The following is a 70,608-nucleotide window of genomic DNA, read 5'->3' on the forward strand; positions in this document are numbered from 1 at the left end:
ATAAGCATTTAATCACACACATTCATGCTCACACACAAATATTTACATGCTCACACACTTAAAGCTACAAATTCATGGTCATAAACATTTACATGTTCCCATTCATGCTCACATACACTTACACCTATACATTCATGCTCACACACAGTTACACAATACACATACGCATTCATGCTCACACACATATACACATTCATGCTCACACACAAACATTTACACAACACATTCATGCTCACACACAAACATATACACATTAAACATACGCATTCACACACAAACATATACACAATACACATACACTCTCACTCTACACACACCCTTACTTCTCGTTCCTGCCTCTCCTGGCTGGTCCACCATGATCTATAAAGGGCCAGCTGCGCCCCTGGTCAAATGTATCTTATACCGACTTCTCCTTTCCAGATCTTTAACGAGGAAGCGAGTCCTACCCTCGCCCCAAATCGGGTGATCTTCACAGCGAGCATTTCTTTCAGTGGAGTTCTGATATGTGTCCTGTGTGTATCCCGCACTGAAATACACGCGTGTGAAGTTCCTTTATCCGTGGTGTTGACTGTGTGCCGGGAGATTTCCTGCGAGTCCCCTCAGCGAGGTCCGACACGCACTCTCGCCCCTCTTAACCCACTTACTCACCAGGTAGTCCACTTAGGACCCACGTCCCGGCAGAGACATTGTTTCTTTATGGCTCAGACTTTTGGCTCGGGGGTAGTATCGCTCTGTGGCTAACGTCGGTAACTTGATGCAGCCGTGTTTTGTTGACTCCTATTAAATTGCGATGGACGTTCATCCTTCTCTGCTGGTCTTCTTGGGATGGTACATACTCTGCGCTGATGTGATGTGCAGCGGGACACGCGTGTTAATGACGGCATCTCTAGTGGCTGTGCGTGTCTGAGTGTGCACTCAGTCCTACGCTATGTCCGGCAGGTCGATTTATTGCATGAAAGCTACGTGGCAGTTGTCTTGCTTTATTGGAACCGCGTTGCCCCTTATTGGGGTATTGGGCTCCCTGCTAGGCTCCAGTTGGGGAGATTAACCCCTTATCCCATCTGTGGAGGGGTTCATTCCTAAGAATTATTTGCCATGGTTACGGCAGAATCGGATCGCAACCTGTTCCCGGCGCGTTTTACCCCCACAAATACTCATTACCACGTTCAGGGCGAACATTCGCTCTCCTTCTGATTTGTAGAAAGTTACCGGTGTTTTAGGAGCGCGGCGGCCCCCGCTGACCCAGCTGCTCTTCCATATTCCTGACACTAGGTGGCCCCCTCGGGATTCCTCGCCCGGCCGCCTGACGCGGGGCGATGGAACGAGTCTGAGCTTCAGTAAAACCCGCTGCGTCCAGAGACCCGGAGCGGTCTGACCGCTATACCCCCGACACAACGCGCGACTGGCCTGTACTGGCTTATTCACTCCGTCCAGAGTCTGCAGGCCCTGAGCATCCATTCTCCCTGACCTCCCTGCGCATTATGACTGAGCCGGCCCCCTGTATAATGTATAGATAAATCAGTGACCGGCCCCCTGTATAATGTATAGATAAATCAGTGACCGGCCCCCTGTATAATGTATAGATAAATCAGTGAGCCAGTCCCCTGTATAATGTATAGATAAATCAGTGACCGGCCCCTGTATAATGTGTAGATAAATCAGTGACCGGCCCCTGTATAATGTGTAGATAAATCAGTGACCGGCCCCCTGTATAATGTATAGATAAATCAGCGAGCCGGCCCCCCCTGTATAATGTATAGATAAATCAGTGACCGGCCCCTGTATAATGTATAGATAAATCAGCGAGCCGGCCCCCTGTATAATGTATAGATAAATCAGTGACCGCCCCCTGTATAATGTATAGATAAATCAGTGACCGGCCCCCTGTATAATGTATAGATAAATCAGTGACCGGCCTCCTGTATAATGTAGAGATAAATCAGTGACCGGCCCCTGTATAATGTATAGATAAACCAGTGACCTGCCCCTGTATAATGTATAGATAAATCAGTGACCGGCCCCTGTATAATGTATAGATAAATCAGTGACCGGCCCCTGTATAATGTATAGATAAACCAGTGACCTGCCCCTGTATAATGTATAGATAAATCAGTGACTGGCCCCTGTATAATGTATAGATAAATCAGCGAGCCGGCCCCCCTGTATAATGTATAGATAAATCAGTGACCGGCCCCCTGTATAATGTATAGATAAATCAGTGACCGGCCCCCTGTATAATGTATAGATAAATCAGTGACCGGCCTCCTGTATAATGTAGAGATAAATCAGTGACCGGCCCCTGTATAATGTATAGATAAATCAGTGACCGGCCCCTGTATAATGTATAGATAAATCAGTGACCGGCCCCTGTATAATGTATAGATAATCTCTCTCTGTTCCCGGCGTTACTGGGTCAGTTATGAGGAGGTGACAGACGGTGAGTCTAATTCCAGTTTAATCCCAGTTAGTAATTCTGTGACCTTCATCTGGGGCAGAAATGTGCAGATTAATCCCGTGAGGCCGAGGATTTAAAACCACCTCTGCTGGTTGGCTGTTCCTCGAATGCTTTTTATTGAGTTTGACAATTTTCATTTTCAATCATATTTTAGAGACATAATCCAACTGAATGTGTCCTGCACCGCCCCCTCTGCCACGGGGCACCGCCCCCCTCTGCCACGGGGCACCGCCCCCTCTGCCACGGGGGCACCGCCCCCCTCGAGGTCACCTCCCCCCTCCGCCGCGGTTATAACTCGATCACAGGCTGCTTTAACACAGAGGTTTTATTGGGGGGACACTTTATTGGAGGGCGAGTTATTTGCCCTCGTCACACACTTGGTGGGGGTATTTGGTATTTTTGCGTTAAGGTAAAATATTTACAAAAGAGTCCTGCGGGGCGGGGTTTTGTGTTTCATGTACATGAGACCACCGAGGCGCACCGTAACCGACGGGCATAGACGGTGTAGCTACAAGAATAAAAACATTTCTCATCCCCGAAAACGTTCTGCCCCAGGGTCAATGGGATTCGGGGCAATACTCATTTGAGGGGGCAGGTTCTGTAACGGGGGGCACCTGGAGCCGCTGGGCACTCCAGAGGCGTCTGTATAACGGAGCTTGTGCTTCCCCAAAGCGTCCGCGCATGGCCCCCAACGCGCTTCGCTGAGCCCAGAGCTTCCACCGGCTTGGAGGCGCCGAGCGAGTCGCCGCCGGGAGCCGTGGTTACGGGGGGAGGGGGGTAATTTTACACTGTGACGGCGTTGCAGAGTCGGGGCCCCGGCCGCCTCGGCTCTCAGTTGTTGATACGGAGTCTGAAGGCCACGCGGCCGGCGAACTTGTCTCTGTCGTCCTTGTTGTTGATGTTCCCCGCGTTGACTTTGCACTCCACGAAGTGATCCACGTTCCGCGTCGCGTTCTCAAAGCGGACGGCCACCAGGGGCTGCGTGTAATTCTTCTGGGGGGAGAAGGGGACGGTCACTTACCGGGGGAGGGGGTCAGGTAACAGAGGTAATAAAAGGGGCAAAATCGTCCCCAACCGTCATTGAGAAACCCCATGGGATGATATATTTACCCCGGCGGGGTGGAATCCATGGGATGATATTTACCCCGGGGGGGGGTTCAGGAAGGGGTGGAATCCATGGGATGATATTTACCCCGGGGGGGGGTTCAGGGAAGGGTTGGAATCCATGGGATGATATTTACCCCGGGGGGGGTGGGTTCAGGGAAGGGGTGGAATCCATGGGATGATATTTACCCCGGGGGGGGTTCAGGGAAGGGGCGGAATCCATGGGATGATATTTACCCCGGGGGGGGGTTCAGGGAAGGGGTGGAATCCATGGGATGATATTTACCCCGGGGGGGGGGTTCAGGGAAGGGGTGGAATCCATGGGATGATATTTACCCCGGGGGGGGGTTCAGGGAAGGGGTGGAATCCATGGGATGATATTTACCCCGGGGGGGGGGGGTTCAGGGAAGGGGTGGAATCCATGGGATGATATTTTACCCCGGGCGAGTGGGACAGGGAGGGTAGTCCGTACACACAGATGGTAAAATGTATGGTTTGGGGACTAATGTTGGGGGTTGGAAGCCTGCCTGACCGTGGTGACCAATGGCCTCCAATGGGGTAATATCGGGTGATGATGGGGTCAGGTGCACGAGGCAGAGGGGGGTGGAAATCAGGATTAATTCTCACCTGAGCTTTGTTGCCATAATAAGGGAAATACATCAGATCGATGGTGCCGAGGCCAGTCCCGTTATTGGGGAAATAAACCCTTTTACCCAAAAGCCGTTCGTTTTCTTCAGTCTAAAAAAATAAAAAACACAATTGTTGGCGTGAATCCAGCAAGAAGGAATTATTCCGGGACCAAAATAATGGCGCAGTCCTACAGTATGAGGGATTTGTCCTATACGCTGACACACCCCTATACCAGTCCTATAATATAAATGGGGTGTATGAGGGGGTTTGTCCTATACACTGACAGACCCTATACCAGTCCTATAATATAAGTGGGCGTATATGAGGAGTTTGTCCTATACACTGACACACCCCTATACCAGTCCTATAATATAAATGGGGTGTATGAGGAGTTTGTCCTATACACTGACAGACCCTATACCAGTCCTATAATATAAATGGGGTGTATGAGGAGTTTGTCCTATACACTGAGACACAGACCCTATACCAGTCCTATAATATAAATGGGGTGTATGAGGAGTTTGTCCTATACACTGACAGACCCTGTACCAGTCCTATAATATAAATGGGGTGTATGAGGAGTTTGTCCTATACACCGACAGACCCTTATACCAGTCCTATAATATAAATGGGGTGTATGAGGGGTTTGTCCTATACACTGACAGACCCTACACCAGTCCTATAATATAAATGGGGTGTATGAGGGGGGTTTGTCCTATACACAGAGATAAACCTATTGTGTGTAAATATATATATAGATGAGCTGTATCAGTACTATGTATATAGGGTTGTTTTCTCTATAATGTACTTGCTATAAGGGCTGCTATGATGTATATCTACTGGTCGTGCTTCTTCGCGGCTTTGGGGAAATTCCTACGGGGCTGAGGCTTTCTATGAGTTTTGGGGGATTGTATCGTTTCACGCAGCTTTATAGAACGTTTGCCTACAGGGTATCTATAGGGCTACTGGGGATTGTAGTGTATACGAGCCACGTCTTACCGACTCATTTACAGCTGATTTGAGCTTCTGAGGACATAAAGAAAGAGACGGACTGAGAGATCACGAGAAAGACAGACGGACAGACATTCCACTAAATCCCCACAGACACCAGTGGCTCCATAAGCCGTGGGCTTTTTCCCCGCTCACCTTCCCGGTGCAGTTGACGGTAATCGAGGTATTAGACAGCTGGGGGATGACGGTGGGCAGGAAATTAATGACCTGCGGAGAGAGAGAGACGTGTGCGGTGAGAACGTGTCCACACGCAACACCCGATGCCCCGATCCCCACGCATTCTGATCCCCTACCCTGTTCATTTTGATGAGCACACAGGGCGTCCCATCTTTGTACCCATACGAGTTGTCTTGGAGGCCGGAGCAGAGGCCCAGGGAGCTGCGCGGGAACTGACAGGCCCTCTTGGGGTAGTTCCTCACGTCTCCCGTGTCCTCCTGTCTGTTGTACACTCCGCCGACGCACACTGAGCCGCGCTGCTCCTGGACCGTGAAGTTATAATCTACAGGAACCAAAAGATGGAGCGTTAGGGACGACAAGGAACCAGTCCATCAACTGGAGTGAAGGGTGTTGGTAGGAGAAGGACGTTAGGAGAGTCTGGGGCAAGAAGACTTGAGTGAGGAGGACTGGGAGGAGAACAGATGGAGCAAAGAGCAGATGGGAAGAAGGACAGGAGGCCAAGGAGACACAGAGGAGATAAAGAAGGACAGGAGATGAAGGAGACACAGAGGAGATAAAGAAGGACAGGAGATGGAGACACAGAGGAGATAAAGAAGGACAGGAGATGGAGACACAGAGGAGATAAAGAAGGACCGGAGATGGAGACACAGAGGAGATAAAGAAGGACTGGAGATGGAGACACAGAGGAGATAAAGAAGGACAGGAGATGGAGACACAGAGGAGATAAAGAAGGACAGGAGATGGAGACACAGAGGAGATAAAGAAGGAAAGGAAAGGAGATGGAGACAGGAGGCGAAGGAAGCAGAGAGGAGATGGAGGAAGCACAAAGGAGATGAAGGAGGACATGAGATAAAGGAGACGAGGTGAAAGAGACTGGAAGTGAAGGACGCACAGATGAGATGAAGGAGACTGCAGGTAAAGGAAGCACAGATACGAGGGAGATGAAGGAGACACAGAGGAGGTGGAGAGTTGATAATACGGGGTGTGAAGTGACGTAATAAATACACTCACCCCCCAGCACACTGTCCAGGGCGCTGGAATATTTGCCCCAGGAGGCCTGACCTTCCGTCACGTTGTACACTATCTCCAGACCGTCCGTCTTGGGGCGAATCATTAAACCTAAAGGGAATATGGAGGTCATTAGACAGTCAGACAACAGAAGAGACGGCACCAAATGCATCATACATTCCCAGCGAGGAATCTCCCGTACTGGGCAACATTGGGGGTGATTCTCCTTTTGGGGCAGGTGGGCAGAAAGAACCTGGAGGAGCTCCCCGAGCACCAGATGTTTGGCCTGAACGGTCTGGGGGCAGTAAAGGGGGCAGGATAGATTTAAAGGGAACTGTTTAGCGTGGTCCACCATACAGACCCCAGGGGTAGTTTTACCTGGATTGGCCAGCCGGTCTGAGTACTTGGGGTTGTAGTCGTCGATGGTCTGCAGCATCACCCACATGGTGAGGCTGAACATCGCGGTGAGGAAAGCGTAGAACACCAAGTAGAAGAGCAGGATGAGTCCTGGCAGGAGAGATGACGCTTGTTACACATGAATGGGGTCGCAGCCAGCATCTGCCCCACACACTTACCCCCAGCCGCAGGGGAACAGGTATTTCTGCCCTGCTCTCCAGACACAGAGCTCCATCCCACCTCCAACCTCTCTGAACGATGTAATCGCTCTTTAGGACAATAATCCGACGTCCTGTTCTTTTTATATCTCCCCACCCTGTCTTCTTTTTAATGACCTCATAATTATGATGCAATCACCAGCTCTTAATTACATCACGTGGCTCTCGGCATAATGTAAATATCCAATGCCCTATCGCGTCACTGTATTAGCTGCTATCATGTCTGCTGGGAGGCTGTTCCATTTATCTACCACCCCCTCAGCAGAGTTTTACAATGTGTCTCTCTATTGATAATTCATCACCTCGCGCAGCTACGGACCTTTCTATATAATGTGCAAACAAACCCGCAAAATACCCCTTTAATGACCCAAAACACCCGGTGTGTTGCCCCCTCCCCTGGGGTAAGCGGAGCGCGAGCCGGAGATCAAAACATACGCGAAAAACAGCATCCCCTATATATATTTATATAGAAGGCATATACACATCCCCTATATATATATTTATATAGAAAGTATATACACATCCCCTATATATATATTTATATAGAAGGCATATACACATCCCCTATATATATTTATATAGAAAGTATATACACATCCCCTATATATATATTTATATAGAAAGTATATACACATCCCATATATATATTTATATAGAAAGTATATACACATCCCCTATATATATTTATATAGAAAGTATATACACATCCCCTATATATATATTTATATAGAAGGCATATACACATCCCCTATATATATTTATATAGAAAGTATATACACATCCCCTATATATATATTTATATAGAAAGTATATACACATCCCATATATATATTTATATAGAAAGTATATACACATCCCCTATATATATTTATATAGAAAGTATATACACATCCCCTATATATATATTTATATAGAAAGTATATACACATCCCATATATTTATATATAAAGTATATATACACATCCCCTATATATATTTATATAGACAGTATATACACATCCCCCATATATACGCCTTATTAACCCCGTCACTCACCCCAGCTGTGCCCGTAATACCCATTATTAACCCCGTCACCTCCTAGCTATGCCCGTAATACCCCTTATTAACCCTGCGACTCACCCCAGCTGTGCCCGTAATACCCATTATTAACCCCGTCACCTCCTAGCTATGCCTGTAATACCCCTTATTAACCCTGCCACTGACCCCAGCTGTGCCCGTAATACCCATTATTAACCCCGTCACCTCCTAGCTATGCCTGTAATACCCCTTATTAACCCCGCCACTCACCCCAGCTGTGCCCGTAATACCCATTATTAACCCCATCAGTCACCCCAGCTGTGCCGGTAATACCCCTTATTAACCCCGTCACCCCAGCTGTGCCCGTAATACCCCTTATTAACCCCGTCACTTACCCCAGCTGCTGCCCGTTCTCCCCATGAATTCCCGGGTCCGGGGGTTCCACATGAATTCTCTGAATTCTGCCATAATTTGCCCGCAGCTTCGCTTCTGACTCAGGGCAGCCATCCTGGTTACTGACCCTCACTGGCAGCAATTGCCCCTCACAAAGGAGAAGTCCCTGGGAGTCAGTGAGACCCTGCGCTGCCCCTGCTGCGGCTGATTTACCTCTCTGAGTCCAGCCACGGGCAGCCACCTGTCTATATATCTGTTTATCACCCCGCCCCCTGATGAATATTCATCACCTGGCTCCTCCCCCACAAGCACTGTGACTGTCACTAGAGGTGAGCGTGTGGCCCTGGGCCGGGGCTCCTGGCCCCATCATAGGCCCCTGAAACCCTCTTCAGTAAATTGTAATTATAAGGCGCATCGTTATAACCCCCCCCATGGGGCAGCTTACCCCCCCAAATACACCTGGAACGTGTCGTAGCCACTGTGAGTCTGCCCCGCCCCCTGCGGGGTGACACTGTGTGTTGGGGTGTGTCAGCGTGCCTCTTGCCCCGGTCCCCCCCCCCCCCCCACGGGCTGGTGACATCTCGCTGGCTCAGGTGCTGACCGGATTTCTCTCTTCACGTCCTCATTAGCGCCCGTGTGATCTCTATCGCAGCATCACTCTCAGCCGACTCCCTTTCTAGAGCCTCTGAGGGGCCCTCAGCCAACTGGGGGCCTCTGGTTAGCTGGTACACCTGCTGACCCAGGGGCCACTTCTGCTTGTAGTGATAGTATGAGACACATCTGCCCTCCAGACCTCAACGTATGCATGCAGTGGGGTGGGGGGGACACCGTGTGTATGCATGCAGTGGGGGGGACGCCGTGTGAACGCATGCAGTGGGGTGGGGGGGACACCGTGTGTATGCATGCAGTGGGGGGGACACGCTGTGTGAATGCATGCAGTGGAGTGGGGGGGACGCCGTGTGAATGCATGCAGTGGAGTGGGGGGTGCCATGTGAATGCATGCAGTGGAGTGGAGTGGGGGGATGCCGTGTGAATGCATGCAGTGGAGTGGGGGGATGCCGTGTGAATGCATGCAGTGGAGTGGGGGGGATGCCGTGTGAATGCATGCAGTGGAGTGGGGGGGACGCCGTGTGAATGCATGCAGTGGAGTGGGGGGACGCCGTGTGTATGAATGCAGTGGAGGGGGGCCGTGTGAATGCATGCAGTGGAGTGGGGGGCGCCATGTGTATGCATGCAGTGGAGGGGGGGACACTGTGTGTATGCATGCAGTGGAGGGGGGCCGTGTGAATGCATGCAGTGGAGTGGGGGGGGGGCGCCGTGTGTATGCATGCAGTGGAGGCGTGTATGCATGCAGTGGAGGGGGGCCATGTGAATGCATGCAGTGGAGTGGGGGCGCCATGTGTATGCATGCAGTGGAGGGGGGGGACACTGTGTGCATGCATGCAGTGGAGGGGGGCCGTGTGAATGCATGCAGTGGAGTGGGGGGACGCCGTGTGTATGCATGCAGTGGAGGGGGGAGGATGCCGTGTGTATGCATGCAGTGGAGGGGGCCGTGTAAATGCATGCAGTGGAGGGGGGGCCGTGTCCTCCCGCAGCCGGCTCGATCTGCACTCTGGACCAGATTCCTGCTTTCCTGTTAATCTGGTTTCTCTGTATCTCCTCATCTGACTTTTCATCTAAAACCCCCCAAAAAGTAACAAGTATTTACGTCGGACTCGGCGGTCTCCTCCTCGCGGGGCGGGAATTACTGTGTAAATGCTTTTACTATTATGGGACAATTGTTACAGTTGTGTTCTAGGCAGTTGAGGCAATTAAAGGGCCTTTAATCATCACAACAATGATACAAAGTAACAATAATAACATGCGTGCACATTCACACACACAGGCACACGCACATACATTCACACACACACACGCACATACATTCACACACATATGGGCTGTCCCTGTGCCTTCCTCTGTGCCCTACTCAATGCCTGCCGTAACTGCCCTGTGCCTTGCTCTGCGCCTGCTCTGTACCTGCCCTGCTCTGTGCCTGCCCTGTGCTTTGTGCCTGTTCTGTGCCTTCCTCTGTGCCCTACTCAGTGCCTGCTGTGCCTGCCTTGTACCCTGCTCTGCGCCTGCTCTGTACCTGCATTGTCCTCTGTGCCTGCCCTGTGCTCTGCGTCTGCTCTGCGCCTGCCCTGTGCTCAACGTCTGCTCTGTGCCTGTCCTGTGCCCTGCTCTGTGCCCTGCTCTGTGCCTGCCTTGTGCCCTGCTCTGTGCTCTGCGCCTGTTCTGTGCCCTGTGCTCTGTGCCTGCCCTGTGCCCTGCTCTGCCTCGGCTGCTGCAGCTCACTTTCCTTCCTCACTCTGAGTGATAAACATTTTCGAATTTTGGGGGAAGTTCAGTGGTCCGGCTCTGTATCCGTTGGTGCAGGGCTGCTGCTGCTGGTGGAGGTGGTCCTGCAGTTCAAATCCGAGCGTGGATCTCTTCCTTAACCTTAATGCTGCTGTAGGTGAAAGGAGAGTCCAGAAAGTGTCAGGGACCCCCAAATGTCTTCCAGAACAGCTCCCATGTTCTCTATACATTATACAGGGCAGGCCCTGTTCCTGGCCGCATCCTGCAGGATTCTGACTCCCGTATCTGCACCAGAAGACTGACGGGCTGCAGCAGGGCCCGGCGCATCGGGGCTCTGGGTCAAAGGTCACAAGCAGAGGTCAGGATGGAATGAGAGTCAAGACGCCAGTAAGAACCCGGCGGAGGGGCAAATATCTCTCTACTAAAACACAGACTCCTGTCCTGGCCTTCTACATACATGAAGCCGTGTCCCTGTCCGAGAGCGGCCCCCACCGGCCCATCTAGTCTGTAAAGACTCCAACCTTAATCAGTTGTTGGTCTCGCCTTAGATTCAGGAGCCGTATGTTTATCCCATGCATGTTTAATCCCCTCACTGTATTACCCTCTACCACCTCTGCTCGGGGGCTGTTCCACTTATCTTCCACCCTCTCAGTAAAATAAAACTTCCTTCCATCCCATCTCAGCCTCTGACCCTCTTGTATCTCTCCCATCCATTCTCTCCTCTCCCATCCATTCTCTCCTCTCCCTTCTCTTTCTCATCCCTTCTCTCCCGTCTCTCTCATCCTTTCTCTTCTCTCCCCTGTCTCTCTCATCCCTTCTCACCTCTCCCCTGTCTCTCTCATCCCGTCTCTCCTCTCCTCTGTCTCTCTCATCCCTTCTTACCTCTCCCCTGTCTCTCTCATCCTTTCTCTCCTCTCCCCTGTCTCTCTCATCCTTTCTCTCCTCTCCCCTGTCTCTCTCATCCCTTCTCTCCTCTGCCCTGTCTCTCTCATCCTTTCTCACCTCTCCCCTGTCTCTCTCATCCCTTCTCTCCTCTCCCCGTCTCTCTCATCCCTTCTCTCCTCTCCCCTGTCTCTCTCTCTCTCACATGGAATACTGTGTACAGTACTGGGCACCAGTGTACAGGAAAGATATAGTGGAGCTGGAGAGGGTTCAAAGACGGGCAACCAGAGTAATAAGGGGAATGGGAGGACTACAGTACCCAGAAAGATTATCAGAATTGGGGTTATTTAGTTTGGAAAAAAGACGGCTTAGGGGGGACTTAATAACTATGTATAAATATATAAGGGGGCAGTACAGAGATCACTCCCAGGACCTATTTATACCCAGGACTGTATCTATAACAAGGGGACATCCTCTACGGCTGGAGGAAAGAAGGTTTCTGCACCAGCACAGACGGGGGTTCTTTACAGTAAGAGCGGTGAGATTATGGAACTCTCTGCCAGAGGAGGTGGTAATGGTAAACTCAATAAAAGAGTTCAAAAGGAGCCTGGACGTGTTTCTTGAAAGCAATAATATTACAAGTTCTGGATATTAGATTAATAGGGACAGAACGTTGATCCAGGGATTTATTCTGATTGCCATATTTGGAGTCGGGAAGGAATTTTCCCCCTGGTATGGGGCAATTGGCATCTGCTTCATAAGGGTTTTTTGCCTTCCTCTGGATCAACACAGTAGGGACACAATATGTATATAGGTTGAACTTGATGGACTTTGGTCTTTTTTCAACCTTATGAACTATGTTACTATGTTACTATGTTACTCTCATCCCTTCTCTCTCATCTCGTCTCCACTTCCCTGTCTCTCTCATCCCTACTCACCTCTCCCCTGTCTCTCTCATCCATTCTCTCCTCTCCCCTGTCTCTCTCATCCCTTCTCTCCTCTCCCCTGTCTCTCTCATCCCTTCTCTCCTCTCCCCTGTCTCTCTCATCCCTTCTCTCCTCTCCCCTGTCTCTCTCATCCCTTCTCTCCTCTCCCCTGTCTCTCTCATCCCTTCTCTCCTCTCCCCTGTCTCTCTCATCCCTTCTCACCTCTCCCCTGTCTCTCTCATCTCTTCTCCTCTCCCCTGTCTCTCTCATCCCTTCTCTCCTCTCCCCTGTCTCTCTCATCCCTTCTCTCCTCTCCCCTGTCTCTCTCATCCCTTCTCTCCTCTCCCCTGTCTCTCTCATCCCTTCTCACCTCTCCCCTGTCTCTCTCATCTCTTCTCACCTCTCCCCTGTCTCTCTCATCTCTTCTCACCTCTCCCCTGTCTCTCTCTCTGTCCCTCTCTCCCCAAGCAGGACATTTTGAGATCACTTAGCTTTTCGCATCATTTTTACGCTGTACTCTTTCTCCAGAATGTCAGTATCCCTCTGGGGCTGGGGTCTCCAGCACTGTACCCACTACTCCAGCTGAGGCCAGACCTGAGATATGTAACGTGTAATCACTTGGAGAGAGAGTTATTTCTGTAGCATACGAGACAGCCGGAGAGCGTCGGATATTGTGGCCCGGTGCACGCCGGCTCGTACCGGTCGCCCCAGTTTCTCTGGCGCCCTCGGGGACTTGGCGGATCTTCCAGTTTGACCGGACTGGCTGGACCGGAGCAGACTGGTGGAGAAGACACGATGCGGAGCGGGGGGGGGGGTATCTGGGGCATTCGGGGCTATTAAAGTGTAAATGGACATAAAGAGATCTAAAGAGTTCAGCTGAAACCAGACAGAGAGGCAGGAAGAGGCCCGGGAACCAGAGACAGCCACCAGCCCCGGGCAGCCACGCACAGTAACAACACCACCTGGTGTCATCGGGTCTCATCGGGCCATCAGATTCTGGATCGCCATTCCCTTCATTACTACCTCTGCAGAGCAACAGTAATGAGATCCGCGCTCCCCAATAGACATAGGAACCCAGAACCCGCCGGCACATCAGCCCCCGCTGGCCCCTGTCCAGTCTGTAGTCTTAATCAGTCGTTGGTCTCGTCTAAGATTCAGGAGCCGTATGCCTGTCCTGCGCATGTTATTAACCTCACTGTATTAACCCCTACCACTTCTGCTGGGAGGCTGTTCCGCTTATCTACTCCCCTCTCAGTAAAGTGACACTTCCTTACGTTAGATTATGATAAGTGTATAAGCAGGCCGTGTTTAGGAGAAAGTTTTGGCTGACCCCAGCGCTCTCTCGCAGGCTCCAGCGCTCTCTCGCAGGCCCCAGCGCTCTCTCGCAGGCCCCAGCGCTCTCGCTTCTGCCCGAGCCCCCCACACCGTGCCCCTCTGCAGGAGTGGTGGAGACGCGGATTAGAGAGACAGAGGAGGTTTATGGTTGAAAGCTGATTAACGAACAGATGCGGCTGAGATTAAGCTCTCGATCTCTCGGTAACCGGGGCGTCTCCGTGCTAAATCATAACTCCCCTCTTTGTAAATCTGGCCCCTGGGGGCTTCAGGGCCCCCGGGGGCCAGATTTTCAAAGGCGCCAAGTATTCTCCTTCCAGAAAGAGTAGTAGATACCCGGAACAGACTTTCAGTGCAGGCATAAAGTCCCCCGATAGAAGGAATAAGTAGATAAGGGCAGAGGAGACGGGGCAGTTGGGTGGTTTACGTCACGGAGAGGGCCTCGGGGGGGGGGGGGGGGCGGGAGACATTTCTGTCACACCAGATGTTCCCTTTGAAGTCAAACACTCCGAGTATCTGCCCCGTCGTTAATTTAATACCCCCTTTCCCTGGGACAAAGTGCATTGCCTGCCCCCCCCCCCCCCCGAGACGGAGGGGAGAAATAAACCGCATCCGGGACCACGGAGGACGAGATCGTTCATCTGAGCCGGAGACCGCTGAGTCGCACGCCCCGGAGTCTATTGAAAAGTCCCTGCGCGGCTCAGCGGCTTAATCAAACACCTCATACCTCCCGACTTCTGCCCCGCACAGTCCCGGGCTCATAAAACTGCCCCTCTAGATTGTAAGCTCCTGTGCACAGGGCCCTCCCCACGGTGATGCCTACCCTTTGTGCCGCTATATAAAACAGTAATGGTGGTGTGGGGGAGACACCGGGCCCCCTGTGATACCCCCCCGCCCCCCCTTGTAGGTAATTAGTGGGGGCGTCCCGATTTCCTGTAAAAAGTCCGGTATTGGCAAACGCTGCAGTCTGTTTGCGCTCCGGGCCCCCGGGGCACTCGAGACATTTACCCTCTCTGCGTGGAGAGCGCTCTCGAGAATGGAATGTGGATCCGGCCCGGAGCCGCCCAGCTCTCCTCTCTCCTCCAATCGCCGACATCCCTCGGGCCGTATCGGAATTCCCCCCGCCAGCCCACGGACCCCCCATTTGCTCCATGGCTCGCCAGCCCGTAGTTGCCCCCCACACTCTCTGGCACCCTGTACTTGGTTGAGTTTATTTGTGGCCCCGCGTGCACCGGGAAGACCAGAGGAGCCGGGGCCCCAGAAGCCTCTGGTGGGGGATGGGGGGCGACCGTTTGGAAGGGGCTACCTGCAGCAATGGGGCCACAACTATCCCCTCCCACCGCCTGGGGGTACACGGCTCGCGGGGTCACCCTACCCATGCGTCACGGGGGGCTTCCTTTCGTGTTTATTTTGGGGCGACGTGCACTTTTACTTGACTTTGCCCCAAAAGCTGACAATCTGGAAGGAGCAGTGTCCTTCCAGTGTGTCGTGCGTTGCCCAGTTGCCCCCATCCAGTTGCCCTTATCCACCCCCTCGCTCCAGGAATTGCCCCGTGGCCGGCTGCTTGCACGGTGGTGGCCGGTGCCAGGAATGCCTGTAATTGACGGCTGCTGATGGAACTCCGGCAAGGTGACTCCTAAAATATTTCCACCCCGGGTGACGGCGCCGAAAACAGAGGCAACTGCAAGTCATACGAGCGGGATATTTCATCCCAACGCTCTGCCACCTCTGCTGGGAGGCTCTCCCACTTATCTACCACCCTCTCAGTAAAACTTCCTTCCGTTCCATCTCAGTCTCTGACCCTCTAGTGTTGGATTCCGCTCTCTTGTTGTAACTTTTCTCCTCCTTTGAAATAAATTCCCTCCTTGGCCTGCACTCAGGGAAGTCTCTCCTTGGCCTGCACTCAGGGAAGTCTCTCCTTGGCCTGCACTCAGGGAAGTCTCTCCTTGGCCTGCACTCAGGGAAGTCTCTCCTGGCCCTACACTCAGGGAAGTCTCTCCTTGGCCTGCACTCGGGGTTGTCTCTCCTTGGCCTGCACTCAGGGAAGTCTCTCCTTGGCCTGCACTCGGGGAAGTCTCTCCTTGGCCTGCACTCGGGGAAGTCTCTCCTTGGCCTGCACTCAGGGAAGTCTCTCCTTGGCCTGCACTCAGGGATGTCTCTCCTTGGCCTGCACTCGGGGAAGTCTCTCCTTGGCCTGCACTCAGGGATGTCTCTCCTTGGCCTGCACTCAGGGATGTCTCTCCTTGGCCTGCACTCAGGGAAGTCTCTCTGCCCGGTCTGAGCCTGATCTCCTGGGTTTGGCAGCGAGAGATGGAATCGGGCGTTCACTGGAACAGCCTGTCCTGGAACGAGCGCGTCACCATTATACATCAAACACTACTTATACATGATACAGGGCACCTCACTGATTTATCTATACATGATACAGGGCACCTCACTGATTTATCTACACATTATACAGGGGCCGGTCACTGATTTATCTATACATTATACAGGGGGCCGGTCACTGATTTATCTATACATTATACAGGGGGCCGGTCACTGATTTATCTATACATTATACAGGGGGCCGGTCACTGATTTATCTATACATTATACAGGGGGCCGGCTCACTGATTTATCTATACATTATACAGGGGGGCCGGCTCACTGATTTATCTATACATTATACAGGGGCCGGTCACTGATTTATCTATACATTATACAGGGGCCGGCTGTTACAGATGCTTGGTTTTGCCCCTGTACGCAGTGGTGTTTTTGTTCCCTGCTCCCCCTGCTGGCCGTTTATATTATAACACATACTGTTTATCTGGCAAAGGGCACATCTGCAAATAGTTAATTGTTTAACCCCTTCGTGACAAAGGCTGATTCTATTTTTTGTACCCTTCGTGACAATGGCTGTTTTATCATTTCTGCGGTGTTTGTGTTTAGCTGTAATTTTCTCTTAACCCATTTAATAAACCCACACAAGTTATATATTGTTTTTTTCAGGACAAGAAGGGCTTTCTTCAGACACCATAATTTTTTATATATGATGTAATTTTCTATAATAAAAATAATAAAATATGACGAAAAATTGAAAAGAAAAAAAAATTTCTCACTTTTATTTGAAAAATCTTTTATTCATCATAAAAAACTACTGAAAAAACCTGCTAAATAGATTCTACTATTTGTCCCGAGTTTAGAAATACCCAATGTTTTTATGTTTTTTTGCTTTCTTCTACACGTTATGGGGCAATAAGTACAAGTAGCGTTTTGCTATTTCAAAACCATTTTTCTCTGAATCTGGTAATTCTGTCTCCATGTGGTATTTGGGGCATCTTTGAAGCCAGCAAATTAAATTTACCCCACCAAACCATATATTTTTGAAAACTAGACACCCCAGGGTATTTTAGATGCTGATAGTTTAACCCTTTCCATGCACTAATCCTACCACCAACCCTTGTCAAAGTTTGTGATAGTAATTGTTTTTGCTGTTTTTTAAACATACTTTGTACTTCAGGTGTAAAATTACAGCTCCTGGTATGTTGTTGCTGTCACACAACACCCCGATATGTGTTCAGCAACATCTCCTGAGTACATTGATACCCCACATGCATGGGTTTGTCAGATTGTTTGGGGGCAAAAGGGCCAAATTTGGAACATGCCTCCTCAGCCGTATACCGCTGCATGGCAACAATTGCAGCAAAAATAGTGGGGAAGGAAAGGGTTAATGGCTCTAATAAAAAAAATTAAAAAAACCCTAAAAAAAAAGTACAAAAAAAAAAAGTTAAAAAAAATGTAAAAAAAAAGAACCCCAAAAACAATTGCCACTATGCAAGATCACTGTTTATGCAGTGATCAATGGCAATGAAGGGGTTAATATTAAATGGGTGGCTCTTATAAGAGCCTTTGGATCAATATATATATATATATTATTGAGAATACCTAAAAACACACTGATCTGTCTCTCTCCCTCACTAGAAGCAAGTGAAGGAGGGAGGCAGATCCAATACTGATCAAAGGCAATGTTTAGAAAACATTGCCTTTGATTTATCAAATCATGATCACTCTTATGAGTGATCTGACCACTAGGGGTGTTATTCACTGGATGTCCATGACATCCAGCAACACCCCCCCCCCCGATGATGACAGCAGGCTCCGCCCCCGGCTTGATGGGCGCCGCCATCTTGAAACACCGCATGTGTTTCGAAGACGCCGGCACCGGGAAGGTAAGTTGAGCATTTAGGAAGCGATCGCGAGTCGCTTTCTTTGCTAAACAGGTGTTGCAAAGATGCCTCGATACTGAGGCATCTTAGCAACACCAGCTAAGCAAAGGAAGCGACTCGCGATCGCTTCCTAAACCCGTTTTTCGGCGGCGGGCGCCGCCATGTTTGAAAGACGTGCAGTCTTTCAAACATGTTTTTTTATTTGCTCCTAGGAGCGATCGGGGGGGGCCGGGAATGTTTTTTTTGGTGTTGCTCAATGCCTCGATGTCGAGGCATTAGAGCAACACCGTTTGAGTGAAAAAATCGATCACGGATCGATTTTTTCACCCGTTTAAAGACGTGCCGGTCCTGGCACGTCAATTGTCATAATCGTCACGATTTTCGGTGACGTGCCCGGACCGGCAATTGTCATCAAGGGGTTAAATAACTAATTTTTTAAATACAAATAATGTGTTTATGGTTTGGATTTGTGCAGCCCAAGCCGCAGCGCAGGGGAGTGCTTGTTAGCGGGCACTGTGAGTTACTGGTGCCGTCTCACTGTGAGGGTCCCTCAGGGGCCCTGCAGGATTACACCCATCGTACAGCGCTACGGAATTTGATGGCGCTATATAAAACAATTAATAATAATAATTATTAGGTCCTGATTCATAAGGAACTAATTCATTTAAAGCTAGGACGGGCTGATGGAGAATTGTTTCCCTGCCATCCCAGGTGACACAAAGGATAGACTCCTCCTCTGTACCTGATAGGGCAGGACTCAAACTTTAAAAGGGCCCTCCCCTCCTACTAACACCAGTTTTTTTCCTGCCCTACCAGGTAGGGGGACTCGTCTACCTTTTATTATTTTCTTCGACTCTAGGTTGAGCTGTTTTCCCCGGGCTAAGCCCCCATTCCTGGGGGATACCTTAGCCGGATGGCTGGTGCTGCGTCGCCCAGCGCTTGTCCCGGTCCTGGACGCTGCTGCGATGCCGCCGTCCCTGCGGTGATCGCGGTGGCGGTGGCGCCGTCGTCCCGGCGGTATTCGCGGCCGCGGTGGCGCTGTCCCGGCGGAGATCGCGGCTGCACCCCCGTCGTCCCGGCGGTGATCGCGGCCGCGGTGGCGCTGTCCCGGCGGAGATCGCGGCTGCACCCCCCTCGTCTCAGCGGTTAGCGCGGCAGCTCCGCCGGTCGTGTTTCGGAGTTGCCAGCATGTTTGCCGGCACCTCCTATGGCCAGGGACGCCTGCCGGTTTGAGGATTCAGTGGCTAGACGCCGCTGTTGCGGCTTACTGGCTTCGGCCATAATGGCGTCTGCAGACTTCCGGTTCGGGCTTTTGCACTTCCGGTTGTGCGTTCCAAGCCTCGTTTTGGTCACAACTCAAATTATTGGCGCCAAACTCTCTGCTGTTGCAGATTACAGCCTAATTTCAGCTCCCTTTTCACTATATATATAGAAGGTAAGTGATTTGGCTGCTATGTGTGTTCCTGCTGTTTTCTTTTGGTCAGGTGCTGTTGCATCTTTCATTATGTCGGCCCCTGATAATTCTGAGCCGCCCTCTGTTGAGGACAAGCCTAAGAAAGCTGCTATGAAGTCTAAACATGCCCAATGCTCCGGGTGTCACAAGGCTTTGCAGGATTCTAGAAAGAAACTCTGCTCCGCTTGCCTGAGATCTGTAGCGGATTCTGAGCCGTCTGGGGGTAGGGAGTTTTTGACCTGGCTTAAAGAGGAGATGCAGTCTACCTTCTCTGCCTTCCGGCAGACTGTTCCTGCCTATCATCACCTTCCAGCGGTACAAGACCCCGCTCTCCTGGGGCGTCAGCCTTTGTACTCAGACTCTTAGTTTGACTATCCTGAGGTAGAGGAAGGTTCCTCAGAGGAAGGAGAGATCCGGGAGGAAAGTTCATTTTTGTTCCCGGTGGAAGAAATTGAGACTTTAATTTCTGCTGTGAGGTCAGCTATGCATTTGGAGGAGGCCTCCACCCAGAAAAATGACTCTTTCTTTGGTGCCAGCTTCTCCAAGCAGTCTGCCTCATTTCCTGTTCATCCTGCGCTTTCTGACATTATCAAGCAGGAATGGAACCACCCGGAAAAGAAGGGTTAACCTGTCCAGACGGGTTAAACGCATGTTTCCCTTTGATGAGAACTTTGCTGAGTTTTGTGCTACCCCGCTGGTGGATACTGCTGTTATGAAGGTCTCCAGGAAGACTACTCTGCCGCTTGAGGATGGCTCTCATTTTTAACCGAAGCTGCGGTTAAGAAATCTTTCGAGGCTTCAGCTGCTGTCTTTAAACCGGGAATTGCTTCTGCCTCAGTTTCCAGAGCTGTCAAGATTTGGCTCTCCCAGATCGAAGAGGATATTGCTGCAAAAACCCCCAGGGAGACTATCCTCAAGAATGTTGCTGCCGTGAAATTGGCCGTGGATTTTCTCTGTGATTCCTCCATTGAAAACATCAGAATGACGGCCAGAGCTTCAGCGCTTTCGGTTGCAGCTAGAAGAGCTTTGTGGCTCAAGGCCTGGGCGGCGGATAATGCCTCGAAGAACAGACTTCTTAATATCCCTTTTAAGGGTAAGACTTTATTTGGGGAAGAGCTGGAGTCCCTTTTGGAGAAAACCACAGGGGACAAGCATTGGATGCCTCAACGTAAACCTCCTTCGAAAAGACGGCAGTCCTTTCGGCCTTTCTTCGTGGAAGGGGCAGATTTGACAGGATTGCCTTCCCCAAAGCGTTTCAAGACCCCAAGAACGCTGCATGACGCCTCCTCCATTCCGGTGGGAGGAAGGCTCCGTTTTTTCACCGACAGTTGGTTCTCACTCACCCGAGACCCTTGGGTGAGAGCCATTGTATCGCACGGCTATCAACTTCAATTCCGGACCAGACCTTCAGACCGTTTTTTGACCTCCCACTTTCCTCCAGACCAGGCAAGGCGGTCGGTCCTGTTATCCACCATCCAGCAGTTGTCAGACCTCAGAGTCCTGGTTCCTGTCCCCTGGCAAGAGTCTTCACAAAACTTTTGGCAGTCGTGGCGGCCCATCTCCGAGTTCAGGGCTTGGCTTATCCATGCCCAGTCGGCGCAGATTCTTCGGGTTCACCTTGCCACGGTGGTCGACACATTACAAGATCTCGGCTGGATTCTGAACTGGGACAAATCCTGCACTGTCCCCTCTCAACAACTAGTGTTCCTGGGTCTTCGTCTGGATTCCTGTTCCGGGAAAGCTTTCCTTCCGACTGCCAGGATAGAGGGGATTCGATTCCTAGTACGCAGGATTCGCTCTGCGCACCGCAGCTCCTTACGGTTATGTATGTCCCTGCTGGGCAAGATGGTCTCCGCAAAGTATGCAGTGCTCTGGCCCACATGAGAGTACTTCAAGGATTTGTCCTCAACCATCTGGAAGACGACCCTTTGGCTCTGGACAGGCGTGTCTGTCTTCCTCCGCAGGTCAGAGCTTCCCTCTCCTGGTGGCTCCAACAGAACGTCCTTGCCGCAGGGAGAAGATGGTCTCTTGTCTCCAAAGTACTTCTCACCACCGACGCCAGCATCAAGGGATGGGGAGCTACGTGTCAAGACCTGTTTGTGCAAGGTCTCTGGTCCCCAGCTACGAAACTTCTTCCCTCGAACTGTCTGGAGTTACTTGCAGTAGAAAAAGCTCTGCATCACTGGGAACATCTGCTCGCAGGCAAGGACATTTTGCTTTGTTCCGACAATCAGGCAGTGGTAGCCTATGTCAACAGATAAGGGGGCACAAGAAGTCCTCGGCTTCTCCGTATATCGCTCAGGATTTCCTTTTGGGCAGAGTCCCATCACATGACTCTGTCCGCCGTCCACCTCAGAGGAACTTTGAATTCTCAAGCAGATTTCCTGAGCAGAACTCCTGTGCTAAGCGACGAGTGGGCTCTGCACTGGACCTTTTTTCCTGCTCCTGGCTCAGCTGAAGAAGAGGTTCTTCACACTCTGGATCTGTAGAGATGCCTCACCATCTATGTGGAACGGACTCTACCCCTGCGTAAGTCCTCTCGTTTGTTCGTGGCCTCTTCAGGGCCCAACAGGGGTGTCAGCATCTCCAAGTCTTCCATCGCTCAGTGGATTGTTGCGACCATCAACTTGGCATATTCTGCAGCCGGCCAACCTGCTCCTGTGGGGATCCGTGCCCACTCTACTAGGGCAGTCTCCACTTCCTGGGCCGAAAGATGTTGTCTTTCGCCCGACCAGATCTGCAAGGCGGCTACTTGGCGGACTCTCCACGCTTTTGTGCAGCATTACCGTCTCGACCAGATGGCTCAGGAGGACTCTCTTTTCGGTCGGAAGATCCTTGAGGCTGTTTTGTCTCCTTAGTTTGCCCACCCTTCTGCTTTGGTAAATCTATCCTTAGTGTCACCTGGGATGGCAGGGAAACAGGAAGTTCTACTTACCGAGAGCTTCTTTTCCCTGTCAATCCCTGGTGACACGTTTTTGTTCCCTCCCTTCCTCTTAAAATTTGAGTCCTGCCCTATCAGGTAAGGAGGAGGAGGAGTCTATCCTTAGTGTCACCAGGGAAAAGAAGCTATCGGTAAGTAGAACTTCCTGTTTATGGCGCCCCCTGGTGTCAGTTTCGATTTACTGTAATGGTTTTCATTGTTTTTTCTCTGGCGCCCCCAAGTGGCAGATTAAAGGTTTAATAAAAATATACTTTCATCTTTGATTCAGACCGTATATCGCTGTGTTGGGGGCGCAGGCCCTTACACAGCATAACAAACCTGAGATGTGTTGCGGAAGCATAATTTCTTGTGGTGCATATTCATACAAAGTCAACACCTCACCCAGCAAATTCCCGGCATCTACACCCTTTACATAAGAAACGAAGACCCTGCCGGCAGAACAGCCCCTTTACCCCTACATCTAGTCGCCTGCTGTAACGACTGCCGTATGTCTATCCCATGCATGTTTAATACCCTCACTGTATTACCATGTACCACTTCTGCTGGGAGGCTGTTCCACTTATCTACTACTCTCTCAGTGAAGTAAAACTTCCTTCCATTCCATCTAAGCCTCTGACCCTCTAGTGCTAGATTATGCACATTTGCAGTACTTATTTGGGTGCGGCGCGTGTACAAGTTTCAGCAGGATGGCTTGATTTTGTTTGGATTTTGGGATTGTTGGAAACTATTCTATAGCCAATGTTTAGCTTCTTGCCCGGGCACGCTGTTATGTAAACATTTTGGGGACATTGTGTGCGTTTGCAGATAATTACACCTTTTAAAGGAATGTGGGCCCGTATAACTAATCCCGTCCTTATAACCAGTTATATCCCTGTATATTCCTCATATTATATATTATATACTCTCTGGCCGTATAACTAATCCCGTCCTTATAACCAGTTATATCCCTGTATATTCCTCATATTATATATTATATACTCTCTGGCCGTATAACTAATCCCGTCCTTATAACCAGTTATATCCCTGTATATTCCTCATATTATATATTATATACTCTCCGGCCGTATAACTAATCCCGTCCTTATAACCCGTTATATCCTGTATATTCCTCATATTATACATTATATACTCTCCGGCCGTATAACTAATCCCGTCCTTATAACCCGTTATATCCCTGTATATTCCTCATATTATATATTATATACTCTCCGGCCGTATAACTAATCCCGTCCTTATAACCCGTTATATCCTGTATATTCCTCATATTATATATTATATACTCTCCGGCTGTATAACTAATCCCGTCCTTATAACCCGTTATATCCTGTATATTCCTCATATTATATATTATATACTCTCCGGCTGTATAACTAATCCCATCCTTATAAACCATTATATCCCTCATATTATATATTATATACTCTCCGGCCGTATAATTTATCCCGTCCTTATAACCCGTTATATCCTGTATATTCCTCATATTATATATTATATACTCTCCGCCCGTATAACTAATCCCGTCCTTATAACCCGTTATATCCTGTATATTCCTCATATTATATATTATATACTCTCCGGCCGTATAACTAATCCCGTCCTTATAACCCGTTATATCCCTGTATATTCCTCATATTATATACTCTCCGGCTGTATAACTAATCCCGTCCTTATAACCCGTTATATCCCTGTATATTCCTCATATTATATATTATATACTCTCCGGCCATATAACTAATCCCGTCCTTATAACCCGTTATATCATGTATATTCCTCATATTATATATTATATACTCTCCGGCGGTATAACTAATCCCGTCCTTATAACCCGTTATATCCTGTATATTCCTCATATTATATACTCTCCGGCCGTATAACTAATCCCGTCCTTATAACCCGTTATATCCCTGTATATTCCTCATATTATATATTATATACTCTCCGGCCCGTATAACTAATCCCGTCCTTATAACCCGTTATATCCTGTATATTCCTCATATTATATATTATATACTCTCCGGCTGTATAACTAATCCCGTCCTTATAACCCGTTATATCCCTGTATATTCCTCATATTATATATTATATACTCTCCGGCCGTATAACTAATTCTGTCCTTATAACCTGTTATATCCCTGTATATTCCTCATATTATATGTTATATACTCTCTGGCCGTTTAACTAATCCCGTCCTTATAACCCGTTATATCCCTCATATTATATAGTCTCCGGCCCGTATAACTAAACCCGTCCTTATAACCCGTTATATCCCTGTATATTTTTCATATTGTATATTCTCCTGCCCATTATATCCCTGTATCATATGTAAATTGTTATATATATTTGTATTGTTTTCCTCGCCAGTGTTCCTGCTTATTATGCATTTCATTAATGTTAGTTTAGAGGCTTCCCGCTTACCCCCAGAGGCCAGTTCTGAACCCTAGGGACACCATTAACCTTTTAATGTCTCCTCCTCACATTCAGCATTTTGACGGAGCCTCTACCAGTTGCTTTTTGTGATTTAATGTTCGGTGTCGCCCATACTATGGTCTGTTCCCCACATGCCTTCTTAGTGGAATAGCTGGCAGAAGCTCTATACTCTTACCCCAGACCGGGGTCCTTTCCTGTTGCGATCTACACTGATTATGACACAGCCACAGTTTAACAGGTTGAGACACTTGCTCCCCTTTACTGAACGATCTGCCCCCAGTATACCAGTCAGTGGTGTCTCTACAGGGTGATAAAGGAGTAAATTGATCAGTAACAGGGGCAGGATTGTGGAAGATGGAGGGATGGGTTGCAGGCTTTAAGAGGGCAGTAGGGGAGTTTTAAGTCTACTGGTTGGACAGGGGTAGTAAGAGGGCAGATATATATATATACATTATATACACACACTGGACGTTCAACGAGTTTCCACACTTTTTATTTAAAAACAAATCACTTTTCTAGTCAGCTTCCTTTGCGATGCAATTTTCCCCAACATCGTACAAACTTTTTCCCAGAAGACGGTCAACATCAACTTTACAAACGTCTGAGCGCTTCTGCTCCTCTGTCAGCTGCTTAGGCACCCACTTTACTGAGCACTCACACTCAGCTTTCCTGCGGCCTCTTCAGCCGTTACTCTTCCGATCACCTCCAGGGCTCTTCCTTCATTCCTCGCGGTCGCGGCTGGACGTCCGGTACGCTCCGCATCCGTCACACCAGTACTTTTCAATTCACTCCGAGGACTCTACGAGAGAGCGCTTTACCCCCATACCGAGCGCACACGCCAAGAAAAGCGAGGGTTAGATGGTGAATACAATAAATCTGTTACCTAAACCTCTGACGCTACGATTAATGCCCCCCCCCGTAAAAATCTGCCCACAAGCCCCCCGTTATCAGCAGCGCCGGGGCAGGTGCTCGGCCTCCGGTAACACGAAGGAGTATCCTGCGGGCAGTCGTTTGGCATCGGGTAAAGCAAACGGGGGCTCCAGGGGGCACTCGATCAGCTTGCAGTAAAGCGAACGGGGGCCCCGGGTCAGCCTCCGGGGACTTTGTTTATCCCATAGCAAGGAGTGAGAACAGATCCACTCCTCGCCGACGCTCCCTGGTGTACAGAAGCCTCGGATCCAGAGGCCGCGCTCCCGAGAGGGAATTCTCTCCTCACCACCCCCCCGATCTCAATCTTTTTTCCTGTAAAACATGGAAAGCAGAACTTTCTCCCCACAGGGATTACTGCCCGAGTGAACCCACCATGAGGGCCATCAGTGTTCCCTTTACAGAAAGCGTAGTAGATACATGGAACAGACTTCCACTAGAAGACAGGCGAACAGTAAAGGAATTCACAAAGCGCACAAAGCTCTTCTAAAGCATTAAGGGGGACTGCGGAAGGGCAGACTAGATGCAGCAACATCATATTCCCTTCTAAACGGGAGCCAGTTCAGCGATTCACATGGTCAAGTAAACAATTTCCCGGCCGGTCGGCCCCCGTCTCAACTGCTGTAAAGACTCAAACCTTAATCAGTCGTCCGTCTCGTCTTAGATTCAGGAGCCGTATGTCTATCCCACGCATGTTTAATACCCTCACTGAATTACCCTCTACCACTTCTGCTGGGAAGCTGTTCCACTTACCCACCAACCTCTCAGTAAAACTTCTTTCCATTCAAGCCTCTTGTAACATTTTTCCTGCTGCTTCTGTTCCGGATGTTTGCAACGTCTGCCCCCCCTCCCCCGAGATGTTCCATACCCTGGGCTGCTTCACGCCGTACAGGACCAGGTGGACCCCCTTATAGGGCTCCTTGGACCTGAAACCACCCAAAATACCCCCGCAGCTCTCTTCGCTCCCTGCATCTGGACCCATATGGAAAAAATTTATAAAGCGGCGCCGTAGGAAGGGAAATCGGAGATAAGTTAAAACAGACTGTCCGCACTCCCCGAAACGAAGCTTACCCGGGTAATAACCCCCCCCCAAAAAAACAGCGGCTGTAAACAAATAACCGAATAAGAGTGATACGCCATTACCGTACGGAGAGCGTCACAGAAGTCTCCAGCACGCAGTGCCACTTATTCCGAAGCCTCTATCACCCTTCCATGCGCTTCCCGCAGCGAAGCTGTTTCCTTAAACTGGGGGTCGCTCCAAATGCCGTCCAGCTCGAGGGCCGCAGCGTGCAGGCTCAGCCCGACCTGAACACAGAGCTCGACCTCCATTCGCAGTCACATTCATGCGCACACACACACATTCATACACCCTCTAAGAGCTATGTCAACATAGGGCTCACGGTGATTCCAAAGCCAGTGGCGATTCGGTGAGTACCGCGCTTCCGGTGTAACCGGGGTAAAGGCCCGGGCCCAGCGGCTGCCATTACCGGAACACACGGACAAGGGCTGAAATACCGCAGATTAACACAACCTGCGGAACAATAAAAACATTGAACAACCACACTACACCTAAACATACGGGATTTACCCCAAGCACATAACAAAACGGCCCTCTACCCCTCAGAAACCCTGCGCCCTCAACCAACACTATCACCCGTTACATAGCGCCAACCATTCCGCCGCGCCGTACAAAGGGCAGAAAATACACGGAAATGTTCCGTTAAAACAAAAGCCGCAGCTTCTGACGGGTTAATTGAGGCCAGATCTCACCGATGCAGTAACATTCGCTTTAAGCAACGTTTCTCTGGAGAAAAGCAGCAGAGGCCTAAGGAACTCATTGAAGCCACGGCCTTTCCTAAAAGACTGCCCGCGTTACTCGCCCAGTATCCAAGATGTGCTTCTACGCAATCCCGGGGATGTGCGGCCTACAGCGGGAAAGACTGAATCTTGGTAGGATTACTCCAGTTGTGTTGAGGCGGTAACTGCTACCGTATTCAATAAAGCGGACGTGGAAAAATGAAATTCAGAGCCGTCACGCACACGTAAACCGAAAGAAAGGTTAGGAGCGGCGGTAAATGACCACCATAACCCAATTGCGCATGCACGCAACCACCCATATTACCCGAAGCCCATTGGTTGAAATGCACGTCCATATTGGCTTGTTCCCGCCTTCCGTATCACCAGCCAATCACAGAGTCCGAATTCTTCCCCAGAATTAGAGCGTCAGAAGGGACCTTCCAGCAGATAGTTTCGAAAACAGAACATGTGTGCGCATGCGCGGCTAAACTCCGCCCTCCCGGTTGACGTCGTGGGATTGGACCAATCCTAGGTCCAGCTTGGCTTGTCGGCCCGTGCATTTTGCTCCCGGAGACCCCGCATATGGACTCTCACTCTATATAAGAAAGGAGACAGCGCATTCTGGCTTTAGTTGCGCGGAGAGCGCCAGCGGCGAATACCTCGGAGAGGAAGCTGCTGCTGTTAGCCCCCGCGGCCAGTTGATTATAGCGTATATACACAAGGCATCACCGCAACCATGCACGGGCCGCCCACCGGGGACAGCGCGTGCCCTTTACGAATAATCAAACGGGTCCAGTTCGGTGTTCTGGGCCCAGATGAGCTGGTGAGAGACTGGCGGAGAGGGCGGAGTCTACGGGAAGGGCGGGCTTGGAGCCGGAAGTCAGAGCCCCGTGTGATTGGCTGCGAGTGTTATTGTTTTTAGCTGGGAGAATGGTGCCCCCCAAACATGCCCCGGTTTACTGTGGGAGGGGGGCTTGGTGTTGGGGGCCATTCTGTTGTTGGGGGGGGTTCTCTCTGCTGCTTGCAGTGTCCCGGGTGATATGCTGGTGTTACGGGGGTAATGTGTGTTACTGGTCTGTTATTGGGGTAGGTTATGCGGTGTGCTGTGCCCCGGGGTGATACGCTGGTATTACGGGGTTAATGTGTGTATCGGGGTAAGTTGGCTGCAGTACCCCGGGGGAATACGTTGGTATTATGGGGGTACTGGGGTAGGTTATGGTGTGTGCCCCAGGGTGATATGCTGGTGTTACGGGGTTAATGTGTTACTGGCATGGTGTTGGTGTATGCTGGTATTACGGGGTTAATAGATTTGGTATATCGGGGTAGGTTATGTTGGCTGCAGTGTCCCGGGGGAGTACGCTGGTATTATGGGGTTACTGGGGTAGGTTATGGTGGGTGGGTGCTCTGGGGTGTTACGCTGGAATTACGGGGTTAATAATGTTGGTGTATCGGGGTAACTTATGCTGCGTGCAGTGTCCCGGGTGATACGCTGTTATTACGGGGTTAATGTGTGTTACTGGTATGATGTTGGTGTATCGGGTGAAACGCTGGTATTACGGGGTTAATAGTGTTGGTGTATCGGGGTAAGTTGGCTGCAGTACCCCGGGGGGAATACGCTGGTATTATGGGGGTACTGGGGTAGGTTATGGTGCGTGTGTGCCCCGGGGTGATACGCTGGAATTACGGGGTTAATAGTGTTGGTGTCCCGGGGTGATACGCTGGAATTAGGGGGTTAAGTGTTGGTGTATCGGGTGAAACGCTGGTATTACGGGGTTAATAGTGTTGGTGTATCTGGGTAAGTTGGCTGCAGTACCCCGGGGGGATACGCTGGTATTATGGTGGTACTGGGGTAGGTTAGGTGGGGGGCTACTGGTGGGGTGTTTGTGGCTATAAATTGAGTTTAATGGTTCTCTTTAATATCCCCCCCCCCCCCCCCCCCCCCCCCCCCCCCAGAAAAGGATGTCCGTCACCGAGGGCGGCATTAAGTATCCGGAGACGATGGAGGGCGGACGCCCCAAACTTGGCGGGCTGATGGATCCTCGGCAGGGGGTCGTGGAAAGGACGGGACGCTGTCAGACATGTGCCGGTACGCTTCTCTCCGGGACCCCCCGATGCTTTGTCTTGAGGGCTCCTCGTGGGTTTTAGGGGTGCTAACGTGTGTGTGTTGGGGGGCATTTACTTCGCATGCCGCTTATAAACTCTTCTCCTTACCGTCTCTGCCCGCAGGTAACATGACTGAGTGTCCCGGGCACTTCGGGCACATCGAGCTGGCCAAGCCCGTCTTCCACGTGGGCTTCTTGGTCAAGACCATGAAGGTTTTACGGTGCGTCTGCTTCTTCTGCTCCAAGCTCCTCGTGGATGCGGTGAGTCGCTTGCGTTGCCTTGGTAATGGGGTATAGCCGGGCTCTCCTCCCGGGCCCCCGCTCTCCTCCCGGGCCCCCCGCTCTCCGCCGCTAACCTCCATGTTCCTCCCGTCTGCAGAACAACCCGAAGATCAAGGATATCCTGACAAAGTCTAAGGGGCAGCCGAAGAAGCGCCTGACCCACGTGTACGAGCTGTGCAAGGGCAAGAACATCTGTGAAGGAGGGGAAGAGATGGACAACAAGTTCGGCGTGGAGCAGAACGAGGGGGATGAAGACATTCAGAAGGAGAAGGTGAGTCCAGGGTGGAATTATTTTTGGCCCTTTGAGGGGCAGTTGCAGGGTCTGGGGGGTGGTTTGGTGGTCTCGGTTTGGAAGCCGTGTTCCCGGTCCGTTGGTTAGGGTGGGCGTCATGTGACTAATCGTGAATAATGTGCCGCAGGGACACGGTGGCTGCGGCCGCTACCAGCCGCGCATCAGACGCTCCGGCCTGGAGCTGTACGCCGAGTGGAAGCACGTGAACGAGGACTCGCAGGAGAAGAAGATCCTGCTCAGCCCCGAGCGGGTGCACGAGATCTTAAAGCGGATCACGGACGAGGAGTGCTTCATCCTGGGCATGGAGCCTCGCTACGCCCGTCCGGAGTGGCTCATCGTGACCGTCCTGCCGGTCCCCCCTCTGTGCGTGCGGCCGGCGGTCGTTATGCAAGGATCGGCCAGGAACCAGGTGAGGGGAGACCGCCGTGGCTTCTGGTTGGCGTGGCTTATGCTGTATGAGGTGGAAGCCAGGGCGTAGGTGACCGGTCTGCTTTAACCGCGCCAAATGCGTGCGTTATAAACCCGACAGACTGTTCTCTGGACACACGTGGCGGGCTGTTGCCGTAGTAACTCTAAGGAACGTTCAGCCCGACGTCCGATGCTCACGTGTCCGCTCTCCGACCTCTTCCCCCAGGACGACTTGACGCACAAACTGTCCGACATCGTGAAGATTAACAACCAGCTGAGACGCAACGAGCAGAACGGAGCGGCGGCTCACGTGATCGCGGAGGACGTCAAGCTTCTGCAGTTCCACGTGGCCACCATGGTGGACAACGAGCTTCCTGGACTCCCGCGGGTGAGAGAGTCATTAAAGGGCGGCTTGCACCACGCTCGTGAGCTTTGGTTGCCGTCGTAGGGTTGTAAGGACCGGTTATGTCGTTTGTCTCAGTCGTGTAACTGGTTCTCTACCCGTGGTTTGACCCCGGCTGTCGCGCACGCTGGGGGGGTCCGGTGACCAGGCACATGGGTAGGTCTGACGCCGCTCGCTTGCTCTTCCTACAGGCCATGCAGAAGTCTGGGCGACCCTTGAAGTCTTTGAAGCAAAGATTGAAGGGGAAGGAAGGCCGAGTGCGAGGAAACCTCATGGGGAAGAGAGTGGACTTCTCGGCCCGGACGGTCATCACCCCGGACCCCAACCTCTCCATCGACCAGGTCGGGGTCCCGCGATCCATCGCTGCCAACATGACCTTCCCAGAGATCGTCACCCCCTTCAACATCGACAGGTGGGATAGGAGCTCGCGCCTCGGGGTGGGGGGTTTCTCTTAGACCCCCGCCGCGCCCCCCCAGCCCCCCCCCCCGCTGAGCTGTCGTTGTGTTTGCAGGCTGCAGGAGTTGGTGCGCAGAGGGAACAGTCAGTACCCGGGGGCCAAGTACATCATCCGAGATAACGGCGACCGCATCGACCTCCGCTTTCACCCCAAACCCAGCGACCTGCACCTGCAGATAGGGTATAAGGTAAGCGTCGCTCGGAGCGCCGGGCGGCCAGTGGGAGTGGCTTGGCTCGCCTTCGTTAATCCGCGCCGGGGTTAAAGTGACTCTGTTTCTCCGACAGGTGGAAAGGCACTTGTGTGACGGGGACATCGTCATCTTCAACCGACAGCCCACGTTGCACAAAATGTCTATGATGGGTCACAGGGTGCGGATTCTGCCGTGGTCCACCTTCCGACTTAACCTCAGGTAAGACCCCCCGGCTGGGTAAGAAGACGCCCGCCTGTCCCGAGGGCCTCGCTCGCTCACCGCAGCCTCGCTTGTCTCCGGCAGCGTCACCACTCCGTACAACGCCGACTTTGATGGCGACGAGATGAACCTTCACCTTCCTCAGTCGCTGGAGACCAGGGCCGAGATCCAGGAGCTGGCTATGGTGCCGCGCATGATCGTGACGCCTCAGTCGAACCGGCCCGTCATGGGTATTGTGCAGGACACCCTGACCGCGGTGCGCAAGTTCACCAAGCGCGACGTCTTCATGGAAAGGGTGAGACGTGGGGGATGGGAAGTTTCTCGGTGTCTCGTAATGGCGGATCAGACCCTTCGGCCCCATATAGTTTATACAGCCTCGTACCTTAACCAGTCGCTGGCCTCGTCTTAGCCGTATGTCTATCCCATGCGTGTTTATATCCCCTCGCTGTATTACCCTCTACCACCTCTGCTGGAAGGCAGCTTCCTTCTTAATGTAGTTTTGCTGGTGACGGTGAAGGCACGGGTGTTCATGTCCGTCACACTTTGTCTCGTCTCCTCCAGGGTGAAGTTATGAACCTGCTCATGTTCCTGTCCACGTGGGATGGGAAGGTCCCTCAGCCGGCCATTCTCAAGCCGCGGCCCCTCTGGACCGGAAAGCAGATCTTCTCTCTAATTATTCCGGGTCATATTAATGCCGTCCGAACCCACAGTACGCATCCCGACGACGAAGACAGCGGGCCGTACAAACACATCTCACCCGGAGACACAAAGGTTTGTCTCCTGCTGGCTTAAACCAGAATCCATTCTCTTTGGGCTTTTTTCCTCCCCGACTAACCAGAGCCTCTGTTCAGGTGATCGTGGAAAACGGGGAGCTGATTATGGGAATTCTGTGCAAGAAGTCGCTGGGAACGTCGGCCGGCTCGCTGGTCCACATATCTTACTTGGAGATGGGTCACGACACCACTCGTCTGTTCTACTCCAACATTCAGACCGTCATCAACACCTGGCTGCTCATCGAGGGTGCGTGCGAGGTCTCGGCGGGCGGCCGGGGTATCGGGACGAGCGTGACTGGAAGGGTCTCGCTGTGTCCTGGGAGAGGGAAGGAGGGGTGGAAATACACGGTTCAGACGTTCTCTGTTTGCTGCAGGTCACACCATCGGTATTGGAGACTCCATCGCTGACGCCAAAACCTATCAGGACATTCAGAACACCATCAAGAAGGCCAAGCAGGATGTGATAGAGGTGAGTCGGCCTCACGCGGCCCCCGGCAAGAGATCCCGGGCAGGCTTTTTCCACCCCTTTTTGTTGGATTCATGACTCTGTTCCTTCACCAAGGTCATCGAGAAGGCTCACAACAACGAGCTGGAGCCCACTCCTGGAAATACCCTCCGACAGACCTTCGAGAACCAGGTGAACAGGATCCTGAACGATGCCAGAGACAAGACTGGCTCCTCCGCCCAGAAATCCCTGTCCGAGTACAACAACTTCAAATCCATGGTGGTGTCTGGAGCCAAAGGCTCGAAGATCAACATCTCGCAGGTGAGGAGGAGACTTCTGTTGCGCCCCTGGGGGGGGGGGGTCACTTTCCCGTGCAGAGGTCGGGGGACGCGAGATCTCACGTGAATCCCTCTCTGCCAGGTCATCGCTGTGGTCGGGCAGCAGAACGTGGAGGGTAAGCGAATTCCGTTCGGATTCAAGCACCGGACCCTTCCTCACTTCATCAAAGACGACTACGGCCCAGAAAGCAGAGGCTTCGTGGAGAACTCGTACCTCGCCGGCCTCACGCCCACCGAGTTCTTCTTCCACGCCATGGGTGGAAGAGAAGGTCTGATTGATACAGCTGTGAAAACCGCTGAAACAGGTAGGCGCCCAGCGTGGCGGCTCGTCGCCTTTCCTCTCCATGCGCAGCCTCCGGCGCCGTCCGCCAATACCAGTCTTCTCCGCTCCCGCAGGCTACATCCAGAGACGTTTGATCAAGTCTATGGAGTCTGTCATGGTGAAGTACGACGCCACCGTCCGAAACTCCATAAACCAGGTGGTGCAGCTGAGATACGGCGAAGACGGCCTGGCCGGCGAAGGCGTGGAGTTCCAGAACTTGGCCACCCTGAAGCCCTCCAACAAGGCCTTCGAGAAGAAGTGAGTATTGGGATGTCGGCCCCACCGTGGCCCCCGCGGCGTGCGCTCCCGCCTCGCCGGCTTTTTGTGACCCTCTGCTCTCGCTGCCCCCAGGTTTAAGTTCGATTACACCAACGAGCGCGCCATGCGGCGGACCCTGCAGGAGGAGGTGGTGAAAGATGTCCTCAGCAATGCCCACATCCAGAACGAGCTGGAGAAGGAGTTTGAGAAGATGAGAGAGGACAGAGAGGTGCTGAGGGTGATCTTCCCCACCGGTGACAGCAAGGTAAGCGAGGAACGCGGCGGGTCTCGGAGGCGCGCATGGTGCGTAATTTGTGACTCTGAATGTGTGACTTGTTCCATGCGCAGGTCGTCCTTCCGTGTAATCTTCTGAGGATGATCTGGAACGCGCAGAAGATCTTCCACATTAATACCCGGATGCCGACGGATCTTCACCCTCTTAAAGTGTTGGATGGTGAGTGGCCTGCAGTCCCTCGCTCGCCTAGGGTCGCCTCGCTAGTCCCCCCTTAGTCCTGTAGTCAGACCCCGGCTTCCAAGACCGCGCTGGGTACAGATATTGTTGGATAAATCGGGTTTCCGTTGTTTCTGGCCGGTAAAGAGTCCTCGTGTTACCTATGAGGTCTCCGGTCTATACCGTGCTGTCCCGAGCCCGTGACGCCAGTCTCGTCTCACATTATGTTGTCTTTATGAGCCACCTCTTCCGACTCGTGCTGCACGGTAGTGACAACCCCTGTGCGTGTGAATTACTTCTCAGGTGTCAAAGACCTCAGCAAGAAACTGGTGATCGTGAACGGGGACGATCCGCTAAGTCGTCAAGCGCAGGAGAACGCCACCCTCCTCTTCAACATCCATCTGCGCTCGACGCTGTGCAGCAGGCGCATGGTGGAGGAGTTCAGGCTCAGCGGGGAGGCCTTCGATTGGCTTCTCGGGGAGATTGAGTCCAAATTCAACCAAGCCGTGGTAAGAGTCGCCGGGCCGTCCGACGAAGTCTCTGTCTGCGCGTTCAGCGCTCGCGGCGAGCCTAACGGGGTCTCTCCTTCCTCCTCAGGCCCATCCCGGTGAGATGGTGGGAGCTCTGGCGGCTCAGTCTCTGGGGGAGCCGGCCACTCAGATGACTCTGAACACTTTCCACTACGCCGGCGTGTCGGCTAAGAATGTCACCCTGGGGGTGCCACGTCTGAAGGAGCTGATCAACATCTCAAAAAAGCCAAAGACCCCTTCGCTGACAGTGTTCCTGCTGGGACAGTCCGCCCGCGATGCCGAGCGCGCCAAGGTAAGGAACGCGGACCCCCGGAAACCCGCAAAACCCTACAATTCACCAATAATGCAACGCGATCGGCCCGTAACCGCTTAACGCTCTCCAACAGGACATCCTGTGCCGCTTGGAGCACACAACCCTGCGCAAGGTGACCGCCAACACCGCCATCTACTACGACCCCAACCCTCAAAACACCGTGGTGGCCGAAGACCAGGAGTGGGTGAACGTCTACTACGAGATGCCGGACTTTGACGTGACCCGCATCTCGCCCTGGCTGCTGCGTGTGGAGCTGGACCGGAAACACATGACCGACAGAAAACTGACCATGGAGCAGATTGCCGAGAAGATCAACGCAGGTCGGTCCTCGCCGTCCAACCTTATATCTGCCTCCTCGTGTCCGGCGGAGATTTTTACCCCTCTTATACCCCCTCTGGTCTGTTCCAGGTTTTGGCGATGATCTGAACTGCATCTTTAATGACGACAACGCCGAGAAACTGGTTCTTAGAATCCGCATAATGAACAGCGAGGAGAACAAAATGCAGGACGTGAGTGCGGGGCTGATGGAGTAGCGGCGCGCGAGTCGCGCATGTTGAGTTAGCGGGTCGCAGCCCTTATCTCCCTCCGCAGCCCTGCTCAGTTCTCTTGCTCTTTTATCCCCCAGGAGGAAGAGGTTGTGGATAAGATGGATGACGACGTTTTCTTGCGCTGTATCGAGTCCAATATGTTGACGGACATGACTCTACAGGGTATTGAACAGATTAGCAAGGTAAGAAGCGCACGTCTCCGCATGCTGGGACTTTAATGGGAACACCCACCAAATGTATGTGTTACTAACGCCCCTCTGGACGTACATGTACGTCAAGGTGATGTGATGCGCCTATGGATGTCGTGTCCTGACTTTTATCTCCTAACGATCCTGCTAGCTGCTCAGTACTGGGGGGGGGGGCATAATTAAGAGAAATATATTTAAAAATGTAATGAGGATACTTGTTGAGGAGCGCAGTGATGTCATCGTGACTTCACAGGCATCTGTTATTTTTAACCCCACTACTAGAAGTAAAGGAAAAAAGTCACAGCCCCAGACCCCTTAATCCGGTATAAAATATGTGGTAATATGTAAGGATGGATGTGGCCCCTCTGTGGGGTATTTCTGTAACCAGGGCATGTTACTGAACATAAATTGGGGGCAGCAGCGGCACAGATTGTGGTTTGTGTATTTCTATGGGGGGGTGTTACGGTGTACGGCGCTGGGATTTCTGCTCATGGAACTCTTTTCCTGTGTAAGATGTATGTAATGTCCGTGGCTCGGTACACGCGTGTCTCCTCCAGGTGTATATGCACCTGCCTCAGACCGACAACAAGAAGAAAATCATCATCACGGAAGACGGAGAGTTCAAAGCTCTGCAGGAGTGGATTCTGGAGACTGACGGCGTCAGTTTAATGCGCGTCCTCAGCGAGAAAGACGTGGATCCTGTGCGCACTACTTCCAACGACATCGTGGAGATATTCACGGTGAGCGCGCCCGCCTCCCCCCCCCCCTCGGTGCGGCCCGCCTTCTCTCCCCCCCCCCCCTCGGCGTGGCCCGCCTTCTCTCCCCCCCCCCTCGGCGTGGCCCGCCTTCTCTCCCCCCCCCCCTCGGCGTGGCCCGCCTTCTCTCCCCCCCCCTCGGCGTGGCCCGCCTTCTCTCCCCCCCCTCGGCGTGGCCCGCCTTCTCTCCCCCCCCCTCGGCGTGGCCCGCCTTCTCTTCCCCCCCCCCCCTTGGCGTGGCCCGCCTTCTCTTCCCCCCCCCCTTGGCGTGGCCCGCCTTCTCTTCCCCCCCCCCTTGGCGTGGCCCGCCTTCTCTCCCCCCCCCCCCTTGGCGTGGCCCGCCTTCTCTCCCCCCCCCCCTCGGCGTGGCCCGCCTTCTCTCCCCCCCCCCCCCCCTCGGCGTGGCCCGCCTTCTCCCTCAACCTCCCATGCCCCCCCCCCCGGCGTGGCCCCCCTCCCCCTCGGTGCGGCCCGCCTAACGCTCTGTCGCGCTCACGTTACAGGTCCTGGGTATCGAAGCGGTCAGGAAAGCTCTGGAGAGAGAGCTGTACCACGTCATCTCATTCGACGGTTCCTATGTGAACTATCGGCACTTGGCGCTTCTGTGCGACACCATGACCTGTAGGGGCCATCTCATGGCCATCACCCGTCACGGAGTCAACAGGCAGGACACTGGGCCACTCATGAAGTGTTCCTTTGAAGAGACTGTAAGTTTTGGGGGGTTTTGTGGTGTTTGGGTATCCATTTTTTGGGGGGTTTTTTGAGGCTCATTGTTAATGTCTCTAGGTCGACGTTCTCATGGAAGCGGCGGCTCACGGAGAGACTGACCCCATGAAGGGGGTGTCTGAGAATATTATGCTGGGTCAGCTGGCCCCGGCTGGCACCGGCTGCTTTGACTTGTTACTGGATGCGGAGAAGTGTAAATTCGGGATGGAGATTCCTACCAACATTCCGGGACTGGGAGCCGCCGGACGTGAGTTGTGGGAGTTATATTTAGTTTTGCGGATGGGCTGCGTTCAGGGTACATAGTTTCCCCCAAGGGGGCAGTTATGGACGTTTCTGGGATGCTGCATATCGGCCGGCTGGCAACCAAACCTCATGGCTCCGTGTCTTCAATGTCTTTCATTTCAATTTCCAACAGCAACTGGAATGTTCTTTGGAACTGCCCCTAGCCCGATGGGCGGAATGTCCCCTGCTATGACCCCGTGGAATCAGGGAGCCACCCCAGCATATGGCGCATGGTCCCCCAGTCTGGGTGAGTATATAAGCTGAGAGGAGTCATTCACTCAGCCTCGTGATGGCTCGGTTGGCCAGCTTTTGACAGCGTTGTGGCCCCCTGGCTTTGTTCCGCCTCTGTATAAAGAATATGTCCAACACCTGCCTTTCTTCTACAGGGAGTGGTATGACCCCTGGGGCAGCTGGTTTCTCTCCCAGTGCCGCGTCAGACGCCAGTGGCTTCAGCCCAGGGTACTCTCCAGCATGGTCCCCCACGCCCGGTTCTCCTGGATCCCCCGGACCGGCCAGTCCGTATATACCTTCTCCAGGTACGCGACTTGATGAAGCTGCGAGCAGTTAATGGTCGTTTTGTGTAATGGCGGCGGGGTCGTTGTGTAATGGCGGCGGCGGGGTCGTTGTGCTGTTCGGTGCTCCGGTACGGCGTAGGGCGTCTTCTGACCTTGTTTGTCTTTTGCTTGCAGGTGGTGCCATGTCTCCAAGCTACTCCCCAACATCTCCTGCTTATGAGCCTAGGAGCCCCGGTGGATACACCCCGCAAAGCCCGAGCTATTCCCCCACCTCTCCTTCTTACAGTCCTACTTCCCCCTCTTATTCTCCTACAAGCCCTAACTATAGCCCTACTTCTCCCAGCTACTCCCCCACAAGTCCGAGCTACTCCCCTACATCTCCGAGCTATTCTCCTACTTCTCCAAGTTATTCACCCACCTCACCGAGCTACTCCCCGACGTCTCCCAGCTACTCTCCCACTTCTCCCAGCTACTCTCCCACTTCTCCCAGCTACTCCCCAACTTCACCCAGCTACTCTCCCACCTCGCCCAGCTACTCCCCAACTTCACCTAGTTATTCCCCGACATCTCCCAGCTACTCGCCAACTTCACCTAGTTACAGCCCTACTTCCCCCAGTTATTCCCCAACCTCCCCATCCTACAGCCCTACATCTCCATCCTACTCGCCTTCGTCCCCCAACTACTCGCCTTCGTCCCCCAACTATACTCCTACGTCTCCCAGTTACTCGCCCACCTCTCCCAGTTACAGTCCAACCTCTCCCAGTTATTCTCCCACATCTCCCAACTACAGCCCTACCAGCCCCAGCTACTCTCCAACATCCCCCAGTTACTCTCCTTCCAGCCCACGCTACACACCCCAGTCTCCCAGTTACACTCCCAGTTCGCCCAGTTACAGCCCAAGCTCCCCCAGCTATTCCCCGACCAGCCCAAAATATACCCCGACCAGCCCCTCTTACAGCCCCAGCTCCCCCGAATATACGCCAACATCGCCAAAGTACTCCCCTACATCACCAAAATACTCTCCTACGTCCCCCAAATATTCTCCGACCTCCCCCACCTACTCTCCCACAACACCCAAGTATTCCCCTACATCTCCGACCTATTCCCCCACCTCTCCTGTCTACACCCCGACCTCCCCGAAATATTCTCCTACGTCTCCGACTTACTCTCCGACGTCCCCGAAGTATTCACCGACGTCGCCCACCTACTCTCCTACCAGTCCCAAGGGCTCCACTTACTCTCCCACGTCTCCTGGATACAGCCCGACGTCGCCCACCTACAGCCTTACGAGCCCGGCCATCAGCCCCGACGACAGCGACGAGGAGAACTGAGGGCGCGGTCCGTGACGTTGGCGCGGAGAGATGTTTCCAGGCCTGGATAACATCCGTTGGTGTATATAGTATTTACCCCTCCCGGAAACGGGTGCCCCGGGGCCCTTCAGGGCAGCTTGGCGCTCTGTCGCGGGTGCCGTTGTGCTCGGACGGAGAGGCGTCCTGCGTTTTTACTGCTGAAACTTCTTACCGTGCAAAAGACACGATCGTACTTATTCCCTGGGATTCCGAGCCGCGAATACCCAGAATTCCCCTCCGACGACCTTCGATTCCAAAGGCCTGAATTTTAAGTCTTCAGTTGTGTTTTGGAGCCAAACCTGTAACTCGCTTAAATATAAACATTTTGGGGGGAGTTATGGCATTTTACTGTTCTGTTTTTTGTTTTTGTTTCTTGTCCTAAAAAGATGGTTTCTGGAGATGTCTCGTTAATGACGTTACTACGTATTTTTGGTGACCCTCTGCTATTTCTCAATAAATAAATTAATTTTGCATCGTCTGGTGTCTGCTTCGCAGCTTGCCGGCTGTCAGCTGGAACTGGTCACATGGGTGGTGCGGTTTAGTCGAGGAAGGAAAGGTTTGCCAGATCTTTAGACACTCGGGCGGCCCCCGTGAAGACCCCAGAGCGAGGTTTGTAGGGAAATCTCATGGTGTTGGCGGAGAGCATATTGTAGAGAGACCTCAGTGAAAAGAACAAAAGGAAAGCCTCTGGCCTGCTAACTATTTGAATAAACAGAATCGGTGCTCCGTGGAGCCATAAAGTAGACCTTTAACCCCTTAATGACAAAGCCCGTATATGTACGGGCTCAAAACGCATTGTTTTCAATGGGTTTAGGGACCGCCCATTGTCCTTAAGGGTTTAAGAGACATTTAAATTCTTTAGATTTTACTAAACTGCCACTCTAAACTATTAGAAAGATAAAATGATGTTTTTCTGATTTGTGATCAGAAAGCAGGGCTTTACAACCTAGCGTTACAGATTGCAATGACTGCACTCAGCCACCAGAGGGGGCAATAGGAGAAGCCAGCGGGATTATCATCTAAAAAGAGCCGGCTGAGGCTCTTCTGCGTTCAGCAATGACGTTCCTCGAATGGCCGGACCGATGCTGGTTTCTGCCGACGGGGAGAGCCCAGGCTGGCGTTGGATCTCCGGTGGAGCGGTACGGCGATGTCTCTGCCGCTGTTACGCAGTCAGGATGTAGCTGTCCGTCCTACCGGTCTTCTTGACGCGGCTTTTAAGGATAGGCGGGAACGTCCTGAGGGCAGAAGGTTTTAAAATCCCTCCGCTTGTTGGATGCGACGCGGAACCAGCCGGGCTTTGGCTTAATGCAGGGCCGTGAAAGCGTTTCCAAAACATTCGGTTAGGGCCTCACAGTATCGAGCTACGGGATTGGTTGTAGTCTAATACCGGTTTATAGTCTGTAATACACAATTCGCTTAACGCTTCGGTCATCCACCTGCTCAGGACTTCTGTCAAAACTGGGAAAAGTAAAATGGCTGCGATGGGACAAGCGGCAAGAAACTTCCAGAACCTGTAAGCGATGCGTCCAAAGGGCCTAGGCTCGGGGAGGCAGCTATGCTCACCACTCTACCACTAACGCGTGCCATGGCTTCCCGGGGGCAGGAAGGGGCAATCAAATGACGTTTATGTCACAAGAAGCTGGTTCTAGCCATAAGAGTCACAACTGTGCCGGGTGTTCAGATTGTGGCGAAGGACAAAGTACCGCGGCTTCACAAGATAAAAGAAAATACAATACCTGTTGTACAGCGCTACAGAATATGGTGGTGCTATATAAGATGTTTCACCTCGGTGATAAGAGGTACGTTTTACTGACCCAGAAACTGCCGGAACATCCTGATTGGCCGATTAACAAAGTGAAATCCGTGAATTTCCGGGCCGACTTTTGGGGTCTGCCTTGGAGAAGCGAAATCATAAAAAATTGTAGTTTTGAGGGGGTTTTTCGGGTTTTTCCCAACATGCTCTCACAGCAATTATTTTCAAGTTTCTATAATTTTAAAGGAAACCATTATTTGTGCTAAAAAAAAAAGGAAGGAAATTTGTGTGGGAACATAAATGGCCCTGGAAATGAGGGGTAAAAAACATAAAGAGGTTTAAGGACGGGACGGGAGAAAAACAAGAGACCGGAATCTAACACAAGAGGGTCAGAGGCTGAGATGGAAGGGAGTTTTATTTTACTGAGAGGGTGGTAGATAAGTGGAACAGCCTCCCAGCAGAAGTGGTAGCAGGTAATACAGTGAGGGGATTTAAGCATGCATGGGATAGACATACGGCTGCGGATTAAGGTCTTTACAGCAGGAACGGGTTTGATTTCTGCCCCTGGGGAGGAGTATTTCAGCCACGTAGACTGGTTAGGAATGAAATTAGTATTCAGGAGCTCGGGATGAGGTCACTTCGTCCTCTGTCAGTGTGTTTAAGGAAACAAACTCAGGGGCCGACGCTCCACCTGAATCGCAAAGTATCTACAGCGCCATTAATACGAGGCTTCGTCCTCCCGCCTCATGTCTGAGCTTCAACTGGGATTCCGGCTGAAAGACTGATAAAGTATCCTGTGAGCCAGAATCCTCCAAAGGGTTAAATCGAAGGCTGCCGCTTGGCATGTAGGTTTGCCGGGCTCTCCGTTTGGAGATTTGGAGGAAGTCCCTTGAGGTTTAAGACTCCAATCCCTGACCGTGGCGAGAAGGATGAGCAAACTTTAGTTTGAGTAAAACCGCTGTGGCTGACGTGACGTCAAATCTCAGGGAGCGAGGCTACAGAAGAAAAAAAACAACTGCGTTGGCCGGGAACCGAACCCAGATCAACTGCTTGGAAGGCAGCTATGCTCACCACTATACCACCAGCGCTCAGTGACTGTCCTGCTGCACTCACCACTATACCACCAACACTCGGTGACTGTCCTGCTGCACTCACCACTATACCACCAACGCTCGGTGACCGTCCTCCTGCGTTCACCACTATACCACCAACGCTCGGTGACTGTCCTCCTGCGTTCACCACTATACCACCAATGCTCGGTGACTGTCCTGCTGCACTCACCACTATACCACCAGCGCTCAGTGACTGTCCTGCTGCACTCACCACTATACCACCAACACTCGGTGACTGTCCTGCTGCACTCACCACTATACCACCAACGCTCGGTGACCGTCCTCCTGCGTTCACCACTATACCACCAACGCTCGGTGACTGTCCTCCTGCATTCACCACTATACCACCAACGCTCGGTGACTGTCCTCCTGCACTCACCACTATACCACCAATGCTCGGTGACTGTCCTGCTGCACTCACCACTATACCACCAATGCTCGGTGACTGTCCTGCTGCACTCACCACTATACCACCAATGCTCGGTGACTGTCCTCCTGCACTCACCACTATACCACCAATGCTCGGTGACTGTCCTGCTGCACTCACCACTATACCACCAACGCTCGGTGACCGTCCTCCTGCGTTCACCACTATACCACCAGCGCTCGGTGACTGTCCTCCTGCATTCACCACTATACCACCAACGCTCGGTGACTGTCCTCCTGCATTCACCACTATACCACCAACGCTCGGTGACTGTCCTCCTGCACTCACCACTATACCACCAACGCTCGGTGACTGTCCTCCTGCGTTCACCACTATACCACCAACGCTCGGTGACTGTCCTCCTGCATTCACTACTATACCACCAACGCTCGGTGACTGTCCTCCTGCACTCACCACTATACCACCAATGCTCGGTGACTGTCCTGCTGCACTCACCACTATACCACCAACGCTCGGTGACTGTCCTCCTGCACTCACCACTATACCACCAATGCTCGGTGACTGTCCTGCTGCACTCACCACTATACCACCAACGCTCGGTGACTGTCCTCCTGTGTTCACCACTATACCACCAACGCTCGGTGACTGTCCTGCTGCACTCACCACTATACCACCAACGCTCGGTGACTGTCCTGCTGCACTCACCACTATACCACCAATGCTCGGTGACTGTCCTGCTGCACTCACCACTATACCACCAACGCTCGGTGACTGTCCTCCTGCGTTCACCACTATACCACCAACGCTCGGTGACTGTCCTCCTGCGTTCACCACTATACCACCAACTTAGGACTTCAGAGGTCTCTCCCGTCTTGGCCTATAGCAGGTGCCACGGGGACATCCGTCAATCATCCAATGACTTCATTGCGTATCATCCGCCACGCGGTGCCAGTTCTCCTTGTGCCATCTTCTTATTTTCAGGAATAGATGAGAAGAAGGGTTTTTTCGCCCAGTTTTTAGTTTGACTAGTAGCTCTAGATGACCTCCAAACCCTGGCAGAGGGCCAGCCGGGGTCGATGCTCCAGGGCTTCCTACGGCCATTGTGTAGACCTTATTTTTGGGACTGATTTGTTTCGGTTGTGGGGAGGATATTGAAAAAATTCCACGAAGTTGAGGAATCCGGGGCAGGAAGCGCAGAGCCCGGTCAACTCTTTCCCAAATATACGTGCGCAGCAGTGTTAGCGCGAGCGGGTGGCGGAAGGTGTGACGGAGTGGGTTCCCCCAAGCGATGGTGTAAGGGGAGAGAGAAGCTTCAGGAGAAAATCCTGTGTGGTACCAGGGAGCCCACGTTCCCACTGCATATATTATCCCAGGGGCAGAATTTAATTTTCTGTATTGCACCCGCCCCCCGCCCCCCCTTTGTTGCCTTCCTGCCCCTGTCTCCAATGTGACAGGATGTTCAAAAGCAGGAATGGTATGGTATATAAAGGAGTGAGCGGAGCCGGGCATCTGTTTTACACCAAGCTGGGGGAATAGACGGATGAGGGGTGCACTCGGTATGGATCGAGCTGAGAGTACGTGACGTGAGGATATGCAGTCCCTGGGAATCGGGCATGTGGGGTGCTATCCCAGTGTATGCTGCCATATTAACAGGTCCTTAATAGTTCTATAGGGAGCCGAGGGAGGGTAGGAAACAAATACACAAGTGGGGCAAACACACCTAAAGTGACGATGGGGAGGTCGTGGGGGGTCCGCCGGTTACCGGAAGCATCTTCTCTTCTCTTGTGTTTTTACGTGTGATTCCACAAATGGACACCAGTGGCGTCTGGTGTACAGAGGCTTTTAGGCAGTGTCTGCCCCATGGCTGGATCCTTCCTGTGTTTCTTCATGCGCAGTCTCTTTTGCTATAAGCTGCCGGTCCTCTCTAGCACCATTCGCCGAATCTCCCACAGGCAGTGATGACCTCCATTGGTCTTGGGATATATGAGAGCTGCCTCTGCCCCCCCATGGGGCAGTTGTTTAACCATGAAATAGTTAACGTGAAATAGTTAATAGCGATGCTGATTACTATTCTTGGGAAGGAAGAGCATTTAGTGGATTCTGTTGATTCTGCTTATTTTAGAGATAATGGGGGGGGGGGGGGTTTGTTCCTTCACTGGAAGAGATAGGGGGTTACCGGAGCGCAGAAACCTTTAAGACAAGCAACAGAAGTAAAGGAGTCACAGAACAGGGATCCACCGCCCAGGTAACACCAGGGATAACAGAAGGCAAGGAAAAAGGGGCATTCTCAGCTTAATAATTAGGAAAGGAAGGAATTTATTGGGGTGCTTTCTGTATAATGGGGCTTGTGCCGTGTCTGTACACTGTGTATATCGGGGTGCAATGTCTGTACACTGTGTATATCGGGGTGCAATGTCTGTACACTGTGTATATCGGGGTGCCGTGTGTACACTGTGTATATCGGGGTGCCGTGTGTGTACACTGTGTATATTGGGGTGCCGTGTCTGTACACTGTGTATATAGGGGTGCCGTGTCTGTACACTGTGTATGTAGGGGTGCTGTGTGTGTACACTGTGTATATCGGGGGGGGGGGGGGGGGTCCACACACTGTGTATTTCGGGGTGCAGTGTCTGTACACTGTGTATATTGGGGTGCTGTGTGTGTACACTGTGTATATCGGGGGCGTGTCTGTACACTGTGTATATCGGGGTGCAGTGTCTGTACACTGTGTATGTCGGGATGCTGTGTCTGTACATTGTGTATGTTGGGGTGCTGTGTATATCGGGGTGCAGTGTCTGTACACTGTGTATATGGGGGTGCAGTGTCTGTACACTGTGTATATCGGGGTGCAGTGTCTGTACACTGTGTATATCAGGGGGTGCTGTGTCTGTACACCGAGTATATGGGGGTGCAGTGTCTGTACACTGTGTATATGTAGGTGCTGTGTCTGTACACCGTGTATATGGGGGTGCAGTGTCTGTACACTGTGTATATCGGGGTGCTGTGTCTGTACTCCGAGTATATGGGGGTGCAGTGTCTGTACACTGTGTATATGGGGGTGCAGTGTCTGTACACTGTGTATATGGGGGCGCAGTGTCTGTACACTGTGTATATCGGGGTGCTGTGTCTGTACACCGTGTATATGGGGGTGCAGTGTCTGTACACTGTGTATATCGGGGTGCTGTGTCTGTACACCGTGTATATGGGGGTACAGTGTCTGTACACTGTGTATATCGGGGTGCTGTGTCTGTACACTGTGTATGTTGGGGTGCTGTGTATATCGTGGGTGCTATGTCTGTACACTGTGTATATTGGGGTGCTGTGTGTGTACACTGTGTAATCGGGGTGCCGCGTGTGTACACTGTGTATGTCGGGTGCAGTGTCTGTACACTGTGTATATCAGGGTGCTGTCTCTGTACACTGTGTAATTGGGGTGCCGCGTGTGTACACTGTTTATATGGGGGTGCAGTGTCTGTACACTGTGTAATTGGGGTGCCGCGTGTGTACACTGTGTATGTCGGGGTGCCGTGTCTGTACACTGTGTATGTCAGGGTGCACCATGCGCACGTGTTCTAGGTATTGGGGTGCACGCCGTGTATCGGGGGGTTCTTGGGACTCGTAGAGGATAAAAGTATCCCCGGTTTTCAGAAGAGACGTTCTCTCTCCTGGGAAATGCCCAACGATCACCAGGACCAGCAGTGTCTGCAGCCGGAGGAACCTCTGGGGAGCCGCGCAGGTACAGCACTGTGTATACACGCAGACCCTAACCAGTCGCCATATGCTGATCCCGCGCATGTTTACATTCCCTCACTGGATTAGCCTTTCCCTTTACGTATTTAAAATGTCTCTCTCCTGTCTCTTCTCTCCCCCTCTCTCTTCGCTCCCTATCTTTTGAAGGAGATCCCCTCCCCCACTGGCCGTGTGGCCCTCATAGGGGGTTCTAGACCAGGATATTTTCCCCTATAACAGGCATAGGGTTTGTGTGATTTTCTGTCCCATGGCGGTTGGTAATCAAGGAGGAACTGAACGCAGATCCAAAAATAGTCCTATAGTACCTGGAAAAGGTGACAGAGCTGCTTCCACGGGGGTCTGGCTGGGAGGTTCGAGCCGAGACCCCAATCAGTCCGCGGTGGGGTTAATAAGGCGTGGAGGCTGATTCTCTGTATCTCTACAGTCTTCAAGATGGGCTCCTGGTACAACTCGTCCTCCTCGCGTCTCCTCAACGGCCTGTGCTGCACCTGCGCGTTATTCCTCTTCATCATCATCATCCTCATCGTGTGTCTCAGGAGTAAGTGTCCCTCAAATCAATGTCTACTCAAATACGGGGTCTTGACACAAATCCTCTGCGTTCCCCTTGCTCTGGCACTTATTACGAGACAGGGCCAGTCTCCGGCAGGGTCTGGGCTCCTCGTAGGACCTGCCTGGTAAAGGCCGCAGTTGAAGGACATCACTTCCTTGTTACTAGATGGAGGCTCCCATGAGCTCCTCGGCATGAGAGGAACCCGAGCAACCGTCCGATGCCCCAGATGGTGGGATTTTGGACCCTCCATGTTAGAGAACCAGCCGTCCATGTGAGAAATGTCCACCCATGTGGAGCCATCTCTGTGTTACCGCCGTTCACAGTCGCTGACTCCAGGTTCAAGGGAAAAGTTTGCATTCCACCACCACTGACCTGTATTTATTGTCACTTTACAGACCCGAGCGTGAAAGAGCCGGATCGGAGCTTGGATTATAAGATCGGTAACCTGAGTGTGGATGTGAACTCACGAGTGGATCGCTTGTCTCAGGACGGTGAGAATGCCCCGGGGGCAAAATTTGGTTGTCCGTAATAGGATTTTCTCTAAATGCTTTTCTGTTTTTTTAGACACAAGACTGATGGACAAACTAAAAGATGTTGAGGCGTCTCTACAAAAGATGGTGGCTGCAAGTGCTAAAGGTGGGTATAGGCTGAGCTTTCACCCCTCCTGGGGGTAATGTGAGAGTAGGCACCAGGGAGAAAGGGGAAGGATGAGGAATATCTGGAGCTACCATTGGAACCCCGAAGAGTGAAAGAATGGTGGGAGACGACCAAAGGTGTCCATTTCATCGGTCACGCAGCCACTCGGGTGCCTCTCTAACTGGTGGCATTTTAGGTCATTCAGCCTTATTCCATAACTAAACATTTCACATCATGATGGGGGTTACCATGAAAAGCTTTTGGGACTGTGATGACAAAGAAAACCGGGGGGCAGCTGCTGGGGCAGGTGGCTGAAATTACCCCCCCAAGCTGAATGTGACCAGCCCTCCCCAGGGGGGTTCTGATATGGGCTCTAATCGCTGTCGTTATTATCTCCTCGGACAGACACGCTGGAGAGGGACATGCAGAGAGTGATAGTGACCATGGCAAAGCTGCTGGAACGGGTGAAGACACTCCAAGTTAACGGTGAGAAGATGTGTCTGCTGAGAAGCAATCAGAGATACTCAAAGAGCGGCCTCAGAAGTACCTCAGGGGCCACACTTCACCAAGAGCCATAAGAACAGTTAATTCTAAAATGTATGACTTCGAATACTCAGCTGGAACAGGATATTTAGAAGGCTTATCCTGCCGTTCCACAGCACAATTAGGTCTTCTCATCAGTGGAAACACGATGGGGTCTCTAGTAGAAGAGCCTTGGCTCTACATGGACACCTCCTATATGAAGTGGGTTTTTATTGTACACAGCACTTAGTGAGGTCACATCATTCTACCCTCTCTCTGAAGGACTGTCCCCAGGGGCCGCTACTCAGCCTTCAGCCACCGGTTCCTCACATACATCCAGCCAATCACTGGCTGGTACCTTCTACTCTTAAATTGAGCTGGTCCAATTGACCTCTTTTACCTGCTCATTTAATTAATTTGGCCTCTCCGTTTGGTCCAGTCTTTTTGGCCTGTCTGTCTGGCCCATTCGACCTTTGCCTATGGTCAATTCAGCCTGTCCATATAGTCCCTTAGACCTGTCCTTATGGTCCATCCGTTCTGTCAGTATAGTCCAGTCCATTTGACGGTTGTTCAGAGACTCATATTGACCATTAAATGCTTCTCCATCGTTGGCTTGGTCTCTTTCGCCTTGGACAGCCATCCTCCCAAACATCTGACACAGACTGACCGCTCTTTGAAATGCAACCGGTTGGACGATGCGCTGTTATCATGAAGATCAGCCGCCAACTTTTCGTCAGGCTTTAAGGAGTTGACACTACGTTTTGGCTGATCTCTGTCTGTATTGTGTCATGTTTAGTCCTCCCCGCAACCTTCATGTTTTGGACCCCGCCATTTTCTCACCCCCAGGCTCCAAAGAGGATTCCTGCCCCCTGGGATGGGCGTACCACATGCTCAGCTGTTACTACTTCTCCAAGATAAGCAAATCCTGGGATGATTCCAAAAAACTATGCGAAGAGGATAATTCTCACCTGGTGGTTATTAACACTGAGGAGGAACAGGTGAGTGAAGCTGTGATCTATAAAGGGCAGCGTCACAGAGCTGTATGGATGGGGGTCAGCGTCGATGGGGGTCAGCGTCACAGAGCTGTATGGATGGGGTGCTGCGTCACAGAGCTGTATGGATGGGGTGCTGCGTCACAGAGCTGTATGGATGGGGGCAGCGTCACAGAGCTGTATGGATGGGGGCAGCGTCACAGAGAGGTATGGATGGAGTCAGCGTCACAGAGCGGTATGGATGGGGGCAGCGACACAGAGCTGTATGGATGGGGGGCTCTGTCACAGAGCTGTATGGATGGGGGGCAGCGTCACAGAGCGGTATGGATGGAGGGCTCTGTCACAGAGCTGTATGGATGGGGGGCAGCGTCACAGAGCTGTATGGATGGGGGCTGCATCACAGAGCTGTATGGATGGGGTCAGCGTCACAGAGCTGTATGGATGGGGGCTGCATCACAGAGCTGTATGGATGGGGTCAGCGTCACAGAGCTGTATGGATGGGGTGCTGCGTCACAGAGCTGTATGGATGGGGTCAGCGTCACAGAGCTGTATGGATGGGGGGCAGCATCACAGAGCTGTATGGATGGGGGGAAGCATCACAGACCTGTGTGGATGGGGGAAGCGTCACAGACCTGTGTGGATGGGGGGCTGCAGATCGGAGATGGTTTCCGTTGACGCTCTTCTCTCTCTCCAGGAATTTGTTTCCATGCTTTCCAAGCGGCAGTTCATGTGGATCGGACTGACGGATGTTGATGGGGAATGGAAATGGGTTGACGGGACCAAGTATGACTCCACCCCAAAGTAAGAGGATTCCAGATGAATCTTTGTGATAAAATCTCCCGTAACACCCGTCACGGACTTTAACGACGAACCCCTCCTGACCATTAATGCCCCGCACATGGCGCGTAGGCAATATAATGATGAGCAGAACTGCCTTTCATAATGCCTGGGTTAGATTCGCTATACAGCTCTTGGCCTCAGGGTTCCTCTGAGGTGGGGATACAGCTCCCCGGCACCCTGTAACCGAGGGGTCCATGGGGGTCAGCGAAGCAGCAGCTGCAAACAGGTATCCTCCAGGTAAAAGTATAATGTAGAGTTAAATCAGTGACATGCCCTGTATGATGTATAGTAAAATCAGTAAGATTTTCACACTCTTGATAGAAACTAATTTTTTCTTGGTTATCTCCATGGAGACAGGCAGACTTAATTGAAGCCACGGAACACAGAACCCGCACTTACGATTCATAACACATTCCTCAGTGGTCTCTCATTCGTGTGATGTGGTGATACTCTCTCTCACTTTGTATTGCAGGAATTGGATTGTTGGTCAGCCTGATGAGTTTTACGGCCACGGACTCGGCGGCGGGGAGGACTGTGCCCATCTACACTACAGTGGCGAGTGGAACGATGACCACTGCTCCCGCCAGTACAAATACATCTGTGAGAGGGAAGTCTAAATGAAACGTGGCCCCAAAAGTACCTGACGCTAGAGTATGAGTGACAGCCTCAGGAGCCGGTGAGGTCTCCCTGCACTCACTCAGCGCTTCAGAGCGACCTCTAATACTACAGGAGCTGCCACTGAAGACACAACCGGCACCTATCACCCCTCTCTGCTATTCCTGCACTGACCCCACACACTGCCCCTCCACCCTGCCCTGCAGCCCTCTCTGCTATTCCTATACTAACCCCCCCACACACAGCTCTGTCACTGCCCCTCCACCCTGCCCTGCAGCCCTCTCTGCTATTCCTATACTAACCCCCCCACACACAGCTCTGTCACTGCCCCTCCATCCTGCCCCGCACCCCTCTCTGCTATTCCTATACTAACCCCCCCACACACAGCTCTGTCACTGCCCCTCCACCCTGCCCTGCAGCCCTCTCTGCTATTCCTATACTAACCCCGCACACACACAGCTCTGTCACTGCCCCTCCATCCTGCCCCGCAGCCCTCTCTGCTATTCCTATACTAACCCCCCCACACACAGCTCTGTCACTGCCCCTCCATCCTGCCCCGCAGCCCTCTCTGCTATTCTTATACTAACCCCGCACACACAGCTCTGTCACTGCCCCTCCATCCTGCCCCGCAGCCCTCTCTGCTATTCCTATACTAACCCCCCCGCACACACAGCTCTGTCACTGCCCCTCCATCCTGCCCTGCAGCCCTCTCTGCTATTCCTATACTAACCCCCCCACACACACAGCTCTGTCACTGCCCCTCCATCCTGCCCCGCAGCCCTCTCTGCTATTCCTATACTAACCCCGCACACACAGCTCTGTCACTGCCCCTCCATCCTGCCCCGCAGCCCTCTCTGCTAGTCCTATACTAACCCCGCACACACAGCTCTGTCACTGCCCCTCCACCCTGCCCTGCAGCCCTCTCTGCTATTCCTATACTAACCCCCCCACACACAGCTCTGTCACTGCCCCTCCACCCTGCCCTGCAGCCCTCTCTGCTATTCCTATACTAACCCCGCACACACACAGCTCTGTCACTGCCCCTCCATCCTGCCCCGCAGCCCTCTCTGCTATTCCTATACTAACCCCCACACACACACAGCTCTGTCACTGCCCCTCCATCCTGCCCTGCAGCCCTCTCTGCTATTCCTATACTAACCCCGCACACACACAGCTCTGTCACTGCCCCTCCATCCTGCCCCGCAGCCCTCTCTGCTATTCCTATACTAACCCCCCACACACACACAGCTCTGTCACTGCCCTTCCACCCTGCCCTGCAGCCCTCTCTGCTATTCCTATACTAACCCCGCACACACACAGCTCTGTCACTGCCCCTCCATCCTGCCCCGCAGCCCTCTCCGCTATTCCTATACTAACCCCGCACACACACACAGCTCTGTCACTGCCCCTCCACCCTGCCCTGCAGCCCTCTCTGCTATTCCTATACTAACCCCGCACACACACAGCTCTGTCACTGCCCCTCCATCCTGCCCCGCAGCCCTCTCTGCTATTCCTATACTAACCCCGCACACACACACAGCTCTGTCACTGCCCCTCCATCCTGCCCCGCAGCCCTCTCTGCTATTCCTATACTACCCCCCCCACACACACACAGCTCTGTCACTGCCCCTCCATCCTGCCCCGCAGCCCTCTCTGCTATTCCTATACTAACCCCCCCGCACACACAGCTCTGTCACTGCCCCTCCATCCTGCCCTGCAGCCCTCTCTGCTATTCCTATACTAACCCCCCCACACACACAGCTCTGTCACTGCCCCTCCATCCTGCCCCGCAGCCCTCTCTGCTATTCCTATACTAACCCCGCACACACAGCTCTGTCACTGCCCCTCCATCCTGCCCCGCAGCCCTCTCTGCTAGTCCTATACTAACCCCGCACACACAGCTCTGTCACTGCCCCTCCACCCTGCCCTGCAGCCCTCTCTGCTATTCCTATACTAACCCCCCCACACACAGCTCTGTCACTGCCCCTCCACCCTGCCCTGCAGCCCTCTCTGCTATTCCTATACTAACCCCGCACACACACAGCTCTGTCACTGCCCCTCCATCCTGCCCCGCAGCCCTCTCTGCTATTCCTATACTAACCCCCACACACACACAGCTCTGTCACTGCCCCTCCATCCTGCCCTGCAGCCCTCTCTGCTATTCCTATACTAACCCCGCACACACACAGCTCTGTCACTGCCCCTCCATCCTGCCCTGCAGCCCTCTCTGCTATTCCTATACTAACCCCCCACACACAGCTCTGTCACTGCCCCTCCATCCTGCCCCGCAGCCCTCTCTGCTATTCCTATACTAACCCCGCACACACAGCTCTGTCACTGCCCCTCCATCCTGCCCCGCAGCCCTCTCTGCTAGTCCTATACTAACCCCGCACACACAGCTCTGTCACTGCCCCTCCACCCTGCCCTGCAGCCCTCTCTGCTATTCCTATACTAACCCCCCCACACACAGCTCTGTCACTGCCCCTCCACCCTGCCCTGCAGCCCTCTCTGCTATTCCTATACTAACCCCGCACACACACAGCTCTGTCACTGCCCCTCCATCCTGCCCCGCAGCCCTCTCTGCTATTCCTATACTAACCCCCACACACACACAGCTCTGTCACTGCCCCTCCATCCTGCCCTGCAGCCCTCTCTGCTATTCCTATACTAACCCCGCACACACACAGCTCTGTCACTGCCCCTCCATCCTGCCCCGCAGCCCTCTCTGCTATTCCTATACTAACCCCCCACACACACAGCTCTGTCACTGCCCTTCCACCCTGCCCTGCAGCCCTCTCTGCTATTCCTATACTAACCCCGCACACACACAGCTCTGTCACTGCCCCTCCATCCTGCCCCGCAGCCCTCTCCGCTATTCCTATACTAACCCCGCACACACACACAGCTCTGTCACTGCCCCTCCACCCTGCCCTGCAGCCCTCTCTGCTATTCCTATACTAACCCCGCACACACACAGCTCTGTCACTGCCCCTCCATCCTGCCCCGCAGCCCTCTCTGCTATTCCTATACTAACCCCCCACACACAGCTCTGTCACTGCCCCTCCATCCTGCCCCGCAGCCCTCTCTGCTATTCCTATACTAACCCCCCACACACACAGCTCTGTCACTGCCCCTCCATCCTGCCCCGCAGCCCTCTCTGCTATTCCTATACTAACCCCGCACACATAATTAATGTTCTTGCACTGCGTGTCCCGTTGTCAGATTATAAAATATCATATAATGTGAGATTTAAATCCTATATGCTGATGGAATTTATTTTATACGCAGGGAAATAAAACTATTTTTAATATGACTGAGGGTGTTTATTTAATTCATATTCCCTCCAGGAATGCAGCGTTTCTCCATATAATGGCTGTAGTGTTCCTGTAATAGCGCTTGGTGCAAGCTCTTGCATTGTATCCAGTCTGCCGGGAGGGGAGGCTGCCGGCTCGGCTGTTACATTATATCCAGTCTGCCGGGAGGGGAGGCTGCCGGCTCGGCTGTTACATTATATCCAGTCTGCCGGGAGGGGAGGCTGCCGGCTCGGCTGTTACATTATATCCAGTCCAGGGGGGGAGGCTGCCGGCTCGGCTGTTACATTATATCCAGTCTGCCGGGAGGGGAGGCTGCCGGCTCGGCTGTTACATTGCATCCAGTCTGCCGGGAGGGGAGGCTGCCGGCTCGGCTGTTACATCATATCCAGTCTGCCGGGAGGGGAGGCTGCCGGCTCGGCTGTTACATTGCATCCAGTCTGCCGGGAGGGGAGGCTGCCGGCTCGGCTGTTACATTGCATCCAGTCTGCCGGGAGAGGAGGTAATGCCACGTCTGCTGTCAGAGGGGACACTGAGCTGTCAGCGTATCCAACCAGCAGGACTGAACTTGGGGAAAAAGCATCCACTAAATGACGTGAAAGCGGCTGCCCTCCTCAGCAGCAAGTATCTGTCTCTTTACATAAGAGCGCTAGCTCTACTCCCATCACTCCAGGCCCTAGAACATGCCTGTGAGTGTTTCCTATCCAGGTTGTAGATTCCTTTGGGGAGGGAAATCACTCTGGTTTGGGTGGGCATCGTCGGGATGTAGTGAATATGGGGAAGGGTCAACCTCCAGGCTATGGTAGCTTTTAAGGGGTCTCTACCTTTCACATAAAGCGCTGCCCCTGCAAGATGTGGGGGTATAACGGATTCCCTTCTGTTTTCTACATCTCCTCTAGATTGTAAGCTTTTGGGCCCAGCAAACTGCCATCAGGATATAAATTGCAATGAATGAGAGTGTTATAGAGAATTTGTTGGCCGTTGCCATGGAGACGGAGCAGAGGTCGGTTGGGTGAGTATAATAAGCGTGCGTTTCGACTGCAGGTAACGTGGCATTAACCCAGCACTCGAGGTTATTTAATACCCCAGAAAATGCCTCCAATTCCCTCCTGCACTCTGTGGGGTATTTAGACTGGGGCTGCCCAAGGCGCCTCTGTCCTGACAGCTTATCCTCAGCCTCCTGGGACACAGAGTGCCGGGTACAGCAGGCTATGGATGCCGCTAGGCACCGGCCATCATCACAGGGGACATCTCTGCACTCCCAAACCTGCCCGTTGGGTAGCGGGGCATCTAATAAGGCCATGTGCCCCATGTTTTTCTTTTTACCCTTTCCAGGTCTCCTCCGTGCCTGCGCAGTTATTACCGACAGGTGACTGTAATGACCCTTTGACGTAATCCGGAGATGGGATAGGGTGGTGGCAATAACCAGAGAGCCGGGGCATTCCCTGTGTAGTAGAGGTTGGGTGCTATACCATTTGCAACCAGAAGGTGTCATCTGAAGTAGGGACCTCCGAGGTCTCTATGTTACTCTGCATCTCACTTTTGCCGCTGAAAGGTATCGAGAAGGCATTTGGACAGAAGGTGTAGTTATCCAACGTGCACGATAACATGGTTAGGGTTTGAATTGCCCTGGTGTCCTTTCTCAGAGCAGGGGCATTTCCAGGACACATTCTTGGCAATGAATGGTTAATCACACAGGTTATTGCCCTGGTCCCGGATCCCCTCCCAACCAACTCAACATCTTCAGCTTCACTAAACAGAGCAGTTGCTGTTGGGTTGCCCTGGAACTGACCACTTGGACCTCAGTGACTTTACTTGCCCCAGGGCTCTGGCAACAACTGACCCAATGTTCCCTCCTCCTCTTGGTTTTTCCAGGGATGTCACCCCAATATCTTCTGTCTCTCCTAGTGGCCCGTTCGCTCCACACTATCTCGTGTCTCTCCACCTGCCCCAGGATGTCACCCCGCCACCTCCTGCTCCTCCTCCTGCCCTTGCTGCCGGCCGGCTCTGGGTGTGTATTTTGCCGGCTCAGGTATCTGGAGATCAGGCAGCGGTTTCACAAGCTGTGTGAGGACTACATGAGAGTCCAGGGGAGCGAGAACTGCACCCGCCACCCGGGACCATCCAGCTTCAACCAGTTCGCAATAGGTTAAAAGCCCTTTCCATCTGCCCCTTTCCAAGGCTCGGCCTATACATTCACGCCACTCCCTATACTGCCCCACTATACAGTGTAGTGCTCCCCATGCAGCTCTCCCGCTCTCTATACTGCCCCGCTATACAGTGTAGTGCTCCCCATATAGCTCTCCCGCTCTCTATACTGCCCCGCTATACAGTGTAGTGCTCCCCATGCAGCTCTCTCCCGCTCTCTATACTGCCCCACTATACAGTGTAGTGCTCCCCATATAGCTCTCCCTCTCTCTATACTGCCCCGCTACACAGTGTAGTGCTCCCCATGCAGCTCTCCCGCTCTCTATACTGCCCCGCTATACAGTGTAGTGCTCCCCATGCAGCTCTCCCACACGCTATACTGCCCCGCTATACAGTGTAGTGCTCCCCATGCAGCTCTCCCGCTCTCTATACTGCCCCGCTATACACTGTAGTGCTCCCCATGCAGCTCTGCCGCTCTCTATACTGCCCCGCTATACAGTGTAGTGCTCCCCATGCAGCTCTGCCGCTCTCTATACTGCCCCGCTATACAGTGTAGTGCTCCCCATGCAGCTCTGCCGCTCTCTATACTGCCCCGCTATACAGTGTAGTGCTCCCCATATAGCTCTCCCACACGCTATACTGCCCCGCTATACACTGTAGTGCTCCCCATGCAGCTCTGCCGCTCTCTATACTGCCCCGCTATACAGTGTAGTGCTCCCCATGCAGCTCTCCCGCTCTCTATACTGCCCTGCTATACACTGTAGTGCTCCCCATGCAGCTCTGCCGCTCTCTATACTGCCCCGCTATACAGTGTAGTGCTCCCCATGCAGCTCTGCCGCTCTCTATACTGCCCCGCTATACAGTGTAGTGCTCCCCATGCAGCTCTCCCGCTCTCTATACTGCCCCGCTATACAGTGTAGTGCTCCCCATATAGCTCTCCCACACGCTATACTGCCCCGCTATACAGTGTAGTGCTCCCCATATAGCTCTCCCTCTCTCTATACTGCCCCGCTACACAGTGTAGTGCTCCCCATGCAGCTCTCCCGCTCTCTATACTGCCCCGCTATACAGTGTAGTGCTCCCCATGCAGCTCTCCCACACGCTATACTGCCCCGCTATACAGTGTAGTGCTCCCCATATAGCTCTCCCGCTCTCTATACTGCCTCTGTCCACTCATTATTGCCTCCATAATGTCTGTTCCCTCAGTATGGATATTTATAAATCCTGACTAGATCCTTTTCACCGTAATAAAAGTATAACCCTCCATGCGATACCACCCCGTTATACTCTCCCTCCTTTCCAGTATTCCCCTTCCACAATCTGCCACCCCTTCATCTCACACCTCCTTGGCCCCTTCTCTCTCTTCATTTCTCCCTTTTCCAGTGAAGTCTTTACCCCGTCCCCTTCTCACTTCATCATCTCTCTCTCCCCAGTTCTGTCTGGACTCCACTCCTGTCTGCCCTCACTTTATATCCTTCTCTCTCTGCTTGTCTCTTTACCTCACTCCCTTACCTTCTCACTTTCTAGCATTCTCTCTCCAGTTTTCTCTTTACCCCATCCCGCTCTCCTCTGACCGTCTCTCTCGCTATCCTTTTTTTATCATGTTTCCTTCTCTCCAGTTCTTTTTCCACACTAACTTCTCTCCTCACTTTCTCTCCTCGGTTCTCCCTTTACTCCACTTCTCTCTCCAAATTTTTTCCTTCTCTCTACTTCGCCTCTTATTTTGTCTGTCTCTCTAGCTCTCCATTTACCCCACTCCCTTCTCTCTTTAATTTCTTCCCAGCTCTCTCTTTCCTCCATTCATTCTCTCCTCACTTTCTCCTCTCTCTCTCTTCAATTCTCTCGTTACCCCACTCCCTTGTCTCCTCACTTTCTCTCTCTCTCTCTTCAGTTCTCTCGTTACCCCACTCCCTCGTCTCCTCACTTTCTCTTCTCTCTCTTGAGTTCTCTCATTACCCCACTCCCTCGTCTCCTCACTTTCTCTTCTCTCTCTTGAGTTCTCTCGTTACCCCACTCCCTCGTCTCCTCACTTTCTCTTCTCTCTCTTGAGTTCTCTCTTCCCCCTGCTCCCTTCTTTCCTCACATTCTTTCCTCTCTTTCCCGTCCTCTCTTTCTTCTGCTTCTATAACTCCTCACTCTCTTTCTGTTGCAGATGATGAAACTCTGCTATTTGTTACGGAGAAAACTCATCGGGTCTTCCGGTTTTTAGGTAAAATCTTCTGACAGAGTGCGCCTCCAACCCCCCCCCCCACCCGTGCCATTATAGGAAGGGGGGGATTTAATATGGGTAAATTCTGTATATTTAGGGGCAGGTCTCCGCCTGCGCCCCCTGCAGCATGTGAGTGTATATAAGGCACTATTAACCCCTGCAGTGCTGCAAGGTCCTCATGCTGCGTTATTGTGTAACATTTGGATTTTTAACCCATTAATGAACGATGGTTATCCAGCCACCGGAAGGAAAGATTGCATCAGTAATTACACGACAACATAATAAAGAAAATAATTACACGACAAAAGCACTTCCTCATCTACTATAAATACACAACATGTCTGTGCGGCAGAAACGTGGCTGCGGTGAAGACAAACCCACAGTGCATGTGAGAGGAGGCAGTGGGGCCCGGAGTATTGGGACATATCTCTGGCCCCATTCTTTGTAGGGCCCGTCCCACGCCCTGTGTTAGAATATTCTTTGTCTTGAATATCTAAGCTTCTCCAGTGATCAAACAGCAATCAAGACCACAGCTTCTATGTCTTATTAATAAGGTTTATTCGATAACAAATTATCAATTCATACAATACCAATGCTGGAACAAATGTTGATAAAAGGTACTGTAGGCTAAGTATCTTGGTGAGATGAAGATGAGAGCGTGGAAAGAGCGTGGAAAGAGACCTTGTCCTTGTAGTCATGCCAATTTATACCCCTTTACATTTGGTTAGGGTATACGTAAAGGAATCCTATTGGAACAGTAATATGATACACCGGCATTCCACAGAAGACCCTCTAAACTACGTCACTTAATTGATACCATATGTTCCTAGCACTCAAGTTGCATTCAGGCCTAAAATGTGCAGAACAAAATAAAAGTATAAAAATGATTTCTTACACTTCCCCCTGTTTATGGTTATGTACCATAAATAAATGTTTGCTGTCCATTCATACAACATTCGTATCACATTCATATCACATTCAGTGAGTGCAGGAAGATATGTAAACGATAATATTATAAAAAAGAATCTGTGGAAGACTGATGCATCCTACGTCTTAAAGTTTCCCTTAATATCATCTCTCCTTGCTTTATCTTTTCTCGAATAGTTAAATATGATTTTCTTATTCTACATAATAAACATATTTGAAAAATAATACATATAAAAGACACAAATAAAACAATAATAAATGGATGTAACAAAACATTGGTGATAGCGGAGCCAACAGATGATTTTGCCATAATTTCTGTTGACTTAGCAAAGTTTTTCCACCAAGATGTACCTGAGACTATTGACCATTCATGTTCTATGTTTTTGAGTTTACCTTGCTCATGTTGAAATACAATCTGTGCTTCTTTTAATTGTTTTTGCAAGACATTTAAAAATCCTACATCTTTCCTTATCTCATTTGCCCACTTTTGCCATGGAAATTCACTTACTTGTGATAAATTAAACTGTAGTGGCAAAACATTTAATTTTTGAGAATTAATTTGAGAAACATTAATCTGAGTTCCATATATATAGATTGCTATTGGATCGCCATCAATACAATACAGACCTTTCGATAATATTTCTGTATGCGTACATTTAGGAAACATTGCTTTAATCAATTCCCCATTAGACATTACCTGTACACATACTCTACCTTTCTCTATAGGCGTTACAAGATCATTAGATGTTTTCACACTTTGAATTGTACCTGAACATGAGCTCTGGTTATGAAAACATGAATGATATATAGTTTCAGCTTGATAAGACAAACAAATAATTTTGGACACAAAATGTAAACATGCAGACAAATCTAACTGTTCCGTTTCTGACATATCTGTGGAAAAAACAAAATCAGGATACTCTAATTTATAAAATAATAATTGTGTACTACTGACAGGTACTCCCAATACTCTCATAGGAAACAATGTTTCTTCTTTATCTGCCATAGGTATTAAACATGTACCTTCACATACATTATTACTGCATCCTATTACTATACTCAATAAAGCTACTTTGTTTATGATATGTTCCCAAAACCCAAATTTATCATCTTGTGTGTAGGTCCCTTTAGTCCAACTAAATAAATGTTTAGGCCCTATCGTAACATTTAACCTCACATTACTTTGTCTAGTGACGTTAATTCTAATGTTACAAACTAATAAGTACCCTTTCCTTACACCAAAACACACATGACCATTGAAATCATCAATTTCTCTTTTCTTCTTAATTATGTCTGGGAACCCTTGAGTATTGTTAAATTGTCTATAAATTGGTTGTCAAATCTGTATATCTTCTTGACTCTGTAGATCTTTCTTAGAACCATCAATCATCAGTATGGTCGCCGTCAGAACTGCGAGAAACAAAAAGGGTTGTCTCTTGTTGAATGTCAGATGTCTTTGCCATGATAGACTTTTTAATAATTTGCATTGTCCATTCGATTCTTACATACAACCTAAAAAACACAACAGATATGCAGCATCAAAATCTTAGCTGATACAAAACCTTTATTATTGTAGCACCTCACTATAAAACATGATGTAATGTTCTAATATGATTCTTAAGAAATTGTTTAAAATGATTAACATTAAAGACCGCATCATTTTATCAAATAACCAAATAGCAAATTATAACACATGAATTTGGATCATGAGATGAATTTAAGAATATGGACAATAGTAAATAATTAATACTTCAATTGATTACGGAAAAACATATTTGATCAATACAATACAATACATAGTAATCCTTTTTAGTCATGACGCAAAACCCTGTTCTCATGAACTAAATTAAGGTTTTGAATCAACCTGAGAAGCAAGAAAGGAAATATCCCTAACTTGTACTTCTGCAAATGATGGACACTATGTAGTTGCAGTTTAACATATACAACATATAACATTACAGGATCTTAACTTACAGAATAAAACAAAACACAAAACTTTAACATATAACACATCTGATGTTCATATAGTTTTTCTTATTAATAAATTAACTTATTCAAAACATCTTCATAGAAGACAGAGTGCAGGGATACAGTACGAATTAGAGTTAATTGCTATACTAGCTCCCTATATACTGAATCAACATAGATCTACGTATTATAGCTCTCGCGACACTTACAACAAACATACTCCTGTGTAGTTCCTGTATTAGGTAAATCTTCTTTATTAACTTCAATCTCCCTGATTTCTCTAATGAGTGGTGCATATGGAGATTCTCTCTGTGATGTAGTGTGTACTGGATTCCTTCTATCTATTTGGTCAGACGTGTGAATAAATCCATTTGATTTCCCTTGTCCTTTACATTGCATATCATAAAAAAGTTTACGACATTGTTTTTTAATGTGACCTGGTTTGTTACAATAGAAACACTGTATAGGTTCTTTGTTCCAAATCCTTTGTCCCCTGGGAGCCAACATGTGGTTCCTTTTAAACTCCTGAGGAGGGGAAGGGGGATGAAAGGAATTAACCCTTTCCTTTCTGTGTGTGTAAAAACTTTTGTTAATAGCAGCCACATTCATTTTAACCTTTTCATTTTTGCGTTCCCTTCTGATTTTATCAATAAACGCAGCAGCAGCCTCAAGTGTTTGCATATCCGAAGCAATTGCAATACTAGTAGGATCCAAATATTTAAACTTTTTAACAAACACTTGTATCATAGAAGCAGGACATTCATCATCAGAAATTTTAAAAACTATTCTATATGCCTGCTCAAATCTTAACAAAAAAGAAAATGGATCCTCTGAAATTGTAGGTTTCAGGTTTTCTAGTATGTCAAGTGTTGGATTTTCATTTCCAGTTGTAAACTTAATCAACTGTTGGAGTCTATCCTTATCTGTTCCATGGATGATTTCATCATCCTCCACTATAGGAGTACTTATTGGAGCTACTAATCTTCTACTCATGTATGTAGGCAACCATATTTTAAATAATCTGTTTCGTTGTTCATTAGCCAAATTATGCTTCTCTGTATTCGATTCAAATACATCTGCATTACCAAATGCATCCAAATTAGAATTATACGGCGGTATTTCTTTAAGTAATTTCATTAATTCGCTTTGTATCTGTAATTTTAATTTTGCTGCTTTATTTCTAAGCTTCTTCCTTTGCAGTTCCTGTTCTGAACTGACCTCTGGTTCATCCTCTACATTTTCTGGAATTAAGCTGTGTCTTTGTCTATCTCCCCTTGTAATTACACAAACTTGTTTCAAATCTTTCTGCAATTTTGTAATTAACAAATTCTTAATTTCTAAGCACTCCGACAAATCAGAAATCTCTTCAGTTAATAAATCACATTTAGGACATTCCTTTTCTATTGCACACACATTGTGCATCTCATTTTTAACCATGTCACTACTCTGTGAATTACTTTGACTAACATCATTATTAGTCAGATTAACACCACCATCAAGTAATGTATTAAAAATCTTAATCATTTTCATTACGTTTCTCAACTTTTGTTTCTCCTTATTCACAGAAAATATCTTTTTGTCTATCTTCTTATTTGCATCTTCACATTGACGCCATAAATCATGCCACAAAGCTGAATCACTAGCCGTATAAGGAACAAACGTAAATTCAAGTTTACTTCCGGAAGACAAAGTATTAATAAAATCCATACTTACCGTAGATCAGTTGCTTGCTCAATCTGCTCTCACTACGATACACGGTTCTGGAATGCTCTTGCTTCTCACCACGTGGTCTGGTAATGGTCTGGTAGTGTCGAATTACACTTTCTTCTGATCACACTGCTAGGTTTTTTTTTTTTTTAGTCAGAGGATCTCTTTGATCTCTTCAGACAACTGCACACTATCCCCCCTTTGTCGGAAGAGGAAAAGTAAAAAACAAACGTGCAGTAAAGGCTCGCCGTAGAAAACTGACTAAAGACTGGCTGGCTCGTCAATTTGTTAGAATATTCTTTGTCTTGAATATCTAAGCTTCTCCAGTGATCAAACAGCAATCAAGACCACAGCTTCTATGTCTTATTAATCAGGTTTATTAGATAACAAATTATCAATTCATACAATACCAATGCTGGAACAAATGTTGATAAAAGGTACTGTAGGCTAAGTATCTTGGTGAGATGAAGATGAGAGCGTGGAAAGAGCGTGGAAAGAGACCTTGTCCTTGTAGTCATGCCAATTTATACCCCTTTACATTTGGTTAGGGTATACGTAAAGGAATCCTATTGGAACAGTAATAGGATACACCGGCATTCCACAGAAGACCCTCTAAACTACGTCACTTAATTGATACCATATGTTCCTAGCACTCAAGTTGCATTCAGGCCTAAAATGTGCAGAACAAAATAAAAGTATAAAAATGATTTCTTACACCCTGAATGCACAGGGGCCCCGTCCCTCACTCCCACACTCTGAATGCACAGGGCCCGTCCCTCACTCCCACACTCTGAATGCACAGGGGCCCTCGCTCCCACACTCTGAATGCACGGGGCCATGTCCCTCGCTCCCACACTCTGAATGCACGGAACCCCATCCCTCGCTCCCACACTCTGAATGCACAGGGCCCTGTCCCTCGCTCCCACACTCTGAATGCACAGGGCCCTGTCCCTCGCTCCCACACTCTGAATGCACGGAACCCCATCCCTCGCTCCCACACTCTGAATGCACAGGGCCCTGTCCCTCGCTCCCACACTCGGAATGCACAGGGCCCTGTCCCTCGCTCCCACACTCTGAATGCACGGAACCCCGTCCCTCGGTCCCACACTCTGAATGCACAGGGGCCCCGTCCCTCGCTCCCACACTCTGAATGCACGGAACCCCATCCCTCGCTCCCACACTCTGAATGCACAGGGGCCCCGTCCCTCGCTCCCACACTCTGAATGCACGGAACCCCATCCCTCGCTCCCACACTCTGAATGCACAGGGCCCTGTCCCTCGCTCCCACACTCTGAATGCACGGAACCCCATCCCTCGCTCCCACACTCTGAATGCACGGAACCCCATCCCTCGCTCCCACACTCTGAATGCACAGGGGCCCCGTCCCTCGCTCCCACACTCTGAATGCACAGGGGCCCCGTCCCTCGCTCCCACACTCTGAATGCACGGGGCCCCGTTGTCCGGTCTCATGCTGTGCTGTTTGTCTTTAGAGATAAAGCGCGACGTCCTGGGGATAGCCGAGTACTGGGACTGGCTGCACGAGGTGAAGCTGCCGGAATTAACCTACGAAGGTGCGCATGGCTGGGGGAGGGGGGCACTGATATCACATTCCATCCCAAAGCCCTCAGTCAGGGGCCCGGCTGCACCCACTAACCGCACATCATGAGTACTCTGACCGGCCACGGATATATCATATGAGTGATCGACGGCCATAACGGCCCCAATAACTTGTACAGAAACAGCAGCATATTGCTTTATAAATTAACCCATTATTCTCCTTCAGGCCACGCCTCTAACGACACCCCCTCAAACAAAAGTCCACCCCCTCTGGCCACTGTCGCACGGGGGTCTTCCTGCTGCTCTCAGTGAGCTCCGTCACCCCAATACCCGCTCACTCCCTGATTTTATTGGATCCCCCGATCCCCGCTGCTTCTGGTGGTCCCCGTGTCCGAACATCCTGTACCCCTCACTTTGTGGTCTAGTAAAAGGGCAGAGGATGTTTCCGGGGGCAGATGGGGTAAATAATCTGTGTTATTTTCTCCCCCAGCCCTGTGTCCTCCGCTGTGTGGTAAGTAGTAATGTTCGTGTCTTCTTCTGTGCCATAAATCCACGTCCTTTCTCTCCTCTCCCCACCTACAACTCATTTATTCGTGTCTCCCCATTTGCGTGTCACTAATCCGTGTCTCCCCACCTCCGTGTCACTAATCCGTGTCTCCCCACCTCCGTGTCACTAATCCGTGTCTCCTCATCTCCGTGTCACTAATCCGTGTCTCCCCATCTCTGTGTCACTAATCCGTGTCTCCCCATCTCCGTGTCACTAATTTGTGTCTCCCCATCTCCGTGTCACTAATTCGTGTCTCCCCATCTCCGTGTCACTAATTTGTGTCTCCCCATCTCTGTCACTAATCTGTGTCTCCCCATCTCTGTCACTAATCTGTGTCTCCCCATCTCTGTCACTAATCCGTGTCTCTCCATCTCCAGCTCACTAATTCATGTCTCCCCATCTCCATTTCACTAATCTGTGTCTCCCCATCTCTGTGTCACTGATCCGTGTCTCTCCATCTCTGTGTCACTAATCCGTGTCTCCCCATCTGCATCTCACTAATCCGTGTCTACTCATCTCCTTCTCACTAACCCATGCCTGCCCCTCCCCATGTTACTAATCCGTGTCTCCCCATCTCCGTGTCATTTATCTGTGTCTTCTTTGTCCACTTCCAGTAGACTGGACTTATGCGTATAACTGCACCCTTTGTAGAGTGAAGAGTATGAAGTGTTTTGACAAGGAGACATGTTTTCCTGGTGAGACGCTCTCTGTTCCACGGGGGAAGGCTCTGTTGCGTGGGGGGAGGCTCTGTTCTGCGGGGGAAGGCTCTGTTGCGTGGGGGGAGGCTCTGTTCTGCGGGGGAAGGCTCTGTTGCGTGGGGGGAGGCTCTGTTCTGCGGGGGAAGGCTCTGTTCTGCGGGGGAAGGCTCTGTTGCGTGGGGGGAGGCTCTGTTCTGCGGGGGAAGGCTCTGTTCTGCGGGGGGAGGCTCTGTTCTGCGGGGGAAGGCTCTGTTCTGCGGGGGAAGGCTCTGTTGCGTGGGGGGAGGCTCTGTTGCAAACTTATTATGTTCCATTTTATATTTCAGTGAAGCAGGGATTTCGCTGGCCTCTGAATCTCATTTTTATGAGCTGCGCCATCTCCACATTAGTGGGAGTTTTCACCTGTTGCTATGAGTGGGTATTAACCCTATACATTCTGTATATAGGATTTGTTCTATACACTGTATATGGAATGTATGAGGTATGTGTTCTATACACTGTATATGGGATGTATGAGGGATTTGTTCTATACACTGTATATGGGATGTATAAGGTATTTGTTCTATACACTGTATATGGGATGTATATGGGATGTGTTCTAAACACTGTATATATATATATATCGGATGTACGAGGGATTTGATCTATACACCGTATATAGGATGTACGAGGGATGCGTTCTATACACTGTATATAGGATGTATGAGGGATTTGTTCTATACACTGTATATGGGATGTATGAGTGATTTGTTCTATACACTGTATAAGGGATTTGTTCTATATACTATATATATAGGATGTATAAGGGATTTGTTCTATTCTGGAGTATAAATGGTATTTATCATACAGACAAACTGACGGACTCTGTGACCTTCTGTGTCATCTCATTCAGGCCCCCTGGGGCCGTGATCTCATCCTATTCTGAACCTCAACAGGAAGTTTTTGTTTTTAAAATGAAAAGCAGTAATTAACCGGTGGGAAATCCACGTGGAGCGGGAGAGACGTGTGTTTTGGTGTAAACATGCGCGTCCGCACAGATCTCTGCAGGTCATGTGATCTCACCCCGTGGCCTTATTACCATAACAAAGCACGTCAGATTATTGTATGAAAGTTTATTGCGTTTATTGATATGGGGCCCCACCATTCTTGTTTTGGAAGGGGATTCTCTCCATATGGATTTGCCCCCCCCCTGCATGTGATATACCCCCTCCAGTCAGCTCCAGCGCTGGCTCAGGATGGGGGGGTCTATTCAGACCCCTCTTGTGCATGCATGGAACACGCTCCGATTGGTTTCATGGAAGCACTTTCCTGCCAAGGATTGTCCACGGAAAAGTAGGGTAGCTGTTGCAGCAGGGCTGCAGTTTAATGTTAGAAGAATGGGGGAGAGCGCGGCGGCTGCAGTTTAATGTTAGAAGAATAAGGGAGAGCGCGGCGGCTGCAGTTTAATGTTAGGAGAATGGGGGAGAGCGCGACGGCTGCAGTTTAATGTTGATAAATGTAAAGCTCTCGGGACTAAAAACAAATCGCTGCACATTTTTCTGTTGGGCTTAATATAAAAAATAATGAATAATAAAGTGTAATAACATTAATGATAATAATTAATAGTAATAATAATCATAAATAGTAATAATAGTAATAATAAAAATTATGAATAATAGTAATAATAATAATAATGAATAATAGTAATAATAATGAATAATAGTAATAGTAATAATAATATAATAGTAATAATAATAATATAATAGTAATAATAATAATGAATAGTAATAATAATAATATAATAGTACTAATAATAATATGTTCTTTCATTAAAAGAATAGCGGTGCCGGGGTCAGCATGGGTTAATATTTGAGGTGCGCTGTACCTTTAAGCCCCTAAAGTGGTGATAATACAAAGGGGTCCGAAGGTCAGTCCTGTGTATTGGCTCCACTGAGTGTGGGACCCGGGGGATGGGATTCCAGCTGTTTGGGACTGGTGGCCATGAAGGGGTTAATATATGGGCATAACTATTTGGTAAAGTCACCAAACTCACCGGGTATGATGTCATACATTATGGGGGCGCAGGGAATGGGAGCCGGATCCCCCCCAGGGGTCCCTCAACTTTTGTTCATGGGGGTGTGGTTAAAGGTGGGGTTGGGGCGGGGCTCAACACAGACTTTTTATGTGACCCGGTGCCCTATTGTTATCTCTGGCCCCAGGTGTAGGGCTGCAGGACTAGGGGCCCCGTTTGGGATTATATTGGTCACCATGGGGCCCCAGTAGTCTGAAGGCAGCGTGCTATTTGCCATAAATGGGTTAAATGCCTTAAAACGTGGTTTTACCAATCTTATTAAAATATAGAAAATGTAACCCCTTCAATGGATGCCGTGATTAGGTTATAAGTGATGCGGGGAGAATAACATCCACAGATCCACGCCCCGTCCTGGGGTAAAAAACAACGTATCCCGGGATCCCCTAACAATGTGGCTATAAAAAATGGGGCAATGGGTAACGGGGGCAAAAGGTCAGATGGCAGGACTGTCCTGACAGAACCTTGACCTTTGGCAGCTATGGAGTAGTTATAGAACCTCCCAATCGGAGTGGTGACCCCCTGGTTTAACCCTTTGGGGCAGCAGGGGCTTTAGAGGCAGCTGGCGGGGTAGCGTTCCCAGCCCCGTGTCGAGTATATGGCTGAAGGGGTTAACACGTTAAAGTCACGGCCGTGTATTTTATCTTACAGATTCAGAAATCTGCCACCAGGCGTGTCCCCGACGCACTGAGGGCCCCGGCTCCCCGCGCATGGACACGGCTCCACGTACTTACTGCCAAGCCTGTGTGTCTTCTGTGTATTGTCAATAAAGCTTTCAAACTTTAAAGGGTTAATAGAAAAATGTCCCCTGCCAGGTACCTGTGCTCTGGCAGAAGAAGGGTTAAGGGGACAGGCGGAAAAGGGGCAAATATCTCCTGGGACCCACGTGCGGCCCCCGACAATGCTCTGTGCGGAACTTAATTAATCATTAATTAATCAGAGCTCCCACAGATACCGTGGCGATGCTGCCCTGGGAACAACATAAAGGACAGAGGCCCAGATGGAAGAGAGGTTTACTTTACTGAGAGGGTGGTAGATAAGTGGAACAGCCTCCCAGCAGAAGTGGTAGAGGGTAATACAGTGAGGGGATTAAACACGCATGGGATAGACATACGGCTCCTGAATCTAAGACGAGACCAACGACTGATTAAGGTTGGAGTCTTTACAGACGGGGGCCAGATGGGGCCGATCTGCCCGGCAGGTTCTGGGTTTTTGGCACGCGAGAGGTTAAAGTGCCGGCCCCAGGGCACAGGTGGGGGAGAGAGAGCGCGGTGTCGGATTTCGGGGAGGAACAGGTAGAGCTCCAGGTAACCAAACAAGTCAAACAGAAGGCGAGTGGGAGTGTGAGAGACAGTGCGAGAAAGTGGGGAGGAGAGAGCGTGAGGACAGCCCAGCGGAAGAGACAGTTTATATATTGGCTCAGAGACGGCCCCGCTCAGAGTGCTGGACCCAAGGCCTGGCACAGAGGTAGACCCCCTGAATAGACTGTGAGACCCCAGAGGCCACCGAGAGACAGCCTGGATAGGCTGTGAGACCCCCAGAGACCACCGAGAGACAGCCTGGATAGGCTGTGAGACCCCCAGAGACCACCGAGAGACAGCCTGGATAGACTGCGAGACTCCCAGAGACCACTGAGAGACAGCCTGGATAGGCTGTGAGACCCCAGAGACCACTGAGAGACAACCTGGATAGACTGTGAGACCCCAGAGGCCACCGAGAGACAGCCTGGATAGGCTGTGAGGCCCCCAGAGACGACCGAGAGATAACCTGGATAGACTGTGAAACCCCAGAGGCCACCGAGAGACAGCCTGGATAGTCTGCAAGACCCCCAGAGACCACCGAGAGACAGCCTGGATAGGCTGTGAGAGCCCAGAGGCCACCAAGAGACATCCCTGATAGGCAGGAGATTGCCTGGACGTGGAGCGCAGGGGCAGACGGCGTGTATACGGGGGTCGTTCTCAGCGCCATCCTGGTTCGCATCAAGCGTCTTCCCGGTCTCCTCACTCTGATCTCCGACCGTCTCTCAGGTGAGTGTCTCGCACTGCGGTATGGAGCAATCGCCATGGAAACGAATGGAATATCCCTGCTGATTGCCCCAGTCTGGGTACAAACTGCCCAACATGTGAACCATTTGTCACCATAGGGGAATTATTCACTAACCGGCCTCACCACAGGAACAGGCGGGGGGGCTCGGGGGGCATTTTTCACTAACCAGCCTCACCACAGGAGCTGGCGGGGGGAGCTGGGGGGGCCCTGGGGGCATTATTCACTGAGCAGGGAGTTTGCTGGGCATTCCCTCTCTCCCTGATCCGAGCCATTTGCCAGGTCCGGCTTAATGAATAAACCAATCAAATCTGAGCATGCGCAGGGCAGACGTTTATTCCGCTGCCCAGTTGGGGTGGCCGGCCCGGTCACTGCTCCTTACTGTTAAAGTTCACCCCAACCCACGTTTTCGCAGAGGGGTTAATCCGATTCTTTTTACCCCCCATGTTTGCGCACTCGGGGACACACAGCTTCCTCTT

The 70,608-nt window shown here is 51.0% G+C and overlaps 3 protein-coding genes and 1 non-coding gene across 4 annotated transcripts; 2 read left to right on the forward strand and 2 right to left on the reverse strand.

Annotated features, from left to right (window-relative positions):
• Positions 1 to 3,286: 3,286 nt before the first annotated feature.
• Positions 3,287 to 8,523, reverse strand: LOC149271150 (sodium/potassium-transporting ATPase subunit beta-2-like). The gene is made up of 8 exons (XM_089507574.1): positions 8,412 to 8,523; positions 6,764 to 6,892; positions 6,389 to 6,496; positions 5,494 to 5,699; positions 5,336 to 5,407; positions 5,189 to 5,215; positions 4,187 to 4,297; positions 3,287 to 3,448 (listed from the first exon to the last, which is right to left on the reverse strand). The coding sequence occupies exons 1-8, from the start codon at positions 8,521 to 8,523 to the stop codon at positions 3,287 to 3,289; spliced, it is 927 nt and encodes a 308-aa protein (XP_089363700.1).
• Positions 8,524 to 28,378: 19,855 nt separating this feature from the next.
• On the forward strand, positions 28,379 to 39,770 carry LOC149271151 (DNA-directed RNA polymerase II subunit RPB1-like). Its single transcript, XM_089507573.1, has 29 exons — positions 28,379 to 28,465; positions 29,596 to 29,728; positions 29,869 to 30,005; positions 30,124 to 30,297; positions 30,446 to 30,727; positions 30,953 to 31,114; positions 31,321 to 31,541; positions 31,641 to 31,773; positions 31,871 to 31,995; positions 32,080 to 32,290; positions 32,557 to 32,766; positions 32,847 to 33,015; positions 33,143 to 33,237; positions 33,331 to 33,534; positions 33,634 to 33,856; positions 33,948 to 34,131; positions 34,225 to 34,396; positions 34,480 to 34,585; positions 34,886 to 35,091; positions 35,180 to 35,404; positions 35,499 to 35,745; positions 35,834 to 35,934; positions 36,051 to 36,155; positions 36,719 to 36,901; positions 37,420 to 37,623; positions 37,703 to 37,889; positions 38,058 to 38,171; positions 38,311 to 38,460; positions 38,614 to 39,770. Exons 1-29 carry the CDS (start codon positions 28,379 to 28,381, stop codon positions 39,768 to 39,770), a joined length of 5,907 nt encoding a protein of 1,968 aa, XP_089363699.1.
• A 2,787-nt stretch (positions 39,771 to 42,557) lies between these two features.
• On the reverse strand, positions 42,558 to 42,629 carry TRNAG-UCC (transfer RNA glycine (anticodon UCC)). The gene has a single exon. It is a non-coding gene; the product is annotated as a tRNA-Gly (tRNA).
• Positions 42,630 to 47,223: 4,594 nt separating this feature from the next.
• LOC149271153 (asialoglycoprotein receptor 1-like) lies at positions 47,224 to 50,948 on the forward strand. Its single transcript, XM_089507569.1, has 7 exons — positions 47,224 to 47,329; positions 47,737 to 47,832; positions 47,906 to 47,977; positions 48,383 to 48,463; positions 49,346 to 49,497; positions 50,186 to 50,292; positions 50,804 to 50,948. Exons 1-7 carry the CDS (start codon positions 47,224 to 47,226, stop codon positions 50,946 to 50,948), a joined length of 759 nt encoding a protein of 252 aa, XP_089363695.1.
• Positions 50,949 to 70,608: the final 19,660 nt, after the last annotated feature.

This window comes from Sceloporus occidentalis, unplaced genomic scaffold, assembly GCF_023333645.1.
Source record: "Sceloporus occidentalis isolate IW3139 unplaced genomic scaffold, rSceOcc1.0.p SCAF_544, whole genome shotgun sequence".
Classification (NCBI taxonomy): domain Eukaryota; kingdom Metazoa; phylum Chordata; class Lepidosauria; order Squamata; family Phrynosomatidae; genus Sceloporus; species Sceloporus occidentalis.

Excerpts from the sequence above, each read along its gene's own strand:
- LOC149271153 (XM_089507569.1), top strand. The coding sequence starts at position 47,224 with ATGGGCTCCTGGTACAACTCGTCCTCCTCGCGTCTCCTCAACGGCCTG. Across the intron at positions 49,498-50,185 it reads TTAACACTGAGGAGGAACAG|GAATTTGTTTCCATGCTTTC; the intron begins GTGAGTGAAGCT and ends CTCTCTCTCCAG. Across the intron at positions 50,293-50,803 it reads AAGTATGACTCCACCCCAAA|GAATTGGATTGTTGGTCAGC; the intron begins GTAAGAGGATTC and ends TTTGTATTGCAG.
- LOC149271150 (XM_089507574.1), bottom strand. The coding sequence starts at position 8,523 with ATGGCTGCCCTGAGTCAGAAGCGAAGCTGCGGGCAAATTATGGCAGAA. Across the intron at positions 6,893-8,411 it reads GAGAACGGGCAGCAGCTGGG|GACTCATCCTGCTCTTCTAC; the intron begins GTAAGTGACGGG and ends CTCTCCTGCCAG. Across the intron at positions 5,216-5,335 it reads CCGTCAACTGCACCGGGAAG|AAGCTCAAATCAGCTGTAAA; the intron begins GTGAGCGGGGAA and ends TTATGTCCTCAG.
- LOC149271151 (XM_089507573.1), top strand. The coding sequence starts at position 28,379 with ATGCACGGGCCGCCCACCGGGGACAGCGCGTGCCCTTTACGAATAATC. Across the intron at positions 31,542-31,640 it reads ACCCCCTTCAACATCGACAG|GCTGCAGGAGTTGGTGCGCA; the intron begins GTGGGATAGGAG and ends TTGTGTTTGCAG. Across the intron at positions 34,586-34,885 it reads CCCTCTTAAAGTGTTGGATG|GTGTCAAAGACCTCAGCAAG; the intron begins GTGAGTGGCCTG and ends ATTACTTCTCAG.